The 72,089-nt window shown below is 45.7% G+C and overlaps 1 protein-coding gene, 1 long non-coding RNA gene and 1 other non-coding gene across 4 annotated transcripts in view; all 3 read right to left on the bottom strand.

Moving 5' to 3' along the window:
* The window catches only part of CPNE2 (copine 2), a 214,690-nt gene extending 190,397 nt beyond the window's left edge, over positions 1-24,293 (bottom strand). Inside the window, exon 1 of one of the 2 annotated variants that reach the window (XM_061593744.1) lies at positions 23,598-24,293. The gene's annotated coding sequence lies outside the window, so the exon portion shown is untranslated. The remainder of the gene's footprint in view (positions 1-23,597) is intronic. The other variant, XM_061593745.1, reaches the window with a different exon arrangement.
* Positions 24,294-36,527: 12,234 nt separating this feature from the next.
* On the bottom strand, positions 36,528-49,132 carry LOC133369048 (uncharacterized). Its single transcript, XR_009758809.1, has 4 exons — positions 48,959-49,132; positions 45,358-45,492; positions 43,180-43,238; positions 36,528-37,899 (listed from the first exon to the last, which is right to left on the bottom strand). It is a non-coding gene; the product is annotated as an uncharacterized LOC133369048 (long non-coding RNA).
* A 7,079-nt stretch (positions 49,133-56,211) lies between these two features.
* TRNAL-CAG (transfer RNA leucine (anticodon CAG)) lies at positions 56,212-56,294 on the bottom strand. Its single transcript has one exon. It is a non-coding gene; the product is annotated as a tRNA-Leu (tRNA).
* Between the last annotated feature and the right edge of the window lie 15,795 nt (positions 56,295-72,089).

The following is a 72,089-nucleotide window of genomic DNA, read 5'->3' as shown; positions in this document are numbered from 1 at the left end:
GCCCATGGCAACCATTTTGTGCTGGCACTCACAGCACCTTTATCCAGATATGAATACTGGCACCTTTTTTCTACAAAAAAAAAGCACTGGATATATCAAGAATCCCACTGAAAATAAAAATCAAACAGCCAAGTCTACTGGTTCAGGGTTCAAAATCTGACGTTCCCTCTCAGAAGGCAGTTGATGATAGATGAGAAAGAGATGAAAAGAAAACACAATCCAGCTGGAGCAAGCTCCAATGACTTGTTTATGTTAGTATTACGATAAACGTTACCCTCCTTCCATGTGAAGCACAAGGCAATGGACAGAAGGTCTCTCGGTCCAGGCACTGACCAGACCCAGACCTGCTTAGATTCAACAAACAGCTGCTATAGCATATCCCTTGCAGAATCACAGAATCATAGAATCGTAGAGTTGGAAGGGGCCTCTAAGGCCATTGAGTCCAGCCCCCTGCTCAGTGCAGGAATCCAACTTAAAGCATACCCGACAGGTGGCTGTCCAGCTAACTCTTGAAGGCCTCCAGCGTTGGAGAGCCCACCACCTCCCTAGGTCATTGGTTCCATTGTCATACTGCTCTAACAGTTAGGAAGTTTTTCCTGATGTTCAGCCGAAATCTGGCTTCCTGCAACTTGAGCCCATTCTTCCGTGTCCTGCACTCTGGGATGACCGAGAAGAGATCCTGGCCCTCCTCTGTGTGGCAACATTTCAAGAACTTGAAGAGTGCTATCATATCTCTCCTCAGTCTTCTCAAGGCTAAACATGCCCAGTTCCCATGCCCAGAGATGGGAAACCTCAGGCTGAAGGGCCAAGTGCATCCTTCCTGTAACTTGAGCCCATTATTCCATGTCCTGCATGGAAGAGATCCTGGCCCTCCTCTGTGTGACAACCTTTCATGTACTTGAAGAGTGCTATCATATCTCCCCTCAGTCTTCTCTTCTCAAGGCTAAACATGCCCAATTATTTCAGTCTCTCCTCATAGGGCTTTGTTTCCAGTCCCCTGATCATTCTCGTTGCCCTCCTCTGAACCCGTTTCAGTTTGTCTGCATCCTCCTTAAACTGCAGTGTCCAGAACTGGATACAGTGCTCAAGATGAGGCCTAAACAGTGCCAAATAGAGTGGAACTAGTGCTTCATGTGATTTGGAAACTAAAGCAAAGGAATGTCACAATATGCTGATGGTAACCAATGATGCACTAAACTGCCTGGACCCAGCAAATCTGAGAGATTGCCCCCAACCATATGTGAGGTCATGGCTTTGAAGATTAATAGGCCCTTACAATCTGTGCTCACCTACGGGTGATTAAAAAAAAGTGATTCCCCACCTGCATCCTGAAGTAGTACAGTCCAGTGTCTGGTAGTGCACTGAGGACTTTACCACCTCATTTTGATGCATGTACAGAGCAGGGGATTTTGTCTTCCAGAAACTAAGTAAGTTTTGACTACAATTCGTACTGGCTTTTGATGGCCATGGAGAAAACAAGTTGGGGTTTAAGCATTGTATTTTTGGAGCTTTGCAATGAACATGTTACCTGCTGTGAGCCAGTGGAGTAGATTGTAAAATGAAGATGAGCAAATGATTTATTGAACGTATTACCGCTCCCATCTCCAAAACCTCAAGAAGTATGGCAATGCTTTTTAAATGTATTAAAATATTAACATACAGCTAAACTAAATCCTGCTCAAAGCTTAAATACACGGCAAGGCCTGTCAAACAACCCAAATTAACTGCAAAGAACGGGAAATAGTCATAGGGTAGCTCATTTACTCTGATAAAAAAGTCTTCCTAATCCTTAATAATCATAATTTTAAAATGCCAACTAAAGTCCCACTGAAGCCATCAGATGCTCTGGAAGTGAATAAAGTTCTGGGCTGCTTACGCACTCACAGAATGAATGAAACCAGCACTCTCTAAAAGACAGTGAACTGTCCAAACAAGAACACAAGAACACAGGAAGCTGCCTTACACTTGTTGTTATGGACTGCCTTCAAGTCAATTTCGACTTGTGCCCCTGTGGATAGGGTAACCTGTGGATAGGATCATGATAAGAGGTATTCAGAGGGGGTTTACCATTGCCTTCCTCTGAGGCTGAGAGGCAGTGATTGGCCCAAGGTCACCCAGTGAGCTTCATGGCTATGTGGGGATTCGAACCCTGGCCTCCCAGGTTGCAGTCCAACACCTTAACCACTACGCCACACTGGCTCTAAGTCAGACCATAGGTCTATCTAGCTCAGTACTGTCTACACTGACTGGCAGAGACTCTCCAGGGTTTCAGGCAGGAGCTTTTCCCAGCCCTACCTGGAGATGCCAGGGACTGAATCCTGGGACTTTCGGCATGCAAGGCAGATGCTCTATCACTGAGCTACGGCCCTTCCCCAAAGATCCAGAATGCATGTGTGTATGTGTCTTTCTTCACACACTGAGGGAAACTGCCTGTCCGACAGAGCAGGCTGTGGCACAGCAGCAAATACCATCCACCCAACACCTCATCCCGCAGTTATGGTGTCACGGGAGAGTAGTAAAAATATGTCTGAAACTTGTCCTGCTTTAATAAATAAGCCAGTAAAAAGATCAGAGAGGCAGGCATGGATTAACCAGACACACACCCCAGGAACTACCGTGATTCTCCCCAATACAAATCCTAGATTTGGAATGTCTAGAAGATATGTAGCAGGAGCATATCAGACCTCGGGCATGACCTTTAACCGAACCAGACTGTCATCTCCTCCCCCCGCCCGAAGGGTTGATGTGTTAAGAAATAAAAAACCGCTTCAGAAACTCTAGATCTAACAGGAAATAATGTGGTCTGGCCTGAGGTAGCAACTTTTTAGAAAAGCAGGAAACAGCTGGTTTTTAGTATTATGCTAGCTTTATGCAGAAACTGCAAGATGAATTTTGAATGACAGCAACTTCTTGACTGCACTCTAAGGAACAGAACCTTTTTAATCTTAGTGGTTTGATGGCTTATTAGGTAAAGAAACCAGTGTCTTATTAGCCACTTTTTATAGGAATATTATTAGCTCTATGTAGTGACAAGAGCCTGGACAGCTATCTGCGGGAGATGCTCTAGCTGTGGATTTCCTGCTGTGAGCAGGGGGTTGGACTCGATGGCCTACAAGGCCCCTTCCAACTCTATGATTCTATGATTCTACGTTATTATGTTGAAGTGACTTTTAGACAGGTATATAAGGAGCTTTCTAGATTGTAAGGGTGCTTGTTCTCTAACTTGGCTGCGAGATCGAGACTCAGACTTGGTAAAGTATACTTTTATATTGTAAGACCTGATCAATGCTCTTTTAATTATTCTTAGGGAAAGTATTTTCTGTATTAGGGATAGATAAATAAAATAGAGTTGTATTATTCACAGTTGTTCTTGCTGGCCCTTCTTCAAAATAAGTTGTCTCTCCTATGATACTATGAAAGGTATTGGAGGCTCTTTTATAAGGCCTTGCTTACTCGCAAAGGGAACCATTGTTCTTAGGAACAGTAACGCAATTTGGGGTACAAGTGCCTGAAGAAGAGGATACCACAACAAAGGATGGTGCCATCCCGCAGTATGGTACCAACGCCAGCCAAGGTGTTTTAGGACCTGAGGCTGAAAATCCCACAAACAGAGATAAGAATACAATAATAAAATTAAACAACTAACCATTTTCTGTCCTTTCATGGCACCCCAAAATCAGCTGCCTGAGGCAGACACCTCCCTCTATTTATTTATTTATTTATTTATTTATTTATTTAGGAGTAGGAGCCCAGCGTGGCAAACAAAAAACACTAAAAACAGTCTAAAACATCATAAAAACAGACTTAAAATATGTTAAAACAAAACAACTTTAAAAACATGTTAAAACATGTTTAAAAACATCTTTTAAAAAAAAAGCTTTAAAAACATCTTAAACAGCAATTCCAACCCAGACGCAGACTCATGGTAGGGCTGGCTCTGTTTACTCAGCCTAATGCTAAGGCTGGCCCTGTTCTGCATGGTTGTGTCTGTATGGGGATGTGCTGCAATCACATGGACACATCCAAAGTGTTATATTTACCAACCTGTCAGGAGGACCCTCTCTTCTGGCTGGGAGAGAACCACATGATCAGTCTCACCCCCTTTCTGCCACCATGGTGGATAGAACGACGGGGAGGGAGTTATTCTGCCATAAACATAGGGTCACCCTGTGCAGGAGGCAGGTTAGCCCCACCACACCGCAAACAGTATTCCTTAATATCCATTCACTGCTTCCTATCAGGGCTGTGGAGTCGGAGTCGTGGAGTCGGAGTCGGAAGCAATTTGGGGTGGAGTTGGAGTCGGAGTCGGTAGAAATGTACCGACTCCGACTCCGGCTTCAAAATAAATTTTGATTGACAAATTTTTAAAAATATAATTCACAATGTCAAAGAAGCTTCCCATGAAGTCAGCTGTAGTTGAGCATTTCACCATAACTCGGGATGGAAAACATTTTGTGTGTCAGTGTATGACACAGGACCCAGATGAAGACAAATGCTGTGATGCCAAGATCAGCGCATATTCAGGCAGCGATAAAAATGCTCCTATGAGAGCTTCCAATTTAAAAAGACATTTACAGCACTTTCCAGGGCTGTGGAGTCGGAGTCGGAGTCGTGGAGACGGAAGCAATTTTGGGTGGAGTCGGAGTTGGACAGTAGAAAAATAGAGGAGTCGGAGTAAAAGGTTTGGTGTACTGACTCCACAGCCCTGCTTCCTATATACATAAATAGCTGCCGTTCACTCCTAAGCTGAACTGCTACATTTGAGAAACGCTGTTATATTGGCAGCAAAAGCCCCATTGATGAAAGCCCCATGTGAGCCATTGATGAAAGCCCCATGTGAGGGATTACAAACACTTTTCCATGTACAGGAAACACAGATGTGCAGTGCATCATCCCCAGGGCTGCTTGCCATACATAGGCCTTCTCTCCAATGCTAGAAGTGCTTTGCCCATTATAACAATGGAGATTTTTGCTGGCAGGTGTGGAAAAACCTTCTGTATGCTTAAGTCTTAAGGCAGAGTGAGGCTGCCAATTCTGACGAACGGGACTGTGTACAGGGTTGGAGGAGGAATTGGCCTTACTCAGATTCCAAAGTGGACTTACCTGATCTGATCCAGGTGGATCATGACCCGGATCGGATCAATGGTCCACTTCAGAATCCACAGTCTGGCAGATCCCATTACAGATGGTTGCACCTCTGTTATCTCCACCGCCATTTTTTTTTACCTTCAAAACTTCAAAAAGAGTGTTATCATCTGCCAACCACCCGAGCAGCTAATGTAAGGGGCTTGTTGCCACCATGTTCATTTATGCGCAGACAGCAAGCCCCCCTGGAGTGATAGAGATAATGCTAAGATGATGCTCTGTCATTCCCAAGAGAAACGGTACAGATGGGAAAACATGGCTGCCCCCAGTGTTTTCATCCAAGTATTGGGATAGACTGGACTTTAATGGGTCCATCCATTCCTAGCTTATGCGCCATGTAGGGATGGAAAGATCTGACAATTTTGGCTTTCTTTGTTTCTCATTTTTCCAATCCAAATTTCAGTTCTCCACATTTCTGCAGCAATTTTTGAATTTAAAAAAAAAACCTCATGAAAATTCTTTGGCATTTTAATGCCAATTTCTCCTAACAGACACAATTTTGTAGTTTAGACTAATGTACACATTTTTGCAAGCAAACGGCTCCTAATATAATGCATTTTCATCAATCAATCAATCTTTATTTTTACAGTCAAAGACCAGCTACACATAAAATAACACCACTATTATTTTCACGAATACATTCATTTTTATGGACACTTTCCCCTAATCTGTACATTTTTGTAAACCTTGGTTGAAGAACTGCATCACAAAATTTGGCTAAGTGCGAATTTCGAAGGATGGCTGTGTTTCAGCTCTCATATTGTTTCCGAAAGTGCGAATCTGATAGATTCGGCTTTGAATGTGAACTGAATCAAATTCCTCCCCCCATCTCTAATGCACCGTGGCCTGTCGTGGACTCTGTAGGCTAGTCTGCTGCCCTCAAGTGCAGTGAACGACTCTGTCCTCTCAGCAGCACTGAAGTAAGATTCAGCTGCCAGTCTGGTTGGCTTGCGTACATGGAATGAGTGAGGCATCATCTTGACCTTCACCTCAGGCAGCAAAATGGGATAATCAAAACACAGCTCAATTAAAGTATTTCTCATTCCTTTCCCTGGAATTTGTGTCAAGAACTCTATGGACGCTGTTTTAGTCTTCTAACAATGTTTATTCTGCAAAGCAGAATTTTTGATTCTTTTGATTCTTGATTGAAAGGACCCCTCAGAATGGGGAGCATAATCTTATTAACTGCGTTCAAAGATCCCCTTCCGACACACCAATGACGCTTGCATGTAGCTAATGACAACATTTGGCACTTACAGATAGAACATACCTTTGCGTATCTCAAATACTCATTGGGCATTAGTGAATTTAACACATGCATGCACACTCCACTCTCCTGTGGCAGGATGTAAGCATTATAATGAAAACCACGAGTGCAAAACCCGATTCAGCTTACAACTGAATCCAGTTCCAACATTAAAAACACAGCTTATGACTATGAGTGGAGGCGGGGGCAGTGCTGCATCACAGGATGCAGAAAAAGAAAGAAAAACCAAACAGGCCCTCTGTTTTCAACATGAATCTCTGCAATGTTTGAAAGTCATTTAGGTACCTGACAACACGCCTCATGCGTATCCACGAGCCTCAACCAAATCCTCAACATCCAAGCATACGCCTAGGAGTGCAAGTGAAGCTTTTTCCTGACATCATGCAGTGGTGGGAGAAGCCTTTCCTGCTAGATTTCTGCTTGCAGGGCCATGTTTAACAGCCGGCCAGCCAAAGGAGTCAGAACATCTGCGTCTAGCCCAGCCAGTCCCCACTGGGGAAAGGTTTTAGTTTAAGTGAGTTGCCTCGCAGCTCTCAGGCAGGTTGGTACACAGATCCAGAGATAAGGGCCGTCTCTGGCCAATTGATCCATTGGCTATAATGCTGCTACTCCTTGCTACTGCCATGTAAGCTGAAGACTATTCCTATAACTGGCCCTGACGCACTGGGAAACGTGCTTTTGTACATACACACATCCAGATGCAACATTACAATAAATGCACTCACACACACACTCAGGGCATATGCTCCCCATCTAAGGATGCCAGATTTCAGGGACCTGAAACTTCAGTTTATTATCTGCCTTCTCAGGGTCTCCGGGAGGAGGGGAGGAGTAAAATCTCAATGGGGGTGCAAAACCAAGGGGGCAGGCTGTGTTCTGCTTGGTGTGACAGCTTTTGCTATTGGCTCCACCTCTAGGTCAAGCCACAACCCCGTCAGCCACCATGCCCGGCCAGGCTCTGCCCCCAGACTCACCAAGGATTTCGAAGGATGGCTGTGTTTCAGCTCTCATATTGTTTCCGAAAGTGCGAATCTGATAGATTCGGCTTTGAATGTGAACTGAATCAAATTCCGCCCCCCATCTCTAATGCACCGTGGCCTGTCGTGGACTCTGTAGGCTAGTCTGCTGCCCTCAAGTGCAGTGAACGACTCTGTCCTCTCAGCAGCACTGAAGTAAGATTCAGCTGCCAGTCTGGTTGGCTTGCGTACATGGAATGAGTGAGGCATCATCTTGACCTTCACCTCAGGCAGCAAAATGGGATAATCAAAACACAGCTCAATTAAAGTATTTCTCATTCCTTTCCCTGGAATTTGTGTCAAGAACTCTATGGACGCTGTTTTAGTCTTCTAACAATGTTTATTCTGCAAAGCAGAATTTTTGATTCTTTTGATTCTTGATTGAAAGGACCCCTCAGAATGGGGAGCATAATCTTATTAACTGCGTTCAAAGATCCCCTTCCGACACACCAATGACGCTTGCATGTAGCTAATGACAACATTTGGCACTTACAGATAGAACATACCTTTGCGTATCTCAAATACTCATTGGGCATTAGTGAATTTAACACATGCATGCACACTCCACTCTCCTGTGGCAGGATGTAAGCATTATAATGAAAACCACGAGTGCAAAACCCGATTCAGCTTACAACTGAATCCAGTTCCAACATTAAAAACACAGCTTATGACTATGAGTGGAGGCGGGGGCAGTGCTGCATCACAGGATGCAGAAAAAGAAAGAAAAACCAAACAGGCCCTCTGTTTTCAACATGAATCTCTGCAATGTTTGAAAGTCATTTAGGTACCTGACAACACGCCTCATGCGTATCCACGAGCCTCAACCAAATCCTCAACATCCAAGCATACGCCTAGGAGTGCAAGTGAAGCTTTTTCCTGACATCATGCAGTGGTGGGAGAAGCCTTTCCTGCTAGATTTCTGCTTGCAGGGCCATGTTTAACAGCCGGCCAGCCAAAGGAGTCAGAACATCTGCGTCTAGCCCAGCCAGTCCCCACTGGGGAAAGGTTTTAGTTTAAGTGAGTTGCCTCGCAGCTCTCAGGCAGGTTGGTACACAGATCCAGAGATAAGGGCCGTCTCTGGCCAATTGATCCATTGGCTATAATGCTGCTACTCCTTGCTACTGCCATGTAAGCTGAAGACTATTCCTATAACTGGCCCTGACGCACTGGGAAACGTGCTTTTGTACATACACACATCCAGATGCAACATTACAATAAATGCACTCACACACACACTCAGGGCATATGCTCCCCATCTAAGGATGCCAGATTTCAGGGACCTGAAACTTCAGTTTATTATCTGCCTTCTCAGGGTCTCCGGGAGGAGGGGAGGAGTAAAATCTCAATGGGGGTGCAAAACCAAGGGGGCAGGCTGTGTTCTGCTTGGTGTGACAGCTTTTGCTATTGGCTCCACCTCTAGGTCAAGCCCCAACCCCGTCAGCCACCATGCCCAGCCAGGCTCTGCCCCCAGACTCACCAAGGATTTCGAAGGATGGCTGTGTTTCAGCTCTCATATTGTTTCCGAAAGTGCGAATCTGATAGATTCGGCTTTGAATGTGAACTGAATCAAATTCCGCCCCCCATCTCTAATGCACCGTGGCCTGTCGTGGACTCTGTAGGCTAGTCTGCTGCCCTCAAGTGCAGTGAAGGACTCTGTCCTCTCAGCAGCACTGAAGTAAGATTCAGCTGCCAGTCTGGTTGGCTTGCGTACATGGAATGAGTGAGGCATCATCTTGACCTTCACCTCAGGCAGCAAAATGGGATAATCAAAACACAGCTCAATTAAAGTATTTCTCATTCCTTTCCCTGGAATTTGTGTCAAGAACTCTATGGACGCAGGACTTCCGGGAAGGGTGACTTAGCCTGTGCCTGCTTTTGAGACGGGCTCCTGCCTCAAAAGAAGCTTATTCAGATATATCAGTCAGTTTTTTCTTTTTTTTTTGACTGATTAAACTTCTCCCGGGTAGGGAGAAACGAAGAGATTAACCTCAAAGCCTATTTTTGTTGGGACGACCAGATCTCATTAATTTATGGGACGAGGTCCAGCCGACGAAGGTGGGACGGATTTTCAACAGCAAGCTCTATCTGTTAAAGCGAACGTTCATCTTATCTTCTAAGAGAGAACGCACTAACAGGCAAGCACCCTTCTTTCTATATTTTTCTTTTACTTGACTTAAATTGTTGCTGTTTAAAAGAGATTTGCCAGATTGATCGGTTTTTGACATCTCACTGGGGAGCCGTAACTTCTCTCTGCTACGCACTAATTAATAGCTTATCTCTGTTTTTGTTGCAAAAAGCTGTCCTGGATTTGCATTCTAAAGATACACACAGAAGAGGGATTTCTATTCCAGATTTTTATTTTGAAAAATATTATACTGTTTTGAGACTACTCTCTTTTTGGTCTATTTTATTTTGACGAATCTGTTTCTTGACGATTGCCATTAATTGCTTCGATCCTGGGAACTGCATTTTGTTTACTTAACTATTGGAGAGATAAGGCTGTCTGCTCTGTTTATACTGTGATGTCACCAAGTTTGGAGTATTAACCCAATTGTTGCTGAAATAAGAAGTGGTTTTCCTATATTTTTCTTTTAAAATGGCAATTAAGAAAGTGGCTGAGAATCTGGAAATAACTATGTTTCAGAGAATAATGAATGAGATTGAGATAACGAAAATTGAATTGAGTAAAATGAAGCAGGAGATTAAAGATATAAGGGTCCCTGTGAGAGAGGTGACCCTGGAAGGGGTCCCTGTGAGAGAGGAGACCCCGGAGATTGGAATAGGGGTCCCTGTGAGAGAGGAGACCCTGGAGACTGGAATAGGGGTCCCTGTGAGAGAGGAGATCCCGGAGATTGGAACAAACGTGGAACAGGAACAAGATTTGGAGTCTATGGACTTTAGAAATAAAATCTATTGTTTGGAACTCAATGTTATCTCTGAAGAAATTAATGAAGATTCTAGAGATAAAGTTATCAATGGCATGGATTATCTTCTGGACTGGAATGATGTGATGGAGCCCAATATAGAGAAAATCTATGGAATTAACTGCAGCCATGTGACAATGGAAAAACTTTTAAGAGATGACCCAGTGTATTTTGAAAAAAAGAACAGAGATATGATTTTACAGCAGTATTTCAGCAACTTATTCAGAATGGATGGCAAGAAAATATTTGGGATAGAGGTAATTCCCATCAGACTCTTATTATATGACTATGGCTTTGACAGCAAGATTATTATGGAATACTGATAATGGAAGATTGGATATTGAAATTACTGGACTTAACAAGACTACTGAAGATGGAAGATGGAAAATGGAACTAATAGAGATAATAGAACAATGGCTATTGAAATTACTGAACCTAACAGATTCTGATGTGATGGATTAATTGAAATGTTTATTTTGACTATGGTTATGACAATAAGATTATCATAATTAGTAATGAGATGGATTAATCGATATGCTTATCTGGAAAAAAAAAATTGATAGATATATTTCTTAAAGAATTGAAACCTCTCTTTGACTTTTTGTGGAAAGAATAAAGTAATGTTTATGAGATTTGATGATTAAGTAAGATAACTACTGGAGGAAAGTGATTTTATAATATGACTTAAGAGACAGGATTGCTATATATTATAGACTTATAACTGATTTGATCTTTGACAAATGGGAAGTCAATATTTTACTCTTTATTTTTTATTTTTGTTTTCTTTTTTTTCTTCTTTTCTTTTTTTCTTTTTGTTTAACTATTTTTGATTTTGTTTTTTGTCTTTGAATGTTTTATGATTTTGTCTTGTATGTTTTATGAAAATCTGAATAAAAATTATTGAAAAAAAAAAAAAGAACTCTATGGACGCTGTTTTAGTCTTCTAACAATGTTTATTCTGCAAAGCAGAATTTTTGATTCTTTTGATTCTTGATTGAAAGGACCCCTCAGAATGGGGAGCATAATCTTATTAACTGCGTTCAAAGATCCCCTTCCGACACACCAATGACGCTTGCATGTAGCTAATGACAACATTTGGCACTTACAGATAGAACATACCTTTGCGTATCTCAAATACTCATTGGGCATTAGTGAATTTAACACATGCATGCACACTCCACTCTCCTGTGGCAGGATGTAAGCATTATAATGAAAACCACGAGTGCAAAACCCGATTCAGCTTACAACTGAATCCAGTTCCAACATTAAAAACACAGCTTATGACTATGAGTGGAGGCGGGGGCAGTGCTGCATCACAGGATGCAGAAAAAGAAAGAAAAACCAAACAGGCCCTCTGTTTTCAACATGAATCTCTGCAATGTTTGAAAGTCATTTAGGTACCTGACAACACACCTCATGCGTATCCACGAGCCTCAACCAAATCCTCAACATCCAAGCATACGCCTAGGAGTGCAAGTGAAGCTTTTTCCTGACATCATGCAGTGATGGGAGAAGCCTTTCCTGCTAGATTTCTGCTTGCAGGGCCATGTTTAACAGCCGGCCAGCCAAAGGAGTCAGAACATCTGCGTCTAGCCCAGCCAGTCCCCACTGGGGAAAGGTTTTAGTTTAAGTGAGTTGCCTCGCAGCTCTCAGGCAGGTTGGTACACAGATCCAGAGATAAGGGCCGTCTCTGGCCAATTGATCCATTGGCTATAATGCTGCTACTCCTTGCTACTGCCATGTAAGCTGAAGACTATTCCTATAACTGGCCCTGACGCACTGGGAAACGTGCTTTTGTACATACACACATCCAGATGCAACATTACAATAAATGCACTCACACACACACTCAGGGCATATGCTCCCCATCTAAGGATGCCAGATTTCAGGGACCTGAAACTTCAGTTTATTATCTGCCTTCTCAGGGTCTCCGGGAGGAGGGGAGGAGTAAAATCTCAATGGGGGTGCAAAACCAAGGGGGCAGGCTGTGTTCTGCTTGGTGTGACAGCTTTTGCTATTGGCTCCACCTCTAGGTCAAGCCCCAACCCCGTCAGCCACCATGCCCGGCCAGGCTCTGCCCCCAGACTCACCAAGGATTTCGAAGGATGGCTGTGTTTCAGCTCTCATATTGTTTCCGAAAGTGCGAATCTGATAGATTCGGCTTTGAATGTGAACTGAATCAAATTCCGCCCCCCATCTCTAATGCACCGTGGCCTGTCGTGGACTCTGTAGGCTAGTCTGCTGCCCTCAAGTGCAGTGAACGACTCTGTCCTCTCAGCAGCACTGAAGTAAGATTCAGCTGCCAGTCTGGTTGGCTTGCGTACATGGAATGAGTGAGGCATCATCTTGACCTTCACCTCAGGCAGCAAAATGGGATAATCAAAACACAGCTCAATTAAAGTATTTCTCATTCCTTTCCCTGGAATTTGTGTCAAGAACTCTATGGACGCTGTTTTAGTCTTCTAACAATGTTTATTCTGCAAAGCAGAATTTTTGATTCTTTTGATTCTTGATTGAAAGGACCCCTCAGAATGGGGAGCATAATCTTATTAACTGCGTTCAAAGATCCCCTTCCGACACACCAATGACGCTTGCATGTAGCTAATGACAACATTTGGCACTTACAGATAGAACATACCTTTGCGTATCTCAAATACTCATTGGGCATTAGTGAATTTAACACATGCATGCACACTCCACTCTCCTGTGGCAGGATGTAAGCATTATAATGAAAACCACGAGTGCAAAACCCGATTCAGCTTACAACTGAATCCAGTTCCAACATTAAAAACACAGCTTATGACTATGAGTGGAGGCGGGGGCACTGCTGCATCACAGGATGCAGAAAAAGAAAGAAAAACCAAACAGGCCCTCTGTTTTCAACATGAATCTCTGCAATGTTTGAAAGTCATTTAGGTACCTGACAACACGCCTCATGCGTATCCACGAGCCTCAACCAAATCCTCAACATCCAAGCATACGCCTAGGAGTGCAAGTGAAGCTTTTTCCTGACATCATGCAGTGATGGGAGAAGCCTTTCCTGCTAGATTTCTGCTTGCAGGGCCATGTTTAACAGCCGGCCAGCCAAAGGAGTCAGAACATCTGCGTCTAGCCCAGCCAGTCCCCACTGGGGAAAGGTTTTAGTTTAAGTGAGTTGCCTCGCAGCTCTCAGGCAGGTTGGTACACAGATCCAGAGATAAGGGCCGTCTCTGGCCAATTGATCCATTGGCTATAATGCTGCTACTCCTTGCTACTGCCATGTAAGCTGAAGACTATTCCTATAACTGGCCCTGACGCACTGGGAAACGTGCTTTTGTACATACACACATCCAGATGCAACATTACAATAAATGCACTCACACACACACTCAGGGCATATGCTCCCCATCTAAGGATGCCAGATTTCAGGGACCTGAAACTTCAGTTTATTATCTGCCTTCTCAGGGTCTCCGGGAGGAGGGGAGGAGTAAAATCTCAATGGGGGTGCAAAACCAAGGGGGCAGGCTGTGTTCTGCTTGGTGTGACAGCTTTTGCTATTGGCTCCACCTCTAGGTCAAGCCCCAACCCCGTCAGCCACCATGCCCGGCCAGGCTCTGCCCCCAGACTCACCAAGCTCCACTCCACCCCTGACCTAGGAGGCACCAGACCCCAAGCGTTACTCCACAAATCTCATGGTCTGAGCCTCAGAGGCCCTAGCAGCCTTATCAAACACCACCTTCCAAGGATTCGTTAAGTCTTTTGTGCCTTGACAAACGGGTGTAGCTCAGGGACAGAGCATCTGCTTTGCGTGCAGAAAGTACCAGGTTTGCCCCAGCATCTCCAGGTAGGGCTGGGAGAGAGTTACGGTTGCTCCCTCGCCAGCTCAACGTTGGGGAAAAAGTCAGCCATTGGGTGTGCTTGCAGCAGGTCTGGCCTTGCATGCTGCTTGGGAACCAAATGGAAAGTACCCTGAGGGACTACAAACCAGTGTCAGAGAACATGATTTGTCCGCAACAGGTCCTAGGGTCAATTCCCAATATCGCTCGTTAAAAGGATCCGGCAGCAGAGAATGAGACGGGCTTCACTTTGCCTGGAACCCTGAAAAGCTGCTGTCAGTCGGAGTCAATACCAGGGTAGGATAAAGAGTCTGACAACTGCTTAAATTCCAAAGAAGTCTGCTTATTGCTGTCAAAAAACCCTCCCATAAGAACCATCTGCAACATGCCAAAAACCACTTTTAAAAGCAGAGCCTTTTATAAGTGCAGAACTACCCAAGACTGTGAAGGCATGAACATGAAGGATATATATGGACCCTAGCCCTTCCAAGGCCTTTTGTGGTCTGTGCTGAATGCATCCCTGGCATAATCACAGAAGTCCAGATGTTTTAGTGGGAAAAGTTGCCGTTCCAGACAGCTTTAGAGCTCCTCAAAGAGCCCACATTTGTGAGGCTCGGGGTAGCGGCTCCCCTCCCAGGCCTCCCAGAGGCTAAGACAAGGTTGAGCAATTTTTCTAGGAAGAATCTTCCTCAAACATGACAGCAACAGAACATCGGAGCTGCCAAATGTTGTCCTCGGCGCACCTGAGCATCATCCCACAAGCTGGCAGCTGTCACTCCTACCTAAAACAAAAGGGCCGATCTTTCAGCAGCTGTACATGCCGTCTGTCTCCGGCAAATGCCTGATCTTTGAAGAGCTCCAGAATGCTCAATTAATCACCCCATTCAGAAGCACAAGAACACAGGAAGCTGCCTTATACCGAGTCAGTCCGTTGGTCCATCTAGGTCAGCTTTGTCTACACTGACTGACAGCCGCTCTCCGGGGGTTCAGACAAGGGGACATTGAGGACAAACCTGAGACCTGTGACATGCAAAGCGAGTGCTCTCCCACTGAGCTGCGGCCCCTCCCCAACATTCGGGCAACAATACTCAGGGCACAAGGCAGGGCCAAAGGCAGGGCCAGTGAGGGGCGTGGCCTAGAAAGAGTTCCGAGGGCCAGAGAGAGAGGCCTGGAAGGCCGCATTCAGCCCCCAGGCCTGAGGTTTCCACCTCTGCCTGAGAGCGTATCTGCACCACACACTGAAACCAGTTTATCTGCAGGTGTCAGTTCTATGAAGGGGTGCTGAGAATTCTTTTATGGAGTAGGATCTCTAGCCCTCACGCCTTTGTCTTGCCCTGACACAAGGGCTTGGATCAGCTGATCTTCCAGCCCTTCTATGAGAGTAGATGAGCACAGAGGACATTAACCACATTAGTTTGGGTCGACATTACACCGTGCCATAGTTTGGGATGACCATAGTTAGAAACACAAACCATGGGATCAGCTTTCAGACCTGCAGGTACAGAGGGACCTTTCGTCTTCCAGCACGGCTCAACACTCCGATGCGGCATCCCCTTGAGATGGAGCAGAGGCAGGAACCACAATTTGTCAACTCAGACATCACACCAAACTAGGGGTGTGCTCAGTAGTGTAGTGGCAAACTGCTGTGCTGCTGGGTTGAGAATAAGATCCTTGTTAATGCTTTCTCCCACAGCAACAGATGTCCTAAGGAGCCAATAAGTATGAAAAGGGAGAGTGTTAGCTACTGAAAAGAGTCTTCTCAGTGGCTGACTCACTTCCTTTCCCACTCATTGGCTCCAATCAGCAGAAAAGGGCAAGGAAGCATGTTAGAAAACTCTTCTCAGTGGCTAACACACACCCCTTTCATGCTGATTGGCTCATAGGATGCTGGAGACATAGGGATCCTGCTGGGACCCTGCTCCCAAAAAAGTAAGGAGACTAAGACCCCCTGAGACCTTGGATGTCTACACCCCTGGATCTGCTAGAATTCCACCCAATTTTGATTTGGTATCGAATTCCTTAATTCACTTATTCTCAATTGCTGAGGATCCGATGTTAATGTACCTAATTTCTGCAGCCAAATTTGATTTTTTTTAAAAAAAATCTGCCTCTAAAACACTGATTGTAAGAATGATAATTTATTAATATTTCCTTTTAAAATATCAATATTTTCTTCAAACTATCAATATTCTTAAAAGAAAAAGATATCAGTATTAATATTTATATTTTTTCTGAGCAAAAGAACCCAGATCAGTACAAGCAGCAGCTAGCAGATACAGAATAAACTCAATCGATGCCAGCCTGTTAGATCGACGGAATGCTTTCGACCCGGCACTGGCCAACAGATCCCATCCCTACAAGCCAACACTTCCTTAACCTTAGTTAAGTGTGAGGTCTGAACCGGGTACTGTAAGCCACAGAAGGTGGTGGAAATTGACTGCATTCTGCTAAGCACAATGGGATCTGACTTGCACTGAAACATCAAAAAGAAAGAGGAAAAAGGCAGCTCAGTTGTAAGCAATGAACTTTTTCCAAGCAGCTACATTTTCATAGATCTAGCCATTTATCTTGGTGAAGTGCCAATATATTGTTAAGATAACTGCTGCAAAGAGAAAGTCACCATCCATTCAATAGAAGGGGGAAGGGAGGGAGGAGAGCGAGCGAGCATGAAACAAGTAGGACACGTTAATTACAGCAATTTTCCAGAATCGAATGCAAAAAGCAGGTTGGATTAATGGGGCTACGAGAACTCATTTAGCAGCTGATTCGATAGTGTGTCACTGATGCGATCCAGCTGCCCTCAGGCTCACCAGCGTATACACCCGTTGCAAACACAACCAGCAACCATCTCCCTCCCACAGCCTTTGCACTGGCAGAAAGAGGACGCCAGAGCAGACTTTAGTGTGCACTAATAATGTTAGTGCAACCTCAGCTCGACACTAAAGCAGAGCCTGACAAAAAGACAAAGCAGGGGTGACAGGGGTTTGATTCTCATACAGGAGAGAGAACAGTATGTGTGCACCCACATGCACACACACTTCCCAGAATCAAGCCATATTGCCAGAGAGACTGGAGCCCCAACACCTAAAAGTTCAAAATACTGGTTATAACCTTTAAGTCTTTTTCTGATGCTGGTCCAATTTACTTGAAGAATAAACTTTCTCTTCTTGGAGAAGGTGGTCGTACCAGATCATCAGCAGCTAGATCTCTCCTGGTTCCTTCAATTAGAGTGGCTAAACTAGCCGGCACTAGTTCCAAAGTCTTTTCCATTGCGGCTCCCCTATTATGGGATACCCTGCCAGTGGCCATTCGCCTAGCTCCATCACTTTTGTGTTTTCGGAAGCAGCTGAAGACCTGGCTTTTTGATTAAGTTGGTGGGGATATCTGTTATAGCCATTCAGTGTTGGATGTGGATTGGCTGTCATAATTCATTTTGATTTTTACGTTGTTTTATTTATATGCTGTAATTTGTTTTAGTATGCTGTAATTTATATTTCGATATGTATTTTATTTTTGTTGTACATCGCCTAGAGTGACAGGTTTCACCTGCCAGATAGGCGTCTAATAAATTATATATAATAATAATAATAATAATAATAATTAAAAAAAAACAGCATTTCCCAACTTCTGAGAGCTTCCCCTGAATTATAATTCACCCTTACATTTCAAGAGGTCTACGAATCACAGGCCCTCATGACAGTCCTAAGAGAAGGGCCGTAGCTCAGTGGTGGAGCATCTGCCTTGCATGCAGAAGGTCCCAGGTTCAATCCCTGGCATCTCCAGGCAAGACTCCTGTCTGAAACCCTGGAGAGTCGCTGCTGGCCGGTACAGACAAAAGCAATGGCTTGGTATGCTGCAGCTTTGTACACTCAGAGGAGCCCACGCCACTGTGTTTCTGTTGGAGTTGCTACTCTAGGCAGGCCTCCTCGTTTGAAGGACACACATCTTGAGCAGAAATGCATGGAGAGGTGCAAAAACCTCTTCCAAGGGTGGGTCATTCTGCCAACTCTTAGCATTGCTGTGTAATTGAATGATTCGATTGCACCAGAGCAAAGAGACATGGCAGTTACCTGAGCATCTGCCCAGGCAGATGCTCAGTGGAAGGAAGCAAAGCCAGAGAAGCAAACACGACATTCACCCCACCTCAGGGCCCAAGCAATGCCTCTGTGTTGAATTTGAGAACTCAATCATGCTCCATGCAAAGATGCAGGAGAATTGCCTTTCGTCATCAGAGGCTGATGAGCAAGAGGCAAAGCCAGGACAGAGATTCCTGCAGAGATGCAGCAGGGATCTTCTTCTATGGATGAGTACTCTGAAGCTCACAGGAGCCCCAATTTTGTTCTTAATACTGAGAGCTCTTTCGCAGCATGTAAGTTAGGCATTACTGGTTTAAATATGAACTCCCATCAGCCCCAGCCAACACAGCCACAAGATGCTGGAACTGATGGGCACACAGCCATGTGGGCTGGGGCTGATGGGAGTCATAGCCCAAACCATCTGGAGGGCATCAGGTTGGCAAAGGCCACTCCAGAGAAAAGTGTGGATGGATTCAGAGTCACTCAAAGTATCTCGGAGTAGTGTGAAAGCCTGAATTTCAGAACTAAGAGGTACTGGAGCTCAAGCAACCTTTGAAGCCACAACCGCCTACCCTTGCCTCTGTCAAGAAGAGGGCATGATAAGCCAGAGGCTACTACAAGCTACAGAGCGGCTGCAAAGTGAATTACTCTGAGGATCAAGAAAGTCAAAGTCCCTCCCTCTGTTGCCCTTTGGCTGGTAGGTCATTTGGAGGAATCTCTGGGAGTATTTTGGCCGTCTGGGAGCCATTCCTTGATTCCTCTGAATCAGTTCATCACTGACTGAAGCTCCAGAAGCTACAGCTAGTGCAGAATGCAGCTGCTAGGCTGGTACGTGAGGCAGCCTGATAAGACTAGGTCCTGAAAGTGCTGCAGTGGCTGTCAGTCAGCTACCAGGCCCAACTGAAGGTGTGAGTGCTAGCATTCTGCTAAGCACGATGGGATTTGACTTGCATTGAAGAGCTTGGGACCCAAGTACCTAAAAGAGCATCTCTCCCAACAATGATTTATATGACGAGGCGCGCCTGGCACCAACACTGTTATCTTTCGGCGCCAGGTCAAGACTTTCCTCTTCTCCCAGGCATTTTAGCATGTGTTTTTTAATTGTTTTTTTTAAAGCTTTTTAAATTTGTATATTTGTATATTTGTTTTTAATGTTTTTAATTGTTGTAAACCGCCCAGAGAGCTTCGGCTATGGGGCAGTATACAAATGTAAATAATAACAACAACAAGCATCTTAGGTCCTGTTGGCAAGGGAGGCCCTGTCGGTGGTGCCGCCATTGTGTGCTGCCTTGTTGGCACTGACCTATGAAAGGACCTTCTGTGGTTCCCTATTGGTGGAATGCCTTCCGTGGTAAGGTTTACCTATCTCCCTCATTATAAAATATTAGAGACAGGTGCTGCACCTACTGAAGACCTTCCTCATCCAAGAAGCCTTTCAAGTAGAGACCTTTATCCCAGTCTCCATCTCTATTGCAACTGGTTTTAACAAGCTTTATCACTTGTTCTTTGCTGCTCTGGTCTCCTTTGGGAGGAAGGACGGGATAGGAATTTAATAAATAAATAAATAACAATCAACGTTCAGGAGGAACTTAAAAACATTCTGCCTCTCTTTTCTGTCATTTGCTCTGGCTCCAACCGCTGTTAGGCTCTTTGCCTTCTGCCCCACCAATCCCAATGGGCACCAGCCACCACTGGCAAAGCCCCATCTAATCCAGCATCTGGTCCTTTCTGTGGCCAACCAGATGCCTCTTCTGGGAAGCCCACAAGTCTGTTGAATTACAGCATGTTGGGATGGGCGGAGTTACCGGATTTGTTATTGTTCCATTGGGGAAAAAATTAATAAACTTTCAAAGCAGAAAAAAAGATAAGCTAGTGCTCTGGGAGATTGGATTAAACAGTTTTGCACAACCAACAACTGCAGTCGTTGGAATTTTGCAATGTGGGATTTTATGCTAGTTTCCATTTATATTTCAGCTGCAGTTACTCGATGAATCAGTAAAGACTGTATTATTGCTTAATTATTTTCAAATGCATATCCTGCCTTATATAAGCTGCCTTATATATATATATAAAGCAAAGTCTCTCTAAAATCAGTTTTTAAAACCCCCATACTACAAAGCCAAAGAGCAATGGTTTATAGTAGATACAGTTCTAAGCATCTGCAACTACGTGCTGGCAAAGGCTTTGGTAAATAAGATGTTTTTAGTAAATAACCATCAGCAACTACCTGCTGGCAAAAGGCTTTAGTACATAAGATGTTTTTAGTAAATAAGCATCCAGAATTACTTGCTGGCAAAAGGCTTTCATAAATAAGACGTATGTGTGTGTTTTTCAAAAAACATCCAGTATCTAAAAAGTACCACAGGTAGTGACTACATGCCATAGATGGAGCACCATCAACAGAGAAAACCCACCCAAAACTAAAAGATGTACCCCAGCCCAGTTTCTGTATAGTTTTTGGGGTGAGGGGAGTCTAAGGAAGAGGACAGAATCACTGCAGAGCGACCAGCCTATTGTCTTAGGGATGCCCAATGACCTTCTTGGGTTAGGCCAGTTTTTGGGACCTGTGGTTTTCCAAATGCTGTTGGACTACAGCCCCCTTCGTCCCTGGCCATTGCCCATGCTGGCTGGGGCTGATGGGAATTACAGTCTAACACAGCCTTTCCCAAGCTTTTGGTTCCCAGATGTTGCTGGACTACAGTTCCCATAATTCCTGACCACAGGCCATGCAGACTGGGGCTGATGGGAGTTGCAGTCCAACAACATCAGGGGACCCAACAGCTGGGAAAGGCTGGTAAAACATGAGGAGGGCACCAGTAGGGATGGGTGAGAATTTTAATTCCGTTCGCATTTCAAGCAGAATTTATCAAATACTCAATTTCTGAAACAATATGAGAACCGAAACCCAGCCATCCTTTAAAATCTGCACTTATTAGAATTTTGGGACACAGTTCGTCAACTAAACAACATTTACATAAAACAACATAAAAATGAATATGTGAGTGAAAATAACATGTAAAAAGGCATGAAATGATGAGAAATGGCTTGCAAAAATGTGTACCTTTGTCAAAACTGCCTACAAAAATGTGTTTATAGAAATTTGCACTAAAATGATGAAGAATTTTCTTGAGGATTTTTTTTTAAATCCTCAGCTTGCTGCAGAAATGTAGAGAACTGAATTTAACATTGGAAAAATGAGAAATTGAGAGAACCAAAACAGACAGGTCTTTCCATCCCTAGGCACCAGGTTGGGGGAGGGAGGAGAGGCAGATATGGACTCTCACACCATTTCCCGCTCTCCATCCAGTTGGCGTTCTCCTGTTAACAGGTGTCAATGATAGGACCATTCACAGGTGCTTCAGGAAGTCCCAAGGCAATAAAGTGGGGCAGGGGGAGCCTGTGGCCTGCCAGATGCTGTTGTTGGACACCAGCTCTAACCATCTACTGTGCTGCCTGCGGCTGGCAGGTGTTCCAGTCCAACACCATCTGAAGCACCACAGGGTCTCCATCCCTGGGTTAGGAAGAAGACTGTGTCGTGGGTCAGGATGCCCAGCAGACATGTTGTCAGCAGGAGCGGATGGTTCACAGTTCGGCAACCCTTGGAGACCTCTCTCCCGAGTGGGCTGAGTGGGAGAGCACTTCCCCACGGCAGCGCTTCCTTCTCACCTTACTTTAATCAGCATTTGGGACATCTGGCATCTTCCAGACCTGTCTCAGTTTTATGTCCATCCGTCCACGCTGTATCCCATACATACCTGTGAGAGGTGAGTGACCAAATGTGCCTGTTTTGTATATGCAGAGACCCTCTCCTTTCCCCATGATTCACCTCACTTTGAGCATGCCCACAAATAACCAATTACTGCATGCCCACAGGAAGGGTTCCATTGTGCAGTTGCTACTGCCTGCCTGCGCTCAGAACTCCCCCGGTACTGGGAGGGGGTGGTGGGCTGGGGGGGGTAAACATATATTTTGTGATTTTTGTTGATTTATTGTATTATCTTATGTTGTACACCGCCCAGGGAGCCGTTGGTTATGGGCGGTTTATAAATGAAATTAAACTAAACTAAAACTAAACAGTCAGTCTTTATTTACTATACTTTACTGAACTTATCAGATTTTTTTTCTGCTTAAAGAAAACCAACGAAATACAAGGGGATGGCCTGCGAATTGGGACATGTTCAACTCCAGCATGACATCGTGGGGATATGCTGTATAAAAACAGGTGTCTGGGGCACTGCAAATACAAACTGCCCAGAAAGCTATCAGAGGTTGGGGAAGAGGAGCCGGGCCGGGCCAGGCCAGGCGAAAGGGCTGATCCAAGAGGGATACACTTGTCTGAAGGAACAAAAAAAGCCAGATTTGGAGCCAAAAAATGGTGAGCTGCAAAGGGATGCACACTTCTTTTTATTATTGCATTTATGTCAAGGCACCAAAGCCCTACTAGCCTGCCAAGAGAGTACCTTCTCCTCTCTCTCTCTCTCTCTCTCTCTCTCTCTCTGTGTGTGTGTGTGTGTGTGTGTGTGTGAGAGAGAGAGAGAGAGAGAGAGAGAGAGACAACAGAGAGAGACAACAGAGAGAGAGGTGTTTTTGGAAGGGGGGAGGGCTCTCCTAGAGCTCAGTTTTTAACAGGGCAGGAGCTGGAGCCTGTGCTTGCCTGCCCACCCTTTCACGCAGAATTCCATCCCCCCAATCCCAGATGTGTGTTGCCTGGCTGCGGTTGCAGGCCCTCAGAAGTACTCTTTTCTGGATCATTGCTCCAGGGTTTTGCCTCCTTGTCTCCCATATTTCCATCTCACCTCTCCATCATTCTTATCATAAAAGGCTGCAGCATTGAGTTAAGTGCAGACCCTGGAACAAGAACGAGGCTGAGCCTTGGTCCAAGGTCCAACGGTGCCTACACGCTACCCGTTCTTCAGAAAAACACACCGAAGCCGTTTTGACTAGCGCCTTGAACACGTGAGACCAACAGGTGGAGAGAAACTTGTGTACAGTTTGCCAACACGTGTGTCAGCCACATATGGAGAGGGGGTCGGGATGAGCAGCTACTCCAGGTGCCGAACCCGCGTCTGGCCAGGCGGCATGTGTGAAAAGATCTCTTTCCTCCCCCCCGCAACAGAAAAGGGAAAAGGGGAGGGGAGGTAGCGTGGAAACTCCGGCGCTCGCAAGCTTCAAGAAGGGACCGCCAGGGAGCGAGGACTGCAAGCTCGCCGGCGTGCGCCCTGGGCTCACGGCGCAACGGGCAGAGGAAAGAAAATATCTCCGGGGCTATCAACAGCCGCCGCCGGGGGAGGGTCCCCAGTCCGAGCGCCGATAGGAACTCCCCGTCCCGTCCTCCGCGTCGCCTTCACACTTACAGCTCAGGCGCTCCGGACTCGTCCTCCAAACGCTTCTCACCACCGAGGCGCCGCCAACGTCGTCGCGGGCATTCCCGGAGAAAGCGAGCCAAAGACGTCGGTCTCCTCGCCGCGGGTGAGCGGAGAGCGCTTCAGCAGAGCCCTCCGGCAGAGATCAGCGCCGCTGCTCGACAGCTCGCGCCCTCACCCGCTTCCGTCCGTCCGCTCTCGGTCGCCAAGCGGCAACAGCGACTCCTCCCAGCAACTGCCGCCGCCCTAACAGCTCCCAAGGGCTCCTGCCTCCCTGTTCTCGCCACGGCTTCGGCGGGGGATCGCCGGGATGGGTTCCGCGGGCGCGCCGAGGGGAGCAGCCTGCGCGCAGCAGCGGGGGGTGGGCGCGCCCGTCGCCAGCAGCTGCGCTCCAGCGAGCCGAAAATGCGCCAGGCGGAAGCTAAGGAGGGGCGGGTTGGAGCTCAGCCTCCCCCGGAGGAGGAGGAGGGGGCGCGGCGAGCCGAGCCCAGGCCCTGCGCCAGAAACTCGTGGCGTTCCGCCAACCCCCCCCGTCCCGCCTCGCCTCACTCCTCCTCTTCCTCCTGGGCCGATCCTCTTCTCTCCTGGAGCAGACTCACGGCGACAAGGGCCCAAGACGGGCGGCAGGGGCGCTAAAGGGGCTGGCCGCGAGAAGGAAGTCTCCTACTTCCCAGCGGCTCCTGACTAGGGCTTTGCTTTGAGGAAGGAAAGGCCCGGGGCTGCCCTCGGAGGGACGGCCCAGGCTGAAGTGCAGGCGCGCCCCTCTGGGACGATACCCCAGCAAGGAACTTTGCGTGGTTGCTGCAGACGGAGCGCAAGGCTTCAACCCCGACGTAGCCAGCTTTCCACACACACACACCTGTTGGATGTTGGTTCGGGCGCAAGCAGATGCCCAGGATGTAGAACAGAATAGTGACAGGCTAGATCCCAGTTGAAGCAATGAGCCAGACAAGTAATAAGTTTTAAGAGTCACTTTACTGACAATAGAATATATCACAAGCGCTCTCTCTGTACAAACTCCTCGACCCCCACACTCACAAGTGTCTGCTGGCCCTCTATATAGATAAGGTCAGCTGCCCCAGCCTAGGTTGCTTAGCAACGTGTCCTTGAAGATGGCTCGAGCTCTGCCAACTTTCGCTGCTAAGTCACGTAGCTCACTTGTGGAAATTTAACCTCTGCTTTCTCGGTTTAATAGCCAACAACACCTTCGCCCCCTCGCTTTGCTAAATATCACAATCACATACACACCCCTTCCTGCTCGGCTTGACGAAGAGTTCTGGCGGGCTCCAAAGCTTGCCCGCTAGCGGTAACATTGACTGGTCACAAAATAACGGTCTGCAAGAGAAGCGGGTGGGTCGCCCCAGGCGATGCCTGGATGTTCGCTGTCTTTTCGGGACGAAAATCTCTGGCCCTCTAAGCTGCGGTGTAGCGGCAAATTCATCAGTGCAGGGTCCCTTCATCACAGCCACAGCCATGCCCCCTTCCCCTTCTTTTACTGCTGGGTTGAAAATGAGATCCATCTTAATGCCTTCTCCCGCAACAACAGACGGCCCTAGGAGCTAATCAGCATGAAAGGGGAGAGTGTTAGATACTGAAAAGTGTCTTCTCAATGGCTGACTCCCCTTTTTTTGCTCTGATTGGCTCCAATCAGCAGGAAACAACAAGAATGCCAGTGAGAAGACTCTTCTCAGTGGCTAATACACTCCCTTTTCATGCCGATTGGCTTGTAGGAAGCTGGAGGCATAGGGACCCTGCTGAGACCCTACTCCCAAACAGTAGAGTAAGTCCCCCTGAGACCCTGGGCAGCTACACTTCTGCCTCTTAAGAGTTTTCAGGCCTGGACTCCTTTCCTGCCCCAGCCACCATGGCCCACGGGAGTTGACAGATGGGTTAGAGATGAAAATGAGAGAAGTCTGGTCTGGATGATGCCAGTGCTGTCCCACATTCTGAGTGGAGTGGAGCGTGCACCAAAATTTGAGACGCAGCTGAGTCAGAAAAACATTTTTTTAAAGTGTAAATGTTTCTGAACCTCAAAATCAGATTTGGTCTATCCCAGATCCTTTCTCTCCATGACTTTGGGTGAGGGTGGGCTGCCCCTTTTGAGATTCACAATCGTTTTCTCCAGACAGAACCGCAGTGTTTGTACAGCACTCATAAACTTGTGATGACCCCGGATAACAATAGCAAATAAGGAACTGGGTGTGTGTGCACACAATAATCAGCTTGGGCCAACCCCCACCCTTGCACTCACACTTTTGCATACACAGGCAGACACATGCACATAGCACCCCCTCCTCAGCTGATCTATGCAGACCCCCTCCCTTTGCTCATCAAATGATCCATCTGGCATCAGGGGAGGGGGTGATTTGCATCTCCCTTCGGGGGCTGGGTTCCAACCACTTCACTGTATGTGTGTTTTTTTTCCTTTTTGCCATTATCCCAAAATTGGGGGGGGGAATGGCCTGGGGGAGCACATCACACACACCCAGGCTGGAAGTTAGCTATGCATGCTCTAAGGGCTGCTTCCCACAATATTTTTTAAAGTGTGCGCCGAAAATGCAATCTCTCCGTATGGCAAACACGTGTGCATCCTAATCAGTAAGGCAAGGTAAGTAAACAAGTGGTAGCAAACCTGGGCTTGTTGCTACGTAAGGCTCTTAAAATCTACCAGATATCTGGGCTCCAGAATAACTACATCGGAGAACTTGCCACACCTTTATTTGAACATGCAGCTGCTGACCCAGCCAGGCCCCAGAATTTGGTGGAAGACCTGAGAAGAGCCGATGCACCCATAAGCTGCATATTTATTAAGTTTATTCATTAATAATAAAATAATAATAAAATTTTATTTGTTAGTCGCCCATCTGTCTGACTTAACAGACACTCTGGGCGACTTACACAATATAAAACACAATTTAAAACATATTCATACAACAGTAAACCACCTGTTAGTAATAGCCTAACCCACCCCAGAAATCCCATAGGCCTGCCTGAATAACAAGGTCTTTAAGGCTCGACGAAAAGCCATCAGGGAGGACGCATGTCGAAGGTCAAAAGGAAGCAAGTTCCAGAGGGTGGGGGCCACGACCGAGAAGGCCCTCTCTCTGGTCCGCACCAGCCTAGCTGTTTTCACTGGTGGGACCGAGAGAAGGTCTTGTGAGGCCAATCTTGTTTGGCGGCATATTTGGTGATACTGGAGGCGTTCCTTCAGATTAAATTTATATTGCTTATACCATATACGTAAGAACGCCGGACCTTGCCTTAAATAGCCCAGTTTTGTCAAATTGCGTGGGCGACATGTTTGCACATCTACAAATTACAAGTGGATCTTTCCAAATGTGCGTGGAAGGTGGGGTCAGCAGGCCACAAACAGTTGCACGCACCCACGCTCCTCTTTGCACATGTGTGGAGACAGGCATGAGAATAGTGCTGTTATTACTGGAGACTGGCACCCACTGAGGCTGGTAAAACCTTCAGGGGGAGTGTGACGTCCTTCCCTGGTTCTCCCTGTCAGGTTCCCACCTGCTTGTGGCTACTGCCTTTCACTAGGCACCACCAGGGATACCACCAGTCCGGACCATCCTTTATATGGTTTCTCACTCCGCTCTAGCACAGATCTCACTAGATCCCCCTGCTAGGCAGCACCACCAGTCACGTCCTATAACCAATACTCCCAGAGACTTTGCCTGAGTCTCTCTCTAGCTGGTTACTTTTGTGACTGCGTGCTTATGCTGTTCCCAACCCCCTTGTATCTTTATAGATAACGCTTACAACTCTGGGTTGTTCTGGATACTTGAATTGTTATTATTCCTCCCTTCACCGCTGCCACCATTAGATACTGTTTCTGTTCAGCCTTGGTAATTACCTTGCCCTCTCTTCTGGTATGTATATCCCCCAGCCAAGGATCAGGCCTTTGGTAAACCAAATAAGTATTTATTAAATATCAGAAATAACAAGATTAGTTTTAGAATGTTTCACAAGCATATGGTTTCATCTATTCCTGTTTTGTACTTGACTTATTATTAATCAGAACTCCAACTCCCTCTTTCTCCACACTCCTGACCTCCACCCTCAAACACCTCTTTCTCCACACTCCCAACATCCACCACCAAACACCTTCTTCTCCACCCTACTGACATCCATCCACCAAACACCTTCTTCTCCACCCTACTAACATCCACCCAAATTCAACTGTCATTCTTCCATTTATACTCCCAGCCACTCAAACTCTCAGCCAATCATCCGGCATTCTACTGTTCATGTACTCCCCCCTCCTCTTTCACTCCACTTACCATATGTCTTCTATATAAACAGCACTTACCATATTTACCCTACAAGCAGGAACATCACAGGGAGAACCAGAGCTGATGAGATACACTGCCAAAACCAACTCTACGTTTTGTCCCATCCTCAACCCTGCTGAATTCTACAAGCTGAAGCTGAGGAGGAGGAAGGCGACAGTCAGTGCCACCCCCTGGACTGGTTGTAAGGAAAGATGTAGGCAAGTGGGAACTAGCTAAGGGCAGACTGAGGTGGTGGTGGGGCAGTATCCTGTTCATCCTAATGGACCAGTCTACATTGGCTGCGATCTGCAAAACCCCGTGTGTTGCTAAACCCAATGTTAAACTACTGTGCAATCCAACACCGCCACCTTTCTGCATCCCTGAAAAGCATTCTGCTGATGCTGACCTTCATCGTGTAATCGGAAGAGACAGCCACCTGCCCACCTAGCTCAGCAGCCACCAAGAATCCCTTGATTTTCTTTGCTTGCAATTGCCAGTTGATAATATTGTACAAATGCGCCCTCACATGGCAAGAATGGAGTATTTACCATGCCAGAGCAAACCCTCCTCTCTAGTGGCTATATCTGGCACATCCCTCGCTTGAAGAACACGAAGAGGTGGCTTTCCTGCAGAGATGGCTCACCTGTGGCCCCTCTAGATGTTGCGGAATGAAGTTTGAATGAGAGTCAGCCTGGATCTTCACTTCCCATATTTCATCTGAGGATCAGCATTGTTTCTACGGTCACTTTTCCATTGGATCTTTCACAATTCAAAAGGAGAGAATTGTAAGGGATAAAAATGTTTCTGGACTTCTTGCTTATTTTCATTTTATCGTTGGAGCTTATTAATTGTAAGGGTATTATTTCAATTTATTATATATTTCTTAATGAGATGTTTTCTTTAACTTACTGTTTGACTGTTTGAATGTTGTTTTGCAACTGATTGAATTGTGTAACTTTTTTTAATGGTGTGAGCCGCCTTGAGCATAGATTCTTATGGAAAGGCAACATACAAATAAACCATGATGATGATGATGATGTTGCTGGACTACAGCTCCCATCATCCCTGACCACTGGCCATGCTGGCTGGGGCTGATAGGAGGTGGAGTCCAACAACATCTAGCCTAGCGGGCTACAGGTTGACCACCCTGCTTTTCTATATCTGAGGCTGTACCCAGAGCTTTTAGTGCCTGAGAAAGAAAGTCCAAATGACACCTTTCTCAACACACTCCCATACTCCTTAAAACAGGGCACAATCTAGTGTGAAGGGCTGAAATTCCATGGTAGAGCACCTGCCTTGCGTGCCGAAGATCCCAGGTTCGATCCCTGGCATCCCCAGGGAGAGCTGGGAGAGTTCCTTGCCTGAAACCCTGGAGAGCAGCTGCCAGTCAGCGTAAATACTGAACTAGAAGGACCAATGGTCTGACAGTATAAGGCTATGTTCTTAGGAATATTCTTCTGCACAAGCTCCACTGAAGTCAAGGGGCACTGCAGAGTCCAGCAGCTCATGTTCATTTCAGTGAGTAAGGTTTGCACAAAGGAACTTCCAGATCACTGGGGCACCATAGATCAGCTCTGCCTGCCTCCCACTCTGCCCCCCCTTCTTGGCGCTCCAAATCCACCCACCTCTGCTTGACTCACAGCAAAGCCACCTTTGACCATTTGCAAAAGTAAATAGGATGAAGTAGACTCTAATATATTCTAATCTGCTGGGTTTCCCCCCCAAAAAACATTCCTTGACAAGCTTACCTACCTCCTAACAACTGTTTCTGGCATTCTGTTCCTGCACATCGTCGATAGCTTTTGATGCTCCTCCTGGATCCATTATCCAAACAAGTTACTGTTTCATTTTTTGTATGACTTGTGCGGGTTTTTGTTCCCTCTTTGCAATGAGGACAATTAAGCAGTATATCAGTGTCTTAAATAAATAAACAAATGCTTCATTCAGGGCAAGTCTTTGTGGCTGCCTTACCACATTTTGAAGTTTGTTGTTGTTATGTGTCTTCAAGTCGATTACGACTTATGACAACCCTATGAATCAGTGACCTCCAAGAGCATCTGTCATGAACCACCCTGTTCAGATCGTGTAAGTTCAGGTCTGTGGCTTCCTTTATGGAATCAGTCCATCTCTTCTTTGGTCTTCCTCTTTTTCTACTTCCTTCTGTTTTCCCCAGCATTATTGTCTTTTCTAGTGAATCATGTCTTCTCATTATGTGTCCAAAGTATGATAACCTCAGTTTTGTCATTTTAGCTTCTAGTCATAGGTCTGGTTTAATTTGTTCTAACACCCAATTATTTGTCTTTTTCGCAGTCCATGGTATCCGCAAAGCTCTCCTCCAACACCACATTTCAAATGAGTTGATTTTTCTCTTATCCGCTTTTTTCACTGTCCAACTTCCACATCCATACATGGAGATCGGGAATACCATGGTCTGAATGATCCTGACTTTAGTGTTCAGTGATACATCTTTGCATTTGAGGACCTTTTCTAGTTCTCTCATAGCTACCCTCCCCAGTCCTAGCCTTCTTCTGATTTCTTGTCTATTATTTCCATTTTGGTTAGTGACTGTGCCAAGATATTGATAATCCTTGACAAGTTCAATGTCCTCGTTGTCAACTTTAAAGTTACATAAATCGTCTGTTCTCATTACTTTAGTCTTCTTGATGTTCAGCTGTAGTCCTGCTTTTGTGCTTTCCTCTTTAACTTTTATCAGCATTCATTTCAAATCATTACTGGTTTCTACTAGTAGTATGGTATCGTCTGCATATCTTAAATTATTGATATTTCTCCCTTCAATTTTCACACCATCTTGGTCCAATCCTGCTTTCCATATGATATGTTCTGCTTATAGATTAAACAAATAGGGTGATAAAATACACCCGTCTCTCACCCTTTCCAATGGGGAACCAATCAGTTTCTCCATATTCTGCCCTTACAGAATTGCCCTTACTCTTGTCCAGAGTATAGTTTGCCAATCAGAACAATCAGATGCTGTGGCACCCCCGTTTCTTTTAAGGCATTCCATAGTTTTTCATGATCTACATTTGGAAGTAGAATGGCATAATTGGAAGGGATCTTTTAGTTTAATACATATTACCATTTAAAGAGCCCTCCCATAATAAAGGCCATAAAGTTTGTCATTATTATCATCAGTCCATCTGCAGTACTGTTCAAAGGTAGCATGCCAAAGATACCAGTTGCTCTCTCTATAGATGTTATATGTGAGGGTGTCAATAACAGGAAATGGCTCCTGCCTTGGCTATGGAATACCTGGAAGTATTTTGCCGGCCACTGTGAGAAGCAAAGATGGTGGACTAGAGGGACTCTCCAAATATTTGTCATTGTACTAAATACATGCCGTTCAAATTCTGCAATTAGTCACCTGATATCATTGCTGGTCCCTATTTGGTTGAAAAGCTTTTCTATTTTTACCTCCTGCCAGTGCTAGGTTTGTTACATTACTCAACTACAGTCATTTTTTAAAAAAATTAAGAAAGCAAAAAAAAAATGCAATCACTGATGACAACTCACAGATAGAGCAATCTTGTTAAGACTTCCAGCTTTGACCCAAATAGAAATTACTGAATATACAATTCTCATATCAATTCTATAATTAGCTGGCTGTGAGATATCCCTTCCATAGCTTGGTGTGAGGGATTAGGGGCTGATAGGAATCAGAAGTAGATGAGGCTTTCGAGGACAATGAGGGAGGGGGTGTAGTTGATAGTCTGCCAGTTCCCACTGACAGTTCTCCCGCGGAAGCAGACCTCGCGCCACCTACAGATAAAGGGAAACCATGCAATACTCATTTACATAAATATCAACGTTACACAATGGACCTGACACATTTCCACAGGCCAGATTAAAATCTTACCATTGCAATGGAGAGTTAAGTGCCCATACTATGAGATTTTAAAGTCCCGTTAGTACCAATCCCTATATATATATGTATATATATGTGTGTGTGTGTGTTGTATTTTATGAATTTTAATTGTATTTTTTGTATTTTAATTTAATGTTGTTGTGATTTTACTTTTTACAATTTTATTATGTACATGTTTGATTTTATTTTTGTAAGCCACCCTGACTGCCCTATTATAGGGTAGAAGGGCAGGATAGAAATATTTTAAATAAATAAATAAATAAATAAAAATAATGTTGTAAGCCACCTTGAGTCCCAGTTCTGGGGGAAAGGTGGGATATAAATGAATAAAATAAAATAAAATATACTACCGTTCCCACCATCGCTGACCATTGGCCGTGCTGGCTGATGCTGATGGGAGTTGGAGTCCAAAAACACCTGGTAAGCCACACATTCCCCATCCATGCAGTCAGACTCACTCCCAAACCTAGGTTCAGGAGAGAATGCAGCTAAGTGGTAGAGCAAGTGCTTCATAACTGGTAAGGGCCAGGTATCAAGGGACAACAAAGACTCTTCTCTGCCCAAAATCCTGGAGAGTTGCTGCTGGCCAGAGAAGTCACGACTGGGGAAATAATCTGACCTGATATAATGTAAGGCATCTTCCTGTGTCCATAGGCTGCAAATCTCTCCCACTGAAACCAATGAGTCACGAAAGTGCTTAACTTTGGCTGGCACATGAGATGAAATTTTAACCTAATGCACATTTGCTCCCAAAGCAGTGGCTGTTAAGGAAATCAGCAACATTAACAACAAGTACTGCTGTCTCTCTGCCAGTAAATAGATAACAAAGGAGTCATCGTTATGCAACGTCACAAGCAGAGTCATTTTCCTGGCATTACAAAAATAGGACACAACCCAGCTGCAGCTAAACACTTTCAAATTCCACTGGTTTCAAAGAGACATGTTTAAGCCAGACTTTGCCAACGTGGTGCCCTCCCAACGTCTTGGACGACAATTCCCACCTGTCTGGGGTTGACGGGAATTGTAGTCCAAATCATCTGTAGGGTACCAAGTTGGCATAAACGAAGTACTAGGAAACCAACAGCTAAAAAGTAAAAATAATAAACCACTTTCAGGAGAAAGACAGAGGAAAAAAGGTGAGTCTTACGATCTTTCCAAAAAGCCTGCAGTGTTGTGGTCTAGCTGCTGCAAGAAATGCCCTCTGCCTTGCATCTGTCAGATTAATTCCTGCTAGTTTCTTGCGCTCTTCGGTTCAGTGGCTCAGGAGTTCACCTCCCAATAATATCCTCTAACATGAGGTACAATCTATGAATGCAGATATATACACTATTTGCACGGACTGCAGGACAGTTTCTGTTGGAGAGGATCCACTAAAGTCCAAGCCTGAGCATTTTGGGAGCAGCGATGAAACACTTTTTAATGTTTGGAAACTTGTGTGGCAAGAGCTAAACAGGGATGATTTTGTCAATATTTTTCCAGAGTTAAATTTCATACTGTAATCACCCTGATTTAAGAAAATATTTATTTGGGTGTTTCTGAACCACTCAATCAACTGTGGCTCATAATTTTAAAATAATTAACTAATAGGCAAAAAACCTTGCTATTTAACCTTGCTCCAATTTGAAACACAAAAGGCTGTCTTCACCATCATATGACATTGTCCAATAAAAAGGCTTTGAAATTAATAAAAATAAATTTGACAGATTTCTAGGATGAATAATGAGAGAAACAAAATTTTCTTATTTAGTTTCTCTGTAGAAACATTCGTAACACAGGAAAGAAGCAAAGTAAAAAGAACACCAACAAACATACAAAAATATAATTCTCTATCTTTGGAGATGGCAGGTGTTGCCACCATTCACCATATGCTCAGAGGCGAAGCGCTTTTGTCCTTGTCCTTTTACTGAGATTGAATTCCTTGCCCACACTTTGCTCCGTTGTAACTTATATGACGCAGAACGATCTAGACTTATCTTTCCTATTATTAACCGCTTCCCCAGTAGGTCCTCCAACTGGTATTTGCATTACCTCATGTCAGACTCTGATAAGATATCGACACAATCTGTTGCCAAATTTTTTAATCTAGTGCAGAGGCTAAGAAAATCTTCCCCGTTTTAAAGTGTATATGTGTACTAATGACTTATAATGTTTTTATAGTTACTGTATTACCGGTGAACTTCTATATTTCTTGGGTCTTTGACCGCAATAAACCAATACATACATACATACATACATACATACATACATACGCTCAGAGGCACATGTTACCAAATTTTTCCAAGCTACACAGCAAGTGGATTGGACTGTGAAAGACCAACCCAAATTGTGTTTGCATTTTGACAACTTTGTAGGGCAGTACAATATCTCAGAGAGGAGGTCAGGTTTCCTGCTCCCCAGGTGCATTGACTATAGCTGCCCAATTTCCCTGCTTTTTAAAGTTTGAGAGAAATAACTGTGGGCTATAGGTACGTTCTTAAACTGCAAGGGTTTTTGCCTATTAGTGAATTTCTCTGCTTTTTAATCCGGGAGGTAAGAAATGGGATCCTGTGCAAGTTTGCTGAGAATGGATTAATCATTCACATGCTTATTGAGTTTGAGTTAGTGGGATTTACTCCCCTGCAATCATGCTTAGGATAGGCGAAACTGACCACAGGGGATGGGGAGGAGAAGAGGGGGAGGGGAGCAGGCAGGAGGGGTAGGAGAAGGGCAGGTTTGATCATTTGCATGCTTATTGAGTTCAATGGGATTTACTCCCGTGCAATCATGCTTAGGATAGTTAAAACTGACCATGGGGGAGGGGGAAGGAAGGGGAAGGAGCAGGAGGACTGGAAGGGGATGGGGAGGAGAAGGGAGGGGTGAAGGAAGGGGGAGGGAAGGGGCAAGAGTGAGGGATAGGAGGGAGGAGGAGGGGAGGGCAGGTTTGATCATTTGCATGCTTTTTGAGTTCAGTGGGATTTACTCCTGTACAATCATGCTTAGGATAGGTGAAACTGACCTGGGGGAGGGTGTGTCATGTCCCATTCACTTCTCCAGGGCACTAAGAAAGGTTTATTTGTTTAGCAAATGCATTATTAGCTCAGATTTAAGTGAAGCCATTGTATCCTTTCATCTGCCTCCCCACCCCAGCAACGTATTCAAAGTAATAACCTTTCTGGAAACTGCTGCAGAAGTTTTGTACAATGTTCTAGAGCTGTTCAACAATTTCCTTGACACAGTACATTTGATCCCCAACCACACCATCATAGCCCAAATGCAAACAATGGTAGTCACATTTTTAAAAGCAATTTCCCATCTTAAATCAGTTGGGAGAGGGGGAGAGAACTATTCAAAGATTTGAGGACTTGCAGGAGACAAGTGGGCACCAAGGCACTTTTAAAGAAATAATTGTGTGTCTAAATGGACACCTAGTCCTAGCTTTTGGATGCCCAGTGGACACAAATGGACGCATAAAATTTAATAAACGAAGCACGAACACAAACTCAGATTGAAAGCCACTGAAACACTGACTAGAAGTATGAAGTGTTAGTTAAATTGAACAGAAACAGTAGAACACGGGGGCATATTACACAATAATTCTTAGGGTTCTTACAAAGCACCAGCCATTCTGAAAAACTTATTAACAGAATCTCTCTGCTTGCACACTGTGACTTCTGGTTCTCTGTAGTATCTTTTCTTTTCTTGTAAGAATTCTGCTACAGCAAGGCACGGATCATAAGCAGTAGTTCCTATGCCATTCAGTGAAACAAACAGTCTTGCATTCACAGATATTTATGGGTGGGTGGGCAGGCTAGTAAGATTTTTGCTAGACTAGTAACTTGTGTAAATGCATTTGCAAGCCTATATTCACTCCCTGTTACTGTGGTTTAGTTTGAATAACTTTTGCCCCAATCCAAATGTCAGGGGTTGTGCGTGATACAGAGGCTTCCATGTACAAGCCATTTGAATGAAAAAATGAAACTCAGTAACAAATCCTTTAAAAATCCCTTGGTGGGCACTAACTCTTGCATTGCAAAGCTTGTCCCAGCAATTTCCTAAGCCAATCAGAGGCTAAGGGGCTACTGACAATTGTACTCTTCACCCATCTGTAGACACTGTCCAAACACCCAGTCTCAGTTTGATGTTTGGGAAGGAAATGGGCAAAAGTAGCACCTAGAAAAAAACGGCTGACACAAGGTATGTGCAGAACTGGAGCCAAGAAGCCAGTGCAAAGGGCAGAAGGGAAGAAGGATACATAGGTCACCTACAGCCTGTCAGCATTTTACTGGAGGGATTATTCAATCACATACCAGAAATTTAAGTTTGCACAGTTAAAGTGGATTAAAGTGTCCTGTCATCCTGGCGCAGCAAATCCACTTAAGGCCACTTAATATATACATTTTTATGCACATTTTACCCTAGTATATGCTATGACTTGCCTGGAGGATTGCATTGAAACATTCAAAGAAGTGCAAATTTTGAAAGGTGGCTGTGTTTCAATTCACGTCGTGTTTTGGAAAGTGCAAATTAAGTAGGTTCGCATTTAAATGTGAACCGAATCAAATTTTCCCTCCATCCCTAGCGCCATCTATAGGAAGGCTCCACTTTGAAGGTTTTAAAAAAGGAACGAGAAACCTGTGGCTCTTCAGACCACAGCACAGATCCCATCTCCACCCTTGACCAGTGAAGGCTACTTGGGCACAGCCCTCCCAATGAGAAGGTCAAGGAGTTTTTAAACACACACACACACAAATCTCACAGCTGCACCCTACTTCTTGTCCTGCACATTTATTTATTTTATTATTTCCTGAATTTACAGAGGCTTATGAAAGCATTTCTGTCAGTCTCCTGTTCTCTGGCCAATCAGTTTCCCATTCTCTGGCCAAAAGTGTGGCTATGGCGAAGAGGCCCCTCCCTGGACTGCCTGCTTGTCAGCCCTACTAGGAAGACTTCCAACTTCATCTGTTGTTATGAGGCTTATCCAGCGCAGCCAGTATAGCAGATTAGGGAGGAGTCAGGCCTGCCTCAAGAACAGCCCTGTGTGATGGCTTAAGCCTGGTTCTGAGCATGCTTAGTGCTGTTTCCTTGAAAGGCAGACTTTCCCATTGGTAACCAGAGAAGCAACTGGGAGTGTTTCCTACTTTGAGGAAGTTTTTTCTTTAGTTTAGGGGTGGGGCTTTTTGTGTACACTTGCTTGACAGAGCGAGCAAGCAAGCAACAGCGAGTCTCTCTATTATAAATATCTTTTTTTACTTAATCATTTTGCATTTAGTTTTGTGAATTAGGGAAATGGAAGGGGAACTAGCAGATTGCTTGTGTATGTGTTGCAACAAACTGTCTTAATCATTTCCCTGCATTCACTCATTAGTACCTGGGCAGGCTGATCTGAGCCACTTAAAATTCCAGCATATTTCCAGAAAAGTTTTGTGGATCTGGTTCCAACAAGCCCCTGCTTTAGCTTAAGTTCAGAATATTTCATTGCAGGGGAATGGAGGGAAGTGCTGGTGCTATTATTTCTAGCTTTATGAGTTTTGTCAGTGATTTCTACAAGGAAAAGTTTGGGTGATTTGCCTGTCTGGAAGATACTCTCCTTAATCTCAGGCATAACAAAGGTTGAAGGGGAAGGGCTGTAGCTCACTGGCAGAGCACCCGCTTTGCATGCAAAAGGTCCCAGGTCAAGTCCCTGGTGTCTCCAGGAACCCCGTCTGAAACCTTGGAGAATCACTGCCAGTCAGTGCAGGCAATACTGAGCTAGGTGGACCAAGGACTCTGTATAAGGCAGTTTGCTATGCTGTGTGCTGAATAAGGTTAGTCTCTGGTGTGATCATAAGTCAGAGCTTGTCTTCATCAAGGAGGAACGCAAGGAACCCATATGCTGCCTTCTCCCCAGTCTCCTTGGAGAAGAGGGCTAGAGAATGCCAGGACGCTAGTACTGAATTCACTAGTGAGAAGGAAAGCGCTGCCTGCCTGACCTCAACAAGTGCAACGAGCCGGCAGCTGCTGGCTTCTGCAATGTCCCGAAGTCCTCTGGATATACATGCTCAGGCCTACAAGCTCCTGGGACGTGTGGCCAACTTCACCGACTGAGTTATTTCTTGACCTCCTTGCAGGATTAGATCGGTGGACTCCACCCAGATCTTCAACAGACCTGCTGATGAAGGGCAGGTAATATATTTATTATTAATTTATATAATTTATTTATATACCGCACTTTCCACAAATGCATATGTGCTCAAGGCAGTTCACACAAACAGCAAACAGTCCAAATACTGTAGCACAACAATATATAAGTATAAACACTATGACCCTAGAAAAGTTAATATACATCAAAGTGCAAATGAGCATAAAGCTACAGCAAAAATATTGAAAACTAACCCCCAAGCTGATATAAAAATCTCTTCTGTCCCCCTGGCCCTTATACCTCAACCCAAAAGGCCAGAAAGTCTTCTGGAAGAAGCTCCCTTTTGAAGGTTCCCAGGGCTGGAGGATGGGCAATGCAGGTGGAAATAGCCATCCCCTGATGAAAAACAGAGCATCTCTCCCCTCACCTAATGTAGTGGCAGTGGCGGCAGCAGCAGCAGCAGCAGTAGTACAATAGGGCCCATCTTTACAGCGTTCCGCTTTAAGGCGTTCCGCTGATGCGGCGCCTTTCATTTTCAATTTTAAAGGATTTTTTTTCTTTTGGGACATTTTGCACCGTTTTCACATCATTTTCGCACAACGTGGCCCATTAAAGTCAATGGGGTTCCGCTTTACGGCATTTTCTGCTTTACGGCAGGGGTCCGGAATGGAACCCGCCGTATAAGCGGGGCCGTACTGTACTCTTGCAGGAAAGGAGTACACACTCAGAGTCAGTTTCTTTGCATTTGTGCACGGCAGGAGGGTGTTAACTTTGTCAGCTATTTTCATTTCCTTTGTATATCACTTTTCCCCATAGAAGTCAGCACAGTTTCCACAGGTGTCAGTGTTGACAGTTGGAACGTGTTTTAACGCTTTAACTGTGGTAGGATTGCTCCAAATGCTTCTCAATTATCTGTTTCCGGTAAATAGTTCCACATTCTTTTGCAATGGGAGGCACTTGTAATTGATGGAAATATTGTTACTGTTTCTCAAAATCTGAAACGTGCTCTCATACCTAACATAGTGTTGGCCATTTTGATGAAAATGTTCAAAGTCATTATCCTTTTGGACTATGCTTGACGAACTGGGAAGCTGGTTTCATGGTGCACCTCCGGCAGTGTGAGTTTCCCTGGCTTTCTCCTGACTGTTGATCAGAGCAGGAATATATTTGAACATTAGTGGTGCACAGGGCCGGCACCAGCCTGCCCCAGGCCCCTGCACATGCATGCACGTCCCATTTACCTACCTTGCTTGCCATCAACCAAAGTGGGAGAGTAGCACTCCTCTTTTGCAATCCGTGCCAGGGTTGCTGCTGTAGATCGCAGGGAGGGAGCTTCCAAGCCGCCCGCCCATTTGCTCGTTTGCTCCACCTACATCTCTCTACTGTCTTTTGTGGCTGTGGACACAGCCCACCCTATCGCCCACTCTCCCACCCTATCAAGGGGCCCCACGAGTTCCTGTGGCCCCGGGGCACTTGGCCAGGGCCCGACCTGGCTGTTCTTTGGCGCTGGCCCTGGTGGTACAGCAGGAGATTTGCATCAGTAGGCTCTACAGGTCCATGAGCAGGTGCAGTTGAGAACATAGCCTCAAATATTTCTAGATATTCTAAAGTTTCTAGATATTCTAAATGACTATTCCCTAGACCAGTTGGTCATGGAACCGACCAGAGGGACGGCAACCCTGGACTTAATCCTCAGTGGGGACCGGGACCTGGTGCGAGATGTAAGTGTTGTTGAACCGATTGTGACCACAGTGCTATTAAATTAAACATACATGTAACTGGCCAATTGCCAAGAAAATCCAACACGGTCACATTTGACTTCAAAAGAGGAAACTTCACAAAAATGAGGGGATTGGTAAAAAGAAAGCTGAAAAACAAAGTCCAGAGGGTCACATCACTCGAAAATGCTTGGAAGTTGTTTAAAAACACTATATTAGAAGCTCAACTGGAGTGCATACCGCAGATCAGAAAAGGTACCGCCAGGGCCAAGAAGATGCCAGCATGGTTAACGAGCAAAGTCAAGGAAGCTCTTAGAGGCAAAAAGTCTTCCTTCAAAAAATGGAAGTCTTGTCCGAATGAAGAAAATAAAAAAGAACACAAACTCTGGCAAAAGAAATGCAAGAAGACAATAAGGGATGCTAAAAAAGAATTTGAGGAGCACATTGCTAAGAACATAAAAACCAACAACAAAAAATTCTATAAATACATTCAAAGCAGGAGACCACGTAGGGAGACAATTGGACCCTTGGATGATAAGGGAGTCAAAGGTGTACTAAAGAACGATAAGGAGATTGCAGAGAAGCTAAATGAATTCTTTGCATCTGTCTTCACAGTGGAAGATATAGGGCAGATCCCTGAACCTGAACTAACATTTGCAGGAAGGGATTCTGAGGTACTGAGACAAATAGTGGTAACGAGAGAGGAAGTTCTAAGCTTAATGGACAATATAAAAACTGACAAATCACTGGGCCCGGATGGCATCCACCCGAGAGTTCTCAAAGAACTCAAATGTGAAATTGCTGATCTGCTAACTAAAATATGTAACTTGTCCCTTGGGTCCTCCTCCATGCCTGAGGACTGGAAAGTGGCAAATGTAACGCCAATCTTCAAAAAGGGATCCAGAGGGGATCCCGGAAATTACAGGCCAGTTAGCTTAACTTCTGTCCCTGGAAAACTGGTAGAAAGTATTATTAAAGCTAGATTAACTAAGCACATAGAAGAACAAGCCTTGCTGAAGCAGAGCCAGCATGGCTTCTGCAAGGGAAAGTCCTGTCTCAGTAACCTATTAGAATTCTTTGAGAGTGTCAACAAGCATATAGATAGAGGTGATCCAGTGGACATAGTGTACGTAGACTTTCAAAAAGCGTTTGACAAGGTACCTCACCAAAGGCTTCTGAGGAAGCTTAGCAGTCATGGAATAAGAGGAGAGGTCCTCTTGTGGATAAGGAATTGGTTAAGAAGCAGAAAGCAGAGAGTAGGAATAAATGGACAGTTCTCCCAATGGAGGGCTGTAGAAAGTGGAGTCCCTCAAGGATCGGTATTGGGACCTGTACTTTTCAACTTGTTCATTAATGACCTAGAATTAGGAGTGAGCAGTGAAGTGGCCAAGTTTGCTGATGACACTAAATTGTTCAGGGTTGTTAAAACAAAAAGGGATTGCGAAGAGCTCCAAAAAGACCTCTCCAAACTGAGTGAATGGGCAGAAAAATGGCAAATGCAATTCAATATAAACAAGTGTAAAATTATGCATATTGGAGCAAAAAATCTTAATTTCACATATACGCTCATGGGGTCTGAACTGGCGGTGACCGACCAGGAGAGAGACCTTGGGGTTGCAGTGGACAGCACGATGAAAATGTCGACCCAGTGTGCGGCAGCTGTGAAAAAGGCAAATTCCATGCTAGTGATAATTAGGAAAGGTATTGGAAATAAAACAGCCGATATCATAATGCCGTTGTATAAATCTATGGTGCGGCCGCATTTGGAATACTGTGTACAGTTCTGGTCGCCTCATCTCAAAAAGGATATTATCGAGTTGGAAAAGGTTCAGAAGAGGGCAACCAGAATGATCAAGGGGATGGAGCGACTCTCTTACGAGGAAAGGTTGCAGCATTTGGGGCTTTTTAGTTTAGAAAAAAGGCGGGTCAGAGGAGACATGATAGAAGTGTATAAAATTATGCATGGCATTGAGAAAGTGGATAGAGAAAAGTTCTTCTCCCTCTCTCATAATACTAGAACTCGTGGACATTCAAAGAAGCTGAATGTTGGAAGATTCAGGACAGACAAAAGGAAGTACTTCTTTACTCAGCGCATAGTTAAACTATGGAATTTGCTCCCACAAGATGCAGTAATGGCCACCAGCTTGGATGGCTTTAAAAGAAGATTAGACAAATTCATGGAGGACAGGGCTATCAATGGCTACTAGCTGTGATGGCTGTGCTCTGCCACCCTAGTCAGAGGCAGCATGCTTCTGAAAACCAGTTGCTGGAAGCCTCAGGAGGGGAGAGTGTTCTTGCACTCGGGTCCTGCTTGCGGGCTTCCCCCAGGCACCTGGTTGGCCACTGTGAGAACAGGATGCTGGACTAGATGGGCCACTGGCCTGATCCAGCAGGCTCTTCTTATGTTCTTATGTTCTTATGTTCTTATATTGTGTTGGGAGGCGGTACAAATAAATGAATGAATGGGGTGCATTGGCTAGCACAGCCGCTGTAGGTGGTGTTGGTGTTGAACTGTTGGACGCTGCTAGTCAGTGCTGCAAGGAAGCTGGTTTTGTCCTGGATTGCTTTTTTCTCATTCTGGTACAAAGTGGTACAACAACAGACTTGGCAAAAGGAACGTTTAAGTTGAAAGAATATACAAAAGATCAGCAACTGAAGTGACTTAATGGAATGCATGGGTTAAAAGAAAGCAGTAGAACCATTTTCCCCCTTTGTCCCTGTCTAAACACCCCTACAGATACAGATCTGTGCTTGTCCTAGCCAGCAAGGAACCCTTTCCAAAGGCAAAGTGGTGTGGTTTAGTGTTCAGCAGCCTGTGGTCCAAAAAAGCGTCCTCAGCAGCTACAGTTCTCCTCAGGCCTTGAAGTGCCTCCTTCCTGTTAAGCCCCTAAGTAGAATGTAGGCCTGGGAGCACAGTCCTCCCTCTATCAACAGGCAGCATGGAAAATCACAGGACAGGCTCCCGACTTTCCTTTTGTCCCTTTGTACTGGCTTCTTGCCCTTCCTTTTCAACCCTTCTGTTTCCTTTTCTAAATTATAACAGCAGCATCAGCATAGAGCAGGTCTCTGTTGTGTCATACATAGTTAGGGATGGAATGAAATGTCAATTTTGGTTCTCTCAGTTTCTCATTTTACAATCTTAAATTTAGTTCTCTACATTTCTGCAGCCATCTCATGAAAATTCTACAGTATTTTAGTGTGAATTTCTACAATCACATTTTTGTAGGCAATTTGATTAAAGATTTTTGAGTTTGAGGATTTTTGCAAGGCATTTCTCATCATAAAATACACTCATATATTCATTTTTATGCACACTTTCCTCTAACATATGCATTGTTATAAACATTGGTTGATTGGCGAACTACATTGCAAGTCAAATACATGAGTATTTTGACAGATGGCTGTGTTTTGGTTATATTGTTTCATAAAGTGCACATTTTATAGATTTTCCTTGAAATATGAACTGAATTGAATTTATCATCCATCCTTACTCATACTACTGTTCCCAGGCTTCCTAGAGCTTTGTTCCTGTTTGCCAGCATTTGGCTGCTTTCACACTGTACTTTACTATGTTATTCTGACAATTTCTTACCTGGTAATCTGCACATTTGATTTGATCTTTTACATGATGTACCATCCGGTTCTGGAATTCTAATGAAATATAATGCAAGTTTAGCACAATTTTTTGTGATAAATGATACCAGAAACAATCCGTTTGCAAGCTTAGGAAGCCAGAAAATCATGTGAGTTTTTCACTAGCTGCAGCCTCTCACTTGACAGGCATCCCAGCATGCACTGCATTCCTGTCCTTTAGGTGTGTGTTTTTTGTTTTTTTATGCCTGACGAAAATTGTAGCAGTATTCCTGCATAGGTGCAGGTAGCAGCACCATTTCCCACATACTTCCCTGTATATATGTGTGTGTGTGAGAGAGAGAGAAAACAAGACATTGTTCATTGCAGCCTTGTGAAAGACATTTGCACGAAATGCCGGTACATCGGCTGAAATCCTTAACGCAAAAGGTACTGCAGGGTGAAAGGAATTTTTGAAATCAGGACAAGGTGGCCTCCTTCCGCTAAGCCCCAAAGACTGCAAAGGCTTTACAAACAGACCAAGATAGGCCAAGAAACACAAGGTCCCCAGATAAACTGAAGGACATGATATTAATAAATTTGTGTTTGGGGCTTTATTCCAGACAGTGATGTAAATAATACATGGGTTAGCAGCAACAGATATGCAGGTTTTGGGAAGCAATTTTATGAAGATCTTCCATTAACCACTATGGTTGTACATTATTACTTCCTCTACATTTTAAGTGTGCCCTTCTTCCTTGGGGTAGTCATTGTTCCCCTCTGTTGTTTTCATCCTGAGGGGCAGATTAGGCTGATAGATGGTGAGCAGCCCATAGTCACCCAATAAACTTTATAGCTCATTTCCATTTAAAAAATAATAATTAAAATGATTTACATGCAGGCAACGTTTATTAAGCAGATCCACACAACACATTTAAAGCACATCCAACTCGCATTTAATGCACATGACTTCCCCTAAAGAACCCTGGGAAGTGTAGTTTCCCCCTCACAGTTATAGTTCCCACCACCCTTAAACTACAGTTTCCATTATTCTGTGGTGTGATTCATGTGCTTCAAATGTTTGTTGAATGTGTTTTAAATGAATGGTGTGCATCTGCCCTAGGTATGATGTTCATTCATTAGTGAATTGAAAAGAACAATTTTAAAGGATACTTTTTTAAAAACAGGAGAAGGGCTGTAGCTCAGTGGTAGGGCACATGCTTTGCATGCAATGGTCCAAAATTCAATTTCTGGAAAAGATTGTTGCCTGGAATCCTGCTGTACTGAGCTAGATAGTACTAAATGGCCTGAGTCAGTATAACGCAGATTCCTTTGTTCCCAAAAGTGGAAAGAGACCCAAGGGCCACAGTAGCACCAACATTTATTTATATATTTTATGACAGATTCATTTATGTATTTTATGACAGATTCATTTACGGAGGAACCATATGATGAACCAGAAATTTTAGAATGTACGGTGAAAGGTGCTCTTAAAATACTTGGAAGAAGCAAATCACCAGGAACAGATGGCATACCAACAGAGTTGCTAAAAGCTACTGAGACTGAAACTGTCCAAATCTGTCCAATGGCCCACAGACTTGAAGCGTTCAATATACATCCCAATTCCGAAGAAGACACAATATATGGCTGAAACAGTGGGGCGTGGACCATCACTCCAAAGCCAGTCTTGCAGCTCTGCCCTACTCGGGCGGGCAGCTTTTTGGCAAGTCTCTAGAGCACCACCTGGTGGAGACTAAGGATAAACAGAAGGGTCTTCCTTCCGCTCCCAGGAAGGATGACAAATCTCATAAGAAGGCTTCACATTCCTTTCGTCCCAAGGGCTATCCAACTACCTACAGGACTACACATCGGTTCTGGGGGTCCTGGAACTCTTCCTGGAATTCTTCCTGCCAGCGCACCTGTTCCACACCCTCCAGTGGTGGAGGTGGCAACAAACATAGTCAAAACCCCAAGCCCAGTGTCAAGCAAAGCCATGCATGACACCAGGATGGCCCAGGTGAGGGGCAGACTTCAATTTTTTTGCACATGCCTGGGTGGCCTCCACTTCAAATGGATACTGAGCACCACCCAGTCTGGCTACTCCCTAGAGTTTGCCACCATTCCGCAGGACAGATGGAGGACAGCTCCTCCATCTCGTCAGCTGGAGAAGCGGCAGAGAACCCTGGATGCCATTTCTCACCTCCTCGAGATAGGTGCCATAGAACCCATGCCAGAGCATCAGCGGTCCTCAGGAGTCTTCTCTGTGTTCTTTACAGTCCCCAAATGCAATGGCAATTACCTCGCCATCTTGGATTTAAAATTCCTGAACCACTTCCTGCAGACAAAGAAGTTCAAGATGGAGATACTCAGGTCTATTGCAGAAGTCATTCAATCTGGGGACTTCCTGGGATCTATAGATCTCACAGAGGCATACGTGCACGTCCTCATTCTCCAGCAGCTTCCAGTGAGTGGGGGGAGAGGACGATCAAGCAAGCAGGCAGGGAGGAGGGCGAGCAGGTGAGGGGGAGGACGAGTGAAGGAGCCGGCGGAGGACGAGCGAGTGAGCAGGCAGGCAGGGAGAAGGGCGAGTGGACAAGGGGGAGGACGAGCGAGCACCTGTCTTCAGTCCATGATACTATCCCATCTCTCTGATCTGAAGATGGAAGAAATACTATAGGCCACAAGGGTATACTCCTGACAGGAATGACGGCAGCACAAGCTTTCTCATTTATAGTTTTCTGTTTCATATACAGTCACACTCAAATTGGAAAACTGAATTTATTTTTATTTATTTTTATTTACATCCTTTCCATTCACATAATGCGTTCAGGGTACTTTACGTTACATTTACAATTTTACAATGCTAGATTCTGGCGAACTATCCCCGAGGGCGAATCATAGCAGAAGTTTGCACAGATCAGGCTCCGAAATGTTCTCAAATCGGAGCCAGCTACCTCTCCTCCTCACTCCTTAACTCCTGTTGTACGTTGCCTTCCCACCTACCACCCACCCCCACTTCTGTGAATATGTGCAACTTATGGTAAAGCTGTAAGACAAAAAGTTAGCGTGGACAGAGGCCTCGTTACACTGGGAGTGACAAGTAATGCACCAGTCGGCCTAGGAAGTGACAGAACCCGCAGGATTGTAATGCACTGTGTGTGAGCTCAAGGAAGGAAACTATGTTTTAAGGGTAAAGTGGGGATTATTTTCAGTGCCTTGTCGGGGCCGTTCAGAGCTGGTGAGGGACTGTGCTGCTTGGCCACCTAAGGGAAGAACAGTCTTTCCCCCGGAGGAGCACCAGCCACTGCTGAAAGTGCCCTTTTCTCCTCAGCTGGTTCCTCATCAATACTTTCCGCCAGAAAGATGCTGTGGTGGCGCCGCCATTCGCCCACCCCTTTCCTCGCAGGCCCCCTCAGACCGTCCAGTTGTGTGTGGTCTCTTACCAAGTATTCCCCGCTGTAGCACACCATCCTGTCTTTCCACCTCCGCCTTCCCCTCTGGGCGGCTCCATCCTGCTTTGCCAGCCTCAGGAAGCAAGTCTTGTGAAAGCAGGGCCGCACCAGAGCTGGGTGCGGATTGCTTGCTTAGCAGGAGTCACCCACCCACCTACTTACCTACCCGTAGCCTCACCTGCCCTCCTGCAGCCTGGGTCCCTGAAGGGGAAGTGCCATCATGTTTAATTCCCCTCCCCCAACCCCTTTGACTGTTTCTGGAGCACAGCATTTCAATTAAGAAGTTTGAGGTACAGTGCAGCGAGCGAGCGAGTGAGGGGATGGGGAGGGCGAGTGAGTGGGGGAGAGGGCGAGTGAGTGAGCAGGCAGAGGGGAGGGCAAGTGGGCAAGGGGGAGGATGAGCCAGGGAGCCTGTGGAAGGAGAGCAAGCGGGCACGGGCAGGCAGCTCCCTCCCTGTGATCCGCTGTCGGGAGCCTGCTACAGAAGGGGAGCACTACTCCCCCACCATAACGAGGGTGAACGAGTGAGTGGGGGGGCGGGGGAGAGGGTGATGCTGTGTTCCGCTTTTCGGCGGTTTTCGCTTTTCAGCAGGGATCTGGTCCCTAACCCACCATATGAGTGGGGCCCTACTCTACAGGGGATCCTGAACACACAAGCCGACTGGCTGAGCCAGGAACAAGTCCACCAGGGAGAGTGGGCCCTTCACCGGGACATGTTCCTAGAGATCACTTGGAAGTGGGGGCTCCCATGCATGGACCTGTTTGCCTCATCAGTGAATGCCCAACTGGACCAGTTCATGGCACAAGGCTGGGATCCACGCACCCAGGACATAGACGCCCTGTCAGCCCCCTGGCCTCGGGGACTCCTCTACGCCTTCCCACCTCTACCTCTTCTGTCCAGGCTGCAGCACAGAATCAGAGTTCTCCAGGCCCAGGTGATAGTGGTGGCTCCACACTGGCTACAGAGACCATGGTTTTCTGACCTAGTGGACCTCAGCTCCAGTCCGCCGTGGCGCCTTCCCTCCAGACCGGATCTCCTCTCACAAGCATCCATCCTTCACCCAGACCCAGAGTGGCTCCAGCTTCATGCTTGGAGGCCGAGCGGCAGTGGCTAAGTGAAGAGCGGCTGTCTGAGAGGGTTGTTTCCACCATTCTGGCATCTCACAAGGAACCCACCCAGAGAATTTATGACCTCACATGGAAGGCGTTCAACAGGTGATGTAGACGCAAACAGTTACCTGCTGTGGAATGCCACATTGACACCATTCTCAACTTCCTGCAAGACGGTCTGGACCAGGGGCTAGCCTCCAACACGCTCAAGAGACAGGCGGCAGCCCTAGGCAGTGTGTTTCCGGCGGTGGGGGGGCATTCCATTTCCTCTCACCCTCGAGTTAAACGCTTTCTCCAAGGGGCAACCCTGCTGTCACCTCCAGTGTAACATAGGTTTCCCTCCTGGGATCTTTCATTAGTCCTTAGAGCTCACTCACAACATCCATTTGAACCAGCACATTCCATACCAATCAAGGACCTCGCCCTCAAGACAGTTTTTCTGGTGGCAATCACCTCAGACAGGAGGGTGGGGAAACTGGGGGCCCTCTCCATCCGGGAGGAACTGTGCATTTTTCACCCAGACAAGGTGGTTCTTTGCCCTGATCCCAGTTTTCTACCCAAGGTTAATTCTTTGTTCCACACGGGACAGGGCATTTCTCTACCCAACTTCTGCCCCAACCCAGTCTATTGCAGAGAGAAGTGGCACAAACTTGACGTCAGGTGGGCACTTCGGATCTACCTGGACTGTACAGAACCGTTCAGGAGGTCTGAGGCCCTGTTCGTTTCTTTTAAACAAGGGGCGCAGGGATTAAATGTGTCCAGATCCACCATCAGCCGCTGGGTGAAGGATTGTGTAGGTAAGGCCTATCAGGCAAAATCCCCCTCCAGGGATCATTGCACACTCAGTTAGAGGGGCTGCCACCATGGTGGCGCTCCACAAGGAAGCCACGCTGGAGGAAATCTGCAAAGCTGCCACCTGGGCTCACCCATCCACCTTCCTCAAAGGTGGATAAATTTGCTTCTGCCGAAGCTGCCTTCAGCAGAAGGGTTCTTCAGAGGGTGGTGGGCTAGGTTTGCTCCCACCCAAGGATGTAAGGGGGGGGTGTCGCTGCTCAGGTACATCCCATTCCTGTCTACTCCACTCCTTCGCTGACCAAGAACGGAAAGTTGGACTTACCGTGAAGTGTCCTTCTGGTCAGCGGAGAGTGGACTAGACAGCCCCACCCTGCAGCAAAACCTAGGCCGTGGGGTGGGGAGGGCACCTTTCTGGCAACCCTCTGGCAACCGCTGGTCACTCACCCTCTGGATAGAGTAGTAAGGGCTCCCTTCATCCCTTCTTGGCACTGTGAGCTGATTTGTTAACACTTGTTCTTATTCCATCCTCTGTTCAAGTTTCAAGTTCATGCAGGTGGAATGGCCGGCTGCTCAGTACTCGGTTTTTTACAGCTGCGTCACAAACTGGAGAACGGGAGAAGGTACTTCCCCTTCCGGCCAGCCACCAGTTAAACTTCTGTGTTATAGTGCTGACCCTGTCTCCAGGAGAGTTAACCCATTCCTGTCTGCTCCACTCTCCCCTGACCAGAAGGACACTTCACAGTAAGTCCAACTTTCCAATCTCTATGTATGGATGTGAAAGCTGGACAGAGAAAAAAGCAGATAAGAGAAAAATCAACTCCTTTGAAATGTGGTGTTGGAGGAAAGCTTTATGGATACCATGGACCGCGAAAAAGCCAAACAATTGGGTGTTAGAACAAATTAAACCAGAACTATCATTAGAAGCTAAAATGATGAAACTGAGGTTATCATACTTTGGGCACATCATGAGAAGACATGATTCACTGGAAAAGACAATAATGCTGGGGAAAACAAGGGAGTAGAAAAAGAGGAAGACCAAAGAAGAGATGGATTGATTCCATAAAGGAAGCCACAGACTTGAACTTACAAGATATACAGGGTGGTTTATAACAGATGCTCTTGGAGGTCGCTGATTCATAGGGTCGCCATACGTAGTAATCAGCTTGAAGGCACATAACAACAACAACATGATGCTGAACTACAGCTCCTATCATCACTGGCCACTGGCCATGCTTGCTGGGCTGATGGCAGTTGTGGTTCCGCAACCTCCGGAGGACCAAAGGATCCTCGCACCTGCATTATATTAAGGAAAAGTGCATTCAAAAATGTGTGTATTAGGAAAAACGTGCACTAAAATGCTAGTGAGGTTTTTTTTAAACCCTCTTTACACTGGCATTCTGCACTTGAAATGTATGTTTTCAGGACCCTTCTTATTCTTGTGAATGTAGTTTGTTTTCATTGCTTTTATACCGAATTTTAGACTATTGTGATCCATCTTGGGACCTACTAGTGAAAGGAAGGCAATTAATAACAATAACAACAAACTGATGCAGAAATATGGCAAACTGAACTGGGAAAATGGGAAACTGAAATTGTTGGATTTCTTCATCCTTACTTTTAGGGTGGTTGCCCTGGAAGAGGAAGCCAGGACTGGGCAGTTCTACAAATATAGGGAGTATGGATTGAACCTGGGTGTTTTAATAGTGCTTTCTTTGCTGAGAGAAGACAGAAACCCGCTTGCTATAACTAAAGCTTTATTAAGAGAATGCTTACAAGATCTGCCATGCTTGCTCAGGCTCTCCCACCTGACCTTTACACGAGAGCTCAGCCTCCAGATCTCCATGGCAGTCTCCCTGCAGTTCCCCCTGCTGGATGGAACTGATACCTATTATTACATCCCCAATGTCATATTTGTTATAAGAACATACAAACAATGTAAGTATAACTTTTCGAACTAAACAATTAACTTGAAAGGAGCGCTGGTTCTGAATGACTGATAATGAAACTGCCTCTCAGTCATCTAATACAAAATCTGTGTATCGTTTAGGCGGTTTGATATGATTGCGTGTACGTGTGCTCTTGACAAGGTCACTGTTTGGTGTTGGTGATACAGTTACATGTGTCTCTTTATTTTGTGGTTCAGGGCCTGGAGTATGGTGTGCATTTTCATGAGTGCATGGAATGATGGAATGATCCTGTATATCATCATCCACCACATCTGAGGTGTCTTTAAGTCCCTGAGGACTCATTAGGCAAATGAACTTATTATTCCGTTGATATGAGTGCTCATTGACTTCAACAATATAAGTCCGGGGATTTATTTGTCCCATGCATGTTCCTTTCGTCCAAGGACATGTCTTGTCTTGAGGAAATAATTGGACATGTATAGAATCTCCAGTGTGCAGAGGTGGTAGCTCTTTTGAATCCCTGTCATAATAGCTTTTAGTTTCATTGTGTTTGTGTTGCAGCTGATCTGTGACTTTCATTGCAATTTTGAGTTTCAGTAATGCAAGAGCTGTAGGTAGAAAGGATTGTGTGTGTCTGGACTAGGGTTGCCAGGACTTCGGTTTTCTCCCGGAGTCTCCGGCAAAAGGGGGCCGTCTCCGGCCTCCGGCAATACTTTGTTTAAACTGGATGATCTCCGGCTTTTCATTGGCCCCCTCAGCCACGCATGCGTGATTGACACACATGCGTGATGGGTGTGGCTGGCCGCCTTCCCGCCCTTTGTCATTGAGGCAGGGAGAGCTGGTGCCGCCAGGGCTGGGCTCTGTCTTCCTGGGCGGCGAGGCCAGGACACTCTGCACACGCCCAGAGATGCCCTGCGGCCGAGGCCAGAGGTGCAGCCTGTCTTGGACAGGGGCGGGCGGGAGCGGCAACGAGGGGCTGGCCCCGGGCACGCGAGGCGGGTGCTGCTTAAAAGGTCGGGCGAGCACGGTGCTGTCATTCTCCCTCCTGCTGTGGGTGCCGCTGGGCGGGAGTGGCCGCAATGGAGCTTGGCAGTGGTGGCGGTGGCCGCAGCGTCTCTGGCTGGGGGGGGCATCGTGGCTGCTGCCACCCAGCGGCGCCCACAGCATGAGGGGTGAAGTGGCTGGGCGTCCTCGGGGCTAAGAAGGAGCTGGCCCTGTCCGGCGTCCACTGCTGCTGTGGGTGGCAGGCTGGAGAGAGAAAGACAAAGAGAGAGGCTAGAGAGAGAGAGAGAGATGCTGGAGAAAGAGAGAGATGCTGGAGAGAGAGAGAGAAAGAGAGAGAGGCTGGAGAGAGAAAGAGAGAGATGCTGGAGAGAGAGAGAGAGAGAGATGCTGGAGAAAGAGAGATGCTGGAGAGAGAGAGAGGCTGGAGAGAGAAAGAGAGAGAGGCTGGAGAGAGAAAGAGAGAGATGCTGGAGAGAGAGAGAGAGAGAAAGAGAGAGATGCTGGAGAAAGAGAGAGATGCTGGAGAGAGAGAGAGAGAGAAAGAGAGAGATGCTGGAGAAAGAGAGAGATGCTGGAGAGAGAGAGAGAAAGAGAGAGATGCTGGAGAGAGAGATGCTGGAGAGAGAGAGAAAGAGAGAGAGGCTGGAGAGAGAGAGAAAGAGAGAGAGGCTGGAGCAAGAGAGAGATGCTGGAGAAAGAGAGATGCTGGAGAGAGAGAGAGAAAGAGAGAGATGCTGGAGAAAGAGAGAGAGATGCTGGAGAAAGAGAGATGCTGGAGAGAGAGAGATGCTGGAAAGAGAGAGATGCTGGAGAGAGAAAGAGAGAGAGGCTGGAGAGAGAAAGAGAGAGATGCTGGAGAGAGAGAGAGAAAGAGAGAGATGCTGGAGAAAGAGAGAGATGCTGGAGAGAGAGAGAGAGAGAAAGAGAGAGATGCTGGAGAAAGAGAGAGATGCTGGAGAGAGAGATGCTGGAGAGAGAGAGAAAGAGAGAGAGGCTGGAGAGAGAGAGAAAGAGAGAGAGGCTGGAGCAAGAGAGAGATGCTGGAGAAAGAGAGATGCTGGAGAGAGAGAGAGAAAGAGAGAGATGCTGGAGAAAGAGAGAGAGATGCTGGAGAAAGAGAGATGCTGGAGAGAGAGAGAGAGAAAGAGAGAGAGGCTGGAGAGAGAAAGAGAGATGCTGGAGAAATAATAATAATAATAATAATAATAATAATAATAATAATAATATTTAATTTGTTTGTCGCCTATCTGGCAATTAGCCACTCTAGGCGACGTACATTAAAATGAGATAAAATACAATAATATCAATGCAATCACATAATAACAATAAATAACAATATTGGACAATGTATATAAAAACAATTCAGCATACGATAGGTTACAAATCATAGAGATTTACCCATCCCGAGGACCTCATAGGCCTGTTGGAATAGCCACGTCTTCAGGGCCTTGCGGAATACATCTAGGGAAGGGGCATGTCGAAGATCACATGGGAGGGAGTTCCAGAGAGTGGGGGCCACCACCGAAAAGGCCCTCTCCCTAGTACCCACCAACCTAACTGTTTTGGTTGGCGGGATTGAGAGAAGGCCTTGTGTGGCTGAGAAAGAGAGAGATGCTGGAGAGAGAGAGAGAAAGAGGCTGGAGAAAGAGAGAGATGCTGGAGAGAGAGAGAGAAAGAGAGAGATGCTGGAGAGAGAGAGAGAAAGAGAGAGAGGCTGGAGAGAGAGAGAAAGAGAGAGATGCTGGAGAGAGAGAGAGAAAGAGAGAGATGCTGAAGAGAGAGTAAGAGAGAGGCTGGAGAGAGCCAAGCGCCCTCCCCCCTTCTGGAGCCTCCCAGTATGGGAAGAAAGAAATGCCCAGAAAGAGTGGGTTGCACTTTAGGTAAAAGGGGGGTTGATAGCAAGCCCAGCTGAATGCATGAGCCTGAGGTTGGATGGTGTCCTGGCTAGGGTTTTTTGAAAGACTGGTTTTACGAAGGATATTTCCCTGTGATCCAAAAGACACATTTGAAAGTTGCAAGGGCAGGTGATCCTTCACTGCCACCCACCCACTCTCTTCTTTCTAAAAACCACACACCCTTCCAAAGCCTACAAAGTGGGCACCAGGACAGCTCCTTAAACCCAGAGCCAGAATTTGGGCAGATAAAGAGAGAGAGAGTATGGGGAGCTCTGAGTAAGAGTGCCTGTGACTTGGTTACTCTAACAATTTAGACATATTTGTTTGCAGCTAAATGAAGCCTTTCTGCTATGGGGGGAGGGAGGGAGCCCGAATCCCACGCCGTATACCCCATTCAGCCTTTTGCACAACACTGTGTGTATGAATTAAATTGATTTTTGTTTGACTCTCTGTGTGTGAGAGTGAGTGAGTGAGTGACTCTTGTCATGCTGAGGTGCCGCCCTGTGCCCCTTTCTGGTGGGTGACCAAGAGCTGCTTTGCACCCCCAACTGTAAAGCTAACACATAATAGTTCTCCTGTTTTCTTCATTCACTTCCATTTCATTGCAAAATCTTCCTGGATAGCTCACCCCGCACCAGAGGCACATGCCAGCACAGAAGGAAGACGTGTGTGTGTGTCCCAGTTTAAAGGTGGCTCCTTTTGGAGGAAGGGTGGGATATAATATCAATCAAAATAAAGTGCTGTCCCCCATTGGATTTGTCAGGGGAGAAGGCAGGAAGATCAACAGTAGATGGACCCAGAGCCCCGGCAGGCAGGTGTCTCCTGATTGGTTGTAAGTAAGGGGGCAGGCAGGGAGGCTGAGGGAGGAGGGCCCCCTTTGGCCTCATGGGCCAGCTGCCACACCAGATGGAAATGGACATGGACTACCTTCAAGTTGCTCCTGACTTAATGGCTACCCTATGAATTGGGTGTTCATGGTAAGCAGCATTCATAGGGGTTTACCACTGCCTCCCTCTGAGGCTGAGAGGCAGTGACTGGCCCAAGGTCACCCAGAGAGCTTTGTGGCTGTGTGAGAATTTGAACCCTGGTCTCCCAGGTTGTAGCCCAACACCTTAACCACTACACCACACTGGCTCTGTACACCACACCATATACTTACCCAAAATTAACTCCCATCAGCTCCAGTTGTAGTTCAGTGACATCTGGAGGGCTCCCAAATGTTTGCCTCTCCATCAGAGTCCCTGCTCCTTAAGCCCCTGCCAAGTGACGTGAGGCAGGGAGTGGCCTTCTTAATGGTGGCACCCCTGTTTTGGAATAGCCTCCCCAGAGAGGCCCACCCAGGCTTTTTAAATAATTCTCATTGTTTGTTATGTGTTTGTATAATATTCTGTCATCTGAGTTGCAAGTAGTTTTTGTTTTCCTCTATTAGGAAGGAAAATTTATGGTGCATTTTATTGTTTGTTGTACTTTTAACTATTGTGTTGCCATATTTTTAACTTTTGCATTTTATTCTTTATTCTGTGAGTCACTCAGTTGTTGTTATGTTCAAGTTGATTTCAACTTATGGCGACCCTATGAATCAGCAACCTCCAAGAGCATCTGTCATGAGCCACCCTGTTCAGATCTTTCAAGTTCAGGTGTGTGGCTTCCTTTATGGAATTAATCCATCTCTTGCTTGGCCTTCCTCGTTTTCTACTCCCTTCTGTTTTTCACAGCATTATTGTCTTTTCTAGCGAATCACGTCTTCTCATGATGTGTCCAAAGTATGATAACCTCAGTTTCATCATTTTAGCTTCTAGTGATAGTTCTGGTTTAATTTGTTCTGACACCCAATTATTTGTCTGTTTTGCCTAGAATGCCCTCCCTTGTCCTTAACACGGCTGCAACCATATCTACTCAGAAGTAACTCCTATTGAGTTCTATGGGGCTTAGTTCCTTAATAAGCATGTTTACAGTTGCTGCCTTCAGGGGCATCCATCTGTGCTCCCATCGAACATCTCTGCAACACTGAGCTCCTTTCTTCCAATAATGGCCTGGCCTGAGGGCACGTAAACCTTTCTTGCCAGAAGCAAGTAAGTGAGATTAAATGTTCCCTAAAGGCATTGAACTGTGACCTGGCAGACCAGGGTTCGAATTCTCACACAGCCATGCAGCTCCCTGGGTGACCTTGGGCCAGTCACTGCCTCTCAGACTCAGAGGAAGGCAATAGTAAACCACCTCTGTCTGAATACTGCTTACCATGAAGACCCTATCTGGGATCAACTTGAAGGCAGTCCATTTCCATTTTGCATCACCCTAAGCTTGTGAGAAAAAATGACCTTGTCACTTCAGATGGACCTAGGAACACCCTATTTTAGGTAAGATTTCTATTTTAATCTCCAGAGAATTTTTTTTGAATGGTATGCTCCAAGCAACTGTGGTTGATACAATGTATCATATTTAATGACCTCACTAGGGCCCGCCCCATGACATCACTAGGGCCCGCCCCATGACATCACTAGGGCCTGCCCCCATTTTCTCAGGTTTTTGAATGGTTCCGACCTGGCAACCCTAATCGGGAATCAAGAGATCTTTGCAAAAGAATATTTCACGTCTGCACCTCTCTACCCAAAAGTCGGAAGCGGTAAAAGACAGAGAACTCTATCCATGGGCTCAAAGAGGTTTTTAAAGCCTCGATGTTGGATTTGGATCGAGGGAGTTTACACGGGGCAATCATAATTAGGAGTCCAAGTCCAGCTCCTAATTAAAGAAAAAACAGTTAAGCAAGGCTCCACACTGCTGTATCTAATTTTTGGTTTGCTTATCGCAGCCCCTGTTTGCAGGGAACTATGAAGGGAATAAAAGATATATCAGAAGTCGATTGAGGGGAAAAATAAAAACAGGAGCTCTTTGTCAGAAGTGGGATTCGAACCCACGCCTCCAGAGGAGACTGCGACCTGAACGCAGCGCCTTAGACCGCTCGGCCATCCTGACAAGCTGGTTAGCATTTCCTCTCCTCACACAGAAGAGATTTCGAAAGAGGATTGGCTTGCGCAAGCGCATTTTAACTGCTTTTGATGTTTCCCTGTTACTATTCGTTCTTACTTCTCGTTTCCTTGGTAAAGATCAAAGGCAGCGAGGGACTTGCTAGGGGAGGGGGTGCGTGTCTTGGGACTTTAGCGTATTGTGCTTAATTGGGGGTGGGGTCTTGCACAGCTAGAGAGCGAAAATGGGTTGCAGACAGTTCCCTCAGATTTGCGGGGGGAGGGATGCCCGAGAGCGCCTGTGCCAACCTCGGCAGATCCTGAAAAGCGGGTGCGGGGTGCAACAGAGAGGAAACGCCCCTGAAATGCTTTTTGTGCCGCCTGATTGTCCGCCTGCTGGTTTCAGTGGGGCTTACTCCCAAGTAAGGGCACGTAGGGATTGCAGTCTCGTCTCGAGACCAGCTCTTAGGCATGTTTGCTCAAAAGTAAATCGCACTGAGTTCAGTGAGGTTCATTCCCATCCGAAGCAAGCAAGGGTGCACGGGACTGCCGGTGTGCAGCCCGATCCTAAGCATGATTACTCGGAAGGAGGCCACTGAATTCACCGAGGCACGTTTACTTGGAAGTGCATCTCAGTGGCTTGAGTGGGAACTGTTGCTCAAGATGGACCCATAGGGCTTGCAGCCTAGGAGCCCAATTCGTGTTTACTTAAGGGAATGTCCACTGAGCTAAGTGTGGTTTCTTTCCAAACCACTGCTAAGAATTGCAGTAGCATTCATCCAGGTTTTATTCTTGCTGTTACATATTTTGTGTATCTGGAACAATCAGAAAGGCCAATCAAAAGTGTTGTAACAATTTTTTTTCAAGACCCTGAATGCATTCAAACCAGGGTCTAAACTCGTATTACCAGGGGCTTGTGTTTTCATCAAAGGCCGGGTAACACAGGGAGCCAGCACTGGCCTCACAGAGAGGCTCCTTCACAAAACCCATGGAGGACCCCAGGCTGATGAAGGCTGGTCTGCTGGAAGCAGCTGAAAAATAAAAATGGAAATGGACTGCCTTCCAGTCAATCCCAACTTATGGCTACCCTATGAATAGGGTGTTCATGGTGAGCAGTATTCAGAGGGGCCTCCCTCAGAGGCTAGTCCTCCCCAGCTGGCTAGGGCCTGCTCAGCTTGCCACAACTGCACAAGCCAGCCCTTTCTTGTCCACAACTGCTAGCGGGGGGCAACTGGGCTCCTTGGGACTATGCAGCTTGCCCACAGCTGCACAGGTGGCAGGGCACGTAACCCCTGAGCCACTCACTGTGGGGGTGATCTTTAGCTGGCCCTTGACACCCAGGAGACACGAGCGGGGATGTGAACTCACAGACTCTGGACTCCCAGCTAGGCTGACCTTTATATTTCCCTTCAATCTCAATGGACTGCCATCAAGTCGATTCCAACTTATGGTGATCCTATGAATAGGGTTTTCATGGGATGTGGTATTCAGTGGGGATGTACCATTGCCTTCCTACCACCCTTAATAATAAAAAGGAAGAAACATCTATACTCAGAAAGAATATTCGGTGAATGCTGCAGGCATCTTTTCACTTCCTTTTCTTGCACAATTTTTGACCTTCCTTTTTTTAAAAAAAAATACCTCCCCCCCCCCTTCACATATACTTGCTTACTCACTGAAGTGATCATAAGAATATACGAGCCCGGCTCCTGGGTCAGGGAAAAGGCCCATCTAGTCCCAGCGTCTTCTCAGTGGGAAGGTTGGAAGCAGGATCTGCTTTTCCTCACTCGGCATTCAGAAGCATATTGCCTCTGACAGTGAAGGGAGAACATGGACATTGTGGCTACTAGCCACTGATAGCCTTTTCATCCATGAATTTATCTAATCCTTCTTTAAAGACATCCTAGTTGGTGGCCATCACTGCCTCTTGTGGGAGCCAGTTCCACAGTTTAACTCTGCGCTGTGTGAAGGACTTTCTTTTGTCTGTCCTGAATCTTCCAGCATTCAGCTTCTTTGGATGTCTCTGAGTTCTAGAATTGTGAGAGGAGAAAAACTTCTCTCTATCCACTTCCTCCATGATGTGCATGATTTTATACACCACTGCCATGTTGACTCTTACTCACCTTTTCACTGAAGTAAAAATGTGCTTTAAATATTGTAACCTCTCCTCATAGGGGAGTTTCTCCAACCCCTTGATCGTTTTGGTTGCCCATTTCTGTGCATTATCCAGCTCTACAGTATCCTTTCTGAAGTGAGGCAACCAGGCGACCACTTCCCTCACTGGAATATGGCATCAAGTGCAGCCAACCTGGTGAACAGACCTTCCAACTTATGCTGGAAACTATGCCTTCTCATATCCAATGGGGCTTTGCAGGCTGGGCTGCCTTTTTGAATGTCATGAACGTGCATCAGGTTGGTTTTGTCTGGCACATCCAGGTCTGCTCCAGGAAGTGGAATTACTTAACTTGGCCTTTTTAGTTTCAAAGTTAAGTACAAAACATTTCAGTTGTTGCTTTTTGTGTCAAGTAAAGCCAAGAAGAATTTGCAGAAAGGGCCAGCGTAATGGTGTGTGTAAAGGGTGTGAAAGCCAGATGGAGATTTTGGTTATGGCCCTGATTGGCAGAGATGGACATGTTGAAACTGGCAGTAACAGCCTGAGCCCCTATCAGCCTGCAGTCAAATTTTATTTATTTATATTTAACAAATTTTATACGCCACTTGATTGTAGAAACCTCTAGGGGTTTAAATCTTTTGAACAGTGACCCGTCTTTTCTTCTTGCTGTCCCATACCAGTACAGAGTCTCAGTGTTGTACATGCTACTCAATAAACGTTACATGAGAAAACCTCAACTATGCAGTTGGAGTTGCCACTGTTTTTTATTGTCCTGGCCCCTGCGCTTTTAACACAGCTTGACATGTAGAAATTAAGTTGGGGGGGAGGGAGAAACACTTTCCCAACCACTTATCTCTGGAGGCCTTCAAGAGGCAGCTGGACAGCCACCTGATGGGTATGCTTTAACTTGGATTCCTGCATTGAGCAGGGGGTTGGACTCAATGGCCTCATAGGCCCCTTCCAACTCTACAATTCAGTGATTCTATCTCTATCACATACACATCATACTTTTTATGCTTCAGCTGGCACAGATGCGGTTGCCCGACTGTTGACAGGTTTGAGGCGAACAGACCATATAGCACCAATTCTGTTCCAGTTACACTGCCTGCCTGTATGCTTCCAAGCCCAATTCAACGTTCTAGTTTTGATGAACCTTTTTATGGCTCAGGACCCCAATATCTTTTGGAATGCCTATCCTGATATGAACCTAACTGGACCCTTACAGCTTTTTCTGAGGCTCTTCTCCAGGTCCCTCTTCTGAGGGAAGCTTGGAGGGTGATGATAAGGAAGAGGGGCCTTTTCAGCTGTGGTTCCATGTCTGTGGAATGCTTTCCTCAGCTAGGTCCACCTGGTGCCTTCATTGACATATCTTCAGTGCCAGGTAAAGACTTATCCCCCCCCCGCATCTGATAGACTGAGATGATGTTGTTCTGTCATTGGTGTGCTGCAAAAGCGCCCTGTGGCTGTTATGGGGGTTGTTTAGTCTTGTGGTACTGTGTATTTATCCTTACTTTTTTAATGTGCTGTTAGTCACTTTGTAGGCATTTTGAGTAGCAAGTGACTAACAAGTCTAATTATTATTAATAATACTAAATAGTCATAATAATTTAAAGCACATTTATAGCACGTTAACAGTCATGGCTTCCCCCAAAGAATCCTGGAAACTGTAGTTTACTGCTCACAAAGTTAAAGTTCCCAGGACATTTAACAAACTACAGGCCACAGGTTTCTTTTTTGGGGGGAAGCAATGTGCTTTAATTTCCATTTCTTAGGGTGTTTAAAACATTTCTTAGGGATAGTTTGAAAAAATGCTCATGGTATCCCTACTGGCAATTATAGATTGAAACAAAGTTTCCATCTCTAGAGACTGTACCAACTACAAAGCTTGCTATTTAATGAGCATTCATCCCGATTTGTCTGCGGGGAGGTTATGCAACAATTTCTAGTGCATTTTCTCATTGCTTCCATATTCTAAATGTCTGACCTTTTGTGGAAGCAGGTTTGTTGTGCAAGAGCTCCCAAACAACTATAACTGTGCACTCTGGATTTGTCGGTATGTGATTGAATCCCACCGTAAAATAGCCACAGTCTGGAAGCGTCCTTAGTCTCTTGATGAACCTTCACCTAACATTGAGGATACAGGAATGACCACATGGAGGCAGTGTTAGCTACAGTAACTATACTCAACAGACAACTAGAGCCTACCTCTGATTTTCTGCTTCTCCTTTACACCAAGTGGTCATCACATTGCCACCTGTGTGTGAAATATTTTGCCTTCAAAGAGCTGTAGCAGTAGCAGACCAAGAATTAGTACTGCATCTTTTTTCTGGGCTAGCCAGCTTTTGAACCAGGCCTTGGCTCTGTGTCTTTATTTTGATCTGTAGTAATTGCCTTGCAAGATTAAGAACATAAGAAGAGCCTGCTGGATCAACATCCCTCGTGACTTCAGGCTCACCTCAAGGCAGGGTCCTCAGTGATGGATTCCAGAGGGGAGGAGGAAGGTGTAGGGGTTTAGCTCGGGGAAAAACCCAGTTTTGTCCCAGAGCTGCCCAGTACCTGCTTCCAATACTAGACATATGGATAATGTCTGTGTTTACTGTATGGTGAGGAAAAGGTCTCTGCACACCCTCAGGGTCACTCTTTATCATTATTTCACTTCTCCCAAAGGCTGAAGACCTGGAGACCTGACCAGGTGAGAGCCAGTGTTGTGCAGTGGTTAGAGTGCTGGGTCAGGACCTGGGAGACTAGGGTTCAAATCACCACTTGGCCATGAAGTTCACTGGGTGACCTTGGGGCTGTCACAGTCTCTTAGCCTCACCTACCTCACAGGGCTGTTGTGAGGATCACATGGAGGAGTGGGTGGAGAAGGTATGCCAGCTTGATCCTCTTGAAGGAAAAATGGGATGGAAATATAATAATAAATACTCCACATGGTAGAAGAGAGACTGTTTTTGTATTTTAATGTTTATAGTCAATTGCTGTTTTAATTGGTTTTTTAAAAAAATTACTGACTTGTTTTTAACTGTTTTATCGATACTTTTAATGTTTTTTGTAAACCGCTTAGAGGATTTTTACAGTCAAGAGGTACATATATATTTGTTAAATAAATAAATGAATAGTGGTTCAAGACCTTTTAAAGTGCTGCTTGCCTGGGCAAAAATTCCAGAAGTGCAGCTCTCCTCAGTATGGAGATGCAACAACTGAAACTGCAAATGTTGCATCCCTTCCCATCATGCAGGTTTTGAAAACACAGATCCATTATTTCAGGGGTGATCTTACCAATATGCTATCGGATTTCAGCCCCTATCAGCCCCAGCCAGCATCCCAATCAGGGATCATGGGAAATGTAGTCCACCGACGCATGGAGGGCCACAGGTTCTCCATCTCTGCCTTATTGAGAAGCAAAAATATTGATTCAACTCCCCCGAAGTGTTTTGAACCTTCATTGCCCTCCCACTTAGATTCTGCAAAATCTGCGCTAAAAAGACACCATCTTTCCCTCCTCCTCTTGCAAATCCTTCCTTAGGCCCTCCCAAGTCCTCCCCACTCTTCAGTTTCCAAGAATCTCCTTGCAAAGGTTTCCCCAACCAGGTGCCTGCGGATGTTTGAACTACAACTCCCATCAGCCCCCAGCAGATGTGGACATACTGCAAAGTTTTGTTGCAGGTCCCACTAGTCTTTACAAATTACAAAACATTGTCCCTCAGATATACTTTGTCAAGATCAGCTTGGTGGGAATTGTCATCTGAAACATCTGGAGGGCACCAGATTGGGGAAGGCTGAAGTAGAATGGAACCACCGGCATCTTGGGACAGCTTATACAGGAGTGGGTAACTTTTGGCCCTCCACATGTGTCTGAACTACAACTCCCATCAACCCAGGGATGATAGGAACTGAAGTGCCCTGGGCTTCTTCTGGGAGTAAGGGTGGGATATACATTTAAGAAATATATAAAATAACAAATAAATCTGGAGGGCCAAAGGTTACCCACCCCTGAACTAATATAATTTATAATACATGGCCTGTGTTGCTGATGATGACCCATGAGCTCAATGGAGCTCACTCCCAGGAATGTAATTTTAGCCCCCAGAGTCCTAGGTTAGAGGTCAGTGTAACCCATCCACCCCTATGACAGGAATAGGCAACTGGTGGCCCTCCAGATGTTGTTGGAGTGCAGCACCCATCATCTCTGACCATTGGCCACGATTGGGGGTCTATCAACACCTGAAGAACAGTGCAATAAATGCAGGAAGGTTTACTTCTGGGTATGCAGCATGCATAGTATCAGGTTTTGTTTATTTATTTAATTAAATGTATATCCCCACCCCACCCCTTCCTCTCTAAGGAGGCCAATTTTAAGCTTTTTGTACAGTATTTGTACATTTGACCTTTTAAAGTGCCTAGAATGGTTTAATTCATATTCTGCTAAGTGTACCTGGCATACGCCATTTTAAAATATTGCTTCCAAACATGAAATATACAAATTATCTGTGCAAGCAGAAACAGCTTTGAGATGCAGGAGCCCAAAGAGCCTGTCCCCCTCCACCCCCAGCCCACCCCCATCTGTGCCACTTGTGCTTCCTTCTCTTTTCGGATGAAATATTTCTCAAGGAGTTACGCAACCCATTTTCTTCTCATTCTTGTATTTGGGCGGTTTTGTTTTACCGTTTGAAAAGGCAATCTGTTTCACCTGACAAGACGCGTCGTGCCCAGGATAATCCAAATTCTGAGAACGAGCTTGTGGGAGATGCCATGAGGAGGCAGCTCAACAAAGGGCAGCTCAAAGGATAGGCATGCATTTGGCAGATTGACTGTGCTGTTCAGGAGAAGCAATGATGATACAGAGGAACATAAGAGCCCTGTTGTATCACACCAAAGGCCCACCTAGGTCACTTCCAGGTGACCTGTTTATGGAGCATTCTTCCTGATTTCTTTGCACAAAGTCTGTAGGGAGATTAGATGACTTTGGCATTTGATTGACCATTCATTCTGATTTGTTTGTGGGGAGGTTAGATCACTGTTCTTCAGCCTTGGATCACCAGATGTCGTTGGACTACAACTCCCAGCATTCCCAGACAGCATGGTCAATGATCAGGGATAATGGGAGTTGTAATCCATCAGCATCTGGGGACCCAAGATTGAAGAACGCTGGTAGACGATGTTGTATCAAGCAAATGTTACACTTTCCAATGCATTTCCCCATCACAGAATCACAGAGTTGGAAAGGGTCTATATAGCCATAGAGTCCAACCCCCTGCTCAATGCAGGAATGCAACTTAAAGCATCCCCAACAGATGGCTGTCCAGCTGCCTCTTGAAGGCCTCCAGTTCTGGAGAACCCACCACCTCCCTAGGTCATTGGTTCCATTGTCCTACTGCTCTAACAGGAATTTTTTCCTGATGTTCAGTCGAAATCTGGCTTCCTGCAACTTGAGCCCATTATTCCGTGTCCTGGACTCTGGGATGACCGAGAAGAGATCCTGGCCCTCCTCTGTGTGGCAACCTTTCAAGTTGTTGAAGAGTGCTATCATATCTCCCCTCAGTCTTCTCTTCTCCAGGCGAAACATGCCCAGTTCTTTCAGTCTCTCCTCACAGGGCTTTTCCTTAATCAATTTCCTTAGTCACAAAAAGTCCAGGGGTGGTGGGAGGGAGTGGGGTTTTGGGGCAAGATTGCCAAATCAGCTTTAATCGCAGAGCCTGGGTTTGCTAATATGCGATTGAATCCCCAAACAGTGATGGCCTGGAAGTGCCCCCAGTCCAACACAATCTCTCCCACAGTTGCCCACAAGATGCCTGTGGGACAGGACAGGAGTGCAATAGCAGTCTCCCCACTTGCGGTCCCTAGCAACTGGAATGCAGAGGCATACTGCTTCTGATGGTGGAGGCAGAACACAGCCAGTATGGCTAGTAGCCATTGGTAGCCTTGTCCGCTATGATTTTTTCTAATCCCCTTTAGAAGCCATCCAGGTCTGTGGCCAACGCTACATATTGTGGTAGCAAATTCTGTAGTCTAACTGAAGTATTTCTTCTGTTTGTCCAGACACTGGAGGGGATGAATGAGCACAGACACTGGGGCCAAGGACTCGGGGCCAAGAATATTTGAGGCTACGCTTGTTTGGGGAGTCCCCTCCCCTCCCCAAACTCACAGATTTAAGCAGAGAGATTTCTGTATACTTGCAATGCCCCTATTCTCCCACCACTGCCTGAGCCCCCACTCCCCAACATCTGGTCATGTGTACCCCACTTCTCAGGGTGGAAGTTCTAGGGCCTGGTTTGGTTTGCGTGGAGGGATTACTGGAAATAATAAAGAATTCAGGGGTATTGCAAGGCACTGAAAAGACTCATGGCACCAACCCATAACATAAATTTGCACAGAATTATAGGATGTGCCTCTGGGAAAATTAAGTTAGTGGATGGCTGGGTCTCACTGGTGCTGAGTTTTGCACTTTGCCCAGCCGATCTGTAAGCAAAGTTTTTGAAAGTTTTTTTAAAAGGGGGGGAGGAGCAGGAGATGTTGGACCCAACACCTTGGGCTCATACTGGGAGGAAGGGCGGGATATAAATCACATAATAAATAAATAAATAAATAAAGATACAATACCTGGGCTTGGGTCCCTGGTACATTGTAACTCCCCTGGTTCAGTTTATTTACAAATATACGGGTTGAACATAGGTAGGAGCACAACGTAACTCCTATTTAACCCCCGCATCAGATCTTCAATGAGACAGCTAGCCATCTAATCTCTTTCTCTACCCCAGTCCATTCAAAATTTCCATCTTTTTCTCTCTCAGAGACACAGATCTTGTTCACTGTAGCCTTAGCTGGGGGATGGGGAGGGATTCCAGTGCATACCAGGAAATTTAGGTTTTTCACAATGAAAGTGGATTAAAGGATTCTATTGCTCTACCAGACAACAAATCCACTTAAAAACCGAACAAAACATTTTCTGCGGTTTGGAAAGCAATGGGGAAATACGTTGAACAGTGTGGAATGCACAAATGACTAATGGGAAGATATGTAAAAAACCCACAAGCGGTTGTGAATGCTTACTGTTATATAACCTCCTGGCAAACAAATCGGAACAAATGCTCAGGAAAGATCTGATCTGATCCAATCTACACACTAGAAGTTGACCAATTATTTTTTCCAACACTGTATCATCATAATGATCAAATTCACATATTTTAGCAGGACATGCAATGATCAACCAAATAAATATTTGCAATGATGGTTGCTATTTATTATTTTGGAATGATGGATATTGTGACGCTATACAACCGTGCAGTGCCTTTGCCTTATTTTTCCCTCATTTATTACAAACTGTGATGAATTATCTTTGTTTAAATATTTTAACAAAAACCAAAGTAAAAAGAGGTACTTCCCGTTACAAAAAAAGCCCTGGTTCTGTATACTTGAGACAGAATGCAGCTGTGCACTGCAGTGATTGGCTGGGAGCTTGTGATGTCACATTGCACCCTCTCCAAGCAGTTTTCAACCCTTTAAAATGGAGTGTGTGTGCCTGGGGTGTGTGTTAAAATAAGACACTGGAAAAAAAGTTACATTAGATCTATTTACAAGCGGTGCTTTTAAAAAAAGTTAAACAGGCTGTCTGAAGCACAGGGATAGGTGCAACATCAACAATTATGCAACTCAGCAGAAAGTATGTCTGTCAAAAGGAGCCTTCTTCAGCCTAGAGCCCTCCAGATGTTTTGGGCTGTACTCAGTGTTTTTTTGGTAAAAAATAAATAAATGAGGTGCCAGTACTCATGCCTTGATAAAAGTGTTGTGGGTGCCAGCACAAAATTGCTGCCAAGGGCACCAAAAAGTAGAGGTGCTGGTATTAGGGATGGAACATGCCCCCTGCTGATCTGATCTGCCCCCGGCATCACGGAGGAGGAGGAGGCAGGAGAGAAGAGCCCCCCCCCGGTGGAAGGATAGAGCAGCTGCCGTGGCAAAAGCCTGCCGGAGCAGGGCCACGCCCATTGGAGCCTGTTGCTTTCCCTGCGGTGCAGTGCCTCCTCTTTCTGTTCCTCCTCCTCCTCCACAGTGTGGCCCTGCTCAGGAGGCTTTTGCCCCTTCTCTCCTGCCTCCTTTTCCTCTGCAATGCCAGGGGCGAGCGGGGTGGAGTGGATTAGTGGCGGGGGGGAATTCCATCCCTTGCCACACAAAAAAAGCCCTGGCTGTACTTAGGAGGAGGGTGCACATCTAATGCACTGTCCCTAAATGCAACCTAGCCATGAGAACTGAGGTGAAGTGTGTCCTTTCATTTGTGGAGGGCTATGTTGCTCTCGCTACCACTGTGAAATGCCAAGAATGGGGCAACCTGAGGCCTGGGGGCCAAATGTGGCCCTCCAGCCCTCTCTATCTGGCTCTTGGGACTCTCTTCAGGGCACACCTCTTACCCAGCCATCCCCTGGGTTGCACTCAACTAAGTCTTGCCCTTTCCCCAGGCCACCCCTCTTCGGGTCTCCTGCAGCGCTTTTGCTGAAGGGTGCTGAGAGTTATTAGGAAGCCCCACTCTTCCCCTGACATAGGTACAATTGTCAGAGTGGCTTAACAATCCAATCCTTCTTCCGGAATCCCAGGGAGCTCTGGAGACTGTAACTCTGTGAGGGAAAGAGGCGTCTCCTGACAACCCAGTCAGCACCCTTCATAAACTGCACTTCCCAGGATTCTTTGGGGGAAGCCATGATTGTTAATAGTGGAATAAGAGTGGAATAAATGTCTGGCATGAATGTGGTCTGTGTGTGTGTTTAGAAACAAGCCTACTGTACAAAGGTAACGTTTACATTTGTTGCTCTGCCCACTTTTGCCTCTGGCCGCCCTGCCGACTATGGCCGTAACCCCCGGGAAGTTTGCCCTAATGGCAATGTGGCCCTCCTCAGTTGAAAAAGTTTCCCTGCCGTCAGGAGGTAATGCATTAAATACAATATAAGAAGTAAAAGAAGCAATAAAAACACAATTAAAAGGTATAGATCATCTAGCACTGCACATTACAATAGCTACAACAGCCAGAACACTCATAAAGTGGTCCACCAAGACCCTCAGCAGTTTTCAGGGGGGGGGGGAGGAAGACTTTGGGATAGGGATGGGTGAGAATTTTGATCCAGTTTGCATTTCAAGCAGAATTTAACAAGTTCACACTTTCTGAAACAATATGAGAACTGAAACATAACCATCCTTTGAAATTCACATTTATTATAATTTTGGGATGCAGTTCGCCAACTAACCAATATTTATTATACAGCCACAAGAGTGCTGTATACTATAGCCAGCATGGATTTTTTGCATTCTGCAATGTTAAACTGAAAATACCCCCCCCATGCCATTCTGATGCTTCTCATAACCTCATTTCAAAACAAAACCTTACAAACCCTTGAACTCAAAAATGCTTGCTTAACAGCCCTCTAAATGTTCATGGTGATACACAAAACAGTCATAGAGAATCGAGAGTTCAAAGTGTAAAGAGAGAGAGAAAAACCAGACCCCTTTTGGACTTTTTTCTGTCAGAGTTCCCATAATTTGTTGAAATTAATTAAAAATCAGCCATGGTCACAGAGTACCTGTAATCCTATTACTGACCTTGCCCCATACTCTGACCTTCTTCTGCAGTTTAAAAGTTAAAAAAATGCCTAGCTGATTTTTAATTAATTTAAGACATTTAGCATTGAAATTAATAATAGGTACGTTCTTAAACCGCAAGGTTTTTTGCCTAATAGTGAATAAAAATGCATATATTAGGGGAAAGTGTGCATAAAAATGAATATGTGAGTGAAAATAACATGCAAAAAGGCATTATGTGATGAGAAATGGCTTGCAAAAATGTGCACCTTTGTCAAAACTGCCTACAAAAATATATTTGGAGAAATTTGCACAAAAATGGTGGAGAATTTTCATGAGGATTTAAAAAAAACACCACAGATTGCTGCAGAAATGTGGAGAACTGAATTTAACATTGGAAAAGTGAGAAACTGAGAGAATTGGCAGATCTTTCCATCCCTAGTTTGGGAACCGCTGAAATAGACCATCATCTGAAGCCCTGCTTTCTCATTTGCCACTATCCCTTTTGGGGGTGACTCTCGGGCTCTAGACTTCTGTCCCCAGATGTGCCCAGGTAGCCCACCTGCTCTCCTGCCATTAGGAAGATAGGAATTTGCAAGGCCAGCATTCTCCAACCTGCTGCCCTCGAGACATTTGGACTGCAACTCCTGCACTGGCTGGGGCTGATGGGAGCTGAAGGCCAACTCATATGGAGGGCACCAGACTGGTGAAGGCTTAACACCCTCCTGCTTAGAAGAGCTTCAGAGAGGAGAAGGATGTGCATTTTAAATGGCTGCCGGCTGCTCTTTTACAACCTAATTCTGTGCATGCCTACTTGCAAGTTAAGTCCCACTGGGCCCAAGGGGGCTTTCTATGTAAGTGTGTTTAGGATTGCTGCCAAATCACAAGGCTGACGTTAGGAGCTTTTTTTAGTGTGTGTGTGTTGGGACAGGTGGAGGAATTAAATTGGTCCTAAACTGGAATTTTGCCATGTTTAACAATGTGTGGATTTTATGTACTTTTTGCGTGAGTCACTGCGGGTTTCGTTTAGTGGCATGGAGAAGAAAATATGCTGGGCTGCTCCAAGACCTTTTGCTTCCTGATAGGCTCAGCAGCAAATGACACACACCTGCCTCAAGCTACACACAGTATCATCCAAGGGTGCTCAGGCTATTTTTGCGGCCTGTGGAAGAAGATCCCACGAGTGCCTCTCCCCTTTCCTGGCAATAAAAATGCCATGGAGTAATACCTCACTTAACATAATACATGCATTCCTGGACATGACTTCTTTAACAGGAAAGCTGGTACCAGAGGTAGGAAGAACATGGAAAAGAATAGGGATCGGTTCCTACTCCGCAAAAAAGAAGAGTGGTGCAACATGTTTCAGCAAATTTTTTATTCAAAGCTAACGATACATATGTCTGAAATGAAACAACAGGTCAGGTAAGCCTTGCATACAGACGCCTTGAAGGCTTTGTACACTCGAACAGGCAGGCAAGGGGCAGCCACCACCCCCTCCATGACTGCGCTCTCTCTCTCTGCCATCCTCCCCTACACTCGAGCAGACGTGTCTGCAGTAAACAGTGCTTCCAGGGCACCCGAAACACTGTTTACTGCGGAGGTGCCTGCACCACCTGGCAAGCAGCGCCATTCCAGCCATGTGTAAGACAGCTGCCTGCAGCAGTAGACAAGGAGCCACTTTCTGACTATGGCAAAGTGGCCCCCCTATGGCCCCCCCATGGCCTCCACACCCCAAAAATACTTTGTTAAAAGGAGGTTCTTTCCTGGAGGGTTTGTTAACTGAGGTATTACTGTAATAATAATTTTTAAAATGTATCAATTTGCTGCTGTTTCATGACGACACCCTAACTCAATTGCCTGATGTGGCTGCTTCACTTTGCCTAACAGTAGGGCTGGCCTTGGGGATATAAATGTGTGTGCATTTTTTTAAAATACAATTTTAGTTTGCATATATCAATTAACATAGTGACAAAACTTCACACACAAAACTCTCCTCTACCTCATCATACAGGAGATATAAATGTTTTTAATAAACTGATAAAGATTGGTGACAATTATATGGTTACCAGTTTTTTTCTGGGAGGGGGGAGGCCCTCAGAGGAAGGCTGCAGAATCTTTCCACATCCTTCAACATTTTACAGGTTAACACAGGCTCATGGTTGCAAGTAAGCCTCCCCCCCCCAGTCTAATTTGCAAGAACCTGTCCTCCACTGGTCAATATGTTGTGAGTCCTTCCAGGAATACAATTGCCCTACAATCTATTCTCAACACTTCAAAAATAAACCGCAGCAGCTGCAGTATGTGAAATGGCAAGTTGTGCATCCACTGACTGCATGGTGCCTTAGTGTTCATGTACGTGCATTGACAAACATGTTCACTGGAGACAATGTGATGTACAGGTTAGAGAGTTGGACTAGGAGCTGGGAGACCAGAGCGCAAATGCCCACTCAACTGTGAAGCTCACTGTGTGACCTTGGGCCAGTCACAGTCTCTCAGCCTAACCTACCTCTCAGGGTTGTTGTGAGGATAGTATAGTCAGGGGAAAAACCATGTACAGTACATGTCTGCCACCATGGGCTCCTTGCAGGAGAGGTGGGGCATAAATGTAATCAGTAATTTTATCTTTTAAAAATAGGTAAGAATAGATAATGCAACATTCCACACTCTTTTCTGAGAGACCCTGGCAGAGGGAGCTGAACACTGAGGAATGCTAGCACCACCAACTGTCATTCCTCAGGATGCAAATGTATCAAAGGCACCTCCTCCCCCTTACAGGAACGGGCCATACCTCAGTAGCAGTGGTACCTGCTTTGCATTCAGAAGGCCACAGGTTCACTCCCTGGCATCTCCAGGTAGGGTGAGGAATCTACTGCCAGTCACCTTTCCCAGCCTTTGGATCCCTAGATGTTGCTAGACTACACTTCCCAGCATTCCTGACCATTGGCCAAGCTGCTGGGTCCAGTAGTGTAGTGGCAAATTCAGAAGTGCAGGGTCCCTCCATGATAGTCACACCCTCTCATAGCCACACCCCTTTTCCACTTTCCTTTTGTCTCCCTTGCTCTCCCTGTCATCTTGCGAGTCCACACTCCATTACAACAGATACCCCCAGGAACCAATCAGCATGAAAGGGGAGATTGCATGTTAGCTACTGAGAAGAGTCTTCTCAGTGGCTGACTCACCTCCTTTCACACTGATTTGCTACAATCAGCACAAAAAGACAACACTCTTTTTGGTGGCTAATACACTCCCTTTTCATGCGGATTGGCTCACACCTGGCTGGGACCCTGCTCTCAAAAAAATAATGGGTCTATGACCCCTCGTGACTCTGGATGACTACACCACTGGCCGGGTCTGATGGGAGCTGAAGTCCAACAACATCTGGGGACCCAAAGGCTGATATAGGCAATACTAAGGTAGATGGTCTGACTTGGTATATGCTCTCCCAAAGGCAAAAACAGGGATCCCCCCCCAAAAAAATAGGGACTGTTCCTGGTAAATAGGAATTGCTGAAGTGTACATTATCCTAGGCCAGCTTTCCATCATGGGAGTTGTAGTCCAACAGCATCTGGAGGGCACCAAGCTGGGGAAAGTTGACGTAACCTAGTAATCTCTTGGAGTGTGCAGAGGAAACTGTTGGATTCAGCCCTTTTCTGCCTCCTAAGAGATTGGTGCTGCCACTAGTACCACAGCTACCTCTTCAGCAGGTCAAGAAGGCGGCATCTGGACTGTCAAAGAGCGTCAAAGAGCCCGGTTGCTGGATCGGATCAAAGGTCCATCTAGTCCAGCTTCCCTTTTGCAGCTGTGGCAAACCAGATGCTTCCGATCTCAACAAACTGTGCTTTTTATTGTCTGGGCTGGCATCCAGCGGAAGGTTGAATAACAAGGCTGGCCGCTGGTTTGTTTGTTTATTCATCTTGAAGAGCTAATGATAAACCTATGAGCAAGACAGAGAAAGTGAGGAAATACTAAAGGGAGCTTTCTCTCCCGATTTTGCAGAACTTTTGCCTGGGAAGGTCATTGTGGGCAATGTGCTCTTAAACTATGACAGATGTTTCCCAAATAGTTAACTTGGAAGGTGCTAAAAATATGCATTCTTTGACCTTTCTCTTCCCTGCCCTCCTGTAGGGTTTT

This window comes from Rhineura floridana, chromosome 13 (genome assembly GCF_030035675.1).
Source record: "Rhineura floridana isolate rRhiFlo1 chromosome 13, rRhiFlo1.hap2, whole genome shotgun sequence".
NCBI lineage: Eukaryota > Metazoa > Chordata > Lepidosauria > Squamata > Rhineuridae > Rhineura > Rhineura floridana.
Note: the sequence above shows the minus strand (reverse complement) of the source record. Positions and strands in the feature narration are given on the sequence as shown.